We start from the raw sequence: 72089 nt of genomic DNA, 5'->3' as shown, positions 1-72089 counted from the left end.
TTTTTAAGAGCTTCTTCTAGGAGAGAGTTATGTGATGGGGGGCAGGAATCGTTCCCCTTTAGGTTGTTGTCTATTGATTCTCTGCTGTCAACTTCCTCGGGGTTGGATACCCGCTCTTTCTCTGTATAGAAGGAATCTATGGTTTTTCTAGCTTTTTTGCTCATACTTAAAAAAATCTTTTGGGGTCTGTCTCTGGGGTAGGAAATTATTTACTTCTTTACCAGCTTCCTCCCAGACCGGATGGATGCAGCGGCTCCTGAGCCCGAGCTAAGAGAGAGCTCTGGGAGAGAGTTCCCCACCCCCTCCCTGGAAGTGCCTCAGAGGTGATTAGCACTGCTGTGCTTCGAGGGCGTAGAATAGTGAAGACAGCAAGAAGCTCAGCCTATGTGTCCAGGTGGGGAGTGGATGTCTGCAGCAGGTGACTGAGAAGCCCCTGCGCTCAAACTGGAAGTGTCTGCCAGAAACCGCGGTCCCTAGTTCAAAGGTTCCGCTTCTCTGGGACTTCCTGGAGCTGAGTTCCACTCCCTCCAGCTAAGCTAGGCAGTGTGTGTTGCCTTGGGCCGTATCCACCCACTTGTCAATCTCTTAACTATTCTCAGGTGGTAGCTGAGGCCACACCCCCTGGTGCCGAGTCTACTGAGTCACCCCCAGGGTCCGGGGAAAATCTAATCTGAGTTTTAAAATATTTTGGCTTTCTCTTCTGAACTGCTAAATAATTAGCAGAGAAGAGCTAACAGCCTGTGCCAGATTCCTTTACCTCAGTGGCTTCTCTGATCCCAGAGCCCTTCCCAGTGCAATGGGCGCAGTGTGCCCCTACCCCACCGTCTGTGCTGGTCTTTCTTATTCCTCCCCTGAGAACTGACCTTTCCTGTTGAAACTCCAGATTCTCTTCAGCTGGTAAGTCGTGCTTCCAGTCCTTGTGGTATCTATCAGTCCTGAGCTAATTTTGAGACTTAATTTATCTAATTGGTTGTGAGGGAGTGAGGACGTTCACTGAGTCGTGTGTTTCTTCTCCGCCATCTTGGCTCCGCCCCCACTTTGGCATTTTTAATAGATATTATTTTAGCTATGTTTTTCTCTTCTCTCTTTGTTTTCTATTCCATAGTTCCTTGGTTAGATTATATAAAATCTTTGGCCCAGAAATTTTGTTTGCTACATTTAGTTATGTTCTGCCCAAATAGCATAATTTTAGAATACTTTTTCAATATTTTGTCATATTCCATTAAAAAATTCTGTTTTATAGTTTATCAATATCATCAGATATTAATTTCTAAAAGTCTAAACTTGAACAGTCTGCTTTTATTTTCAATACATTTAGTTTTCTATTCAATATTTCAAAGAATATTTGACATGACTGTTTATCAATTTCAATCCAATAGAAGTGAATAGCAATTGAGGTTTTGATTACTCTTATCATTTTCAACATTACATCTTATATGTATGATGTAGGAAGACAAATATCCTTAAATAAAAAAATCAGCTCTACATGTTTTAAAATCACACAAATTATTATTTTTTTTTCATAAATTATGATTTAGAGCGGAGCTTCCTAAACTTTTTCCACTTGCAAACTCTTTTTGCCCAAGAAATTTTTATGTGACCCTAGGAATAGAGGTATAAAAATCAAATATTTATTGCTAATAAATCATAACTTTGTGATCCCCACATTCAGTTATGTGATCCTATATGGGGTTATGACCTACAATTTAAAAATCTAGGTTTAGAAGATTCCACTTTCCTGGAACAATAAAAAGTTTTATAATATTCTTATTCCTTATGATTCTTTTTTTTTCTCTGTGAATCATTGGTACTTTAGAAATTCTAGATACATAATATGTGGGAAAAGTCTCTTCTTTTCTCTAGCTCAAACATTTCAAAGTTTCTCCTTTATCCTCTCTTTCAGTATCTTCTATTCATCATCCACTTGACTTTGACTTCAACTGACTTCATTGTCTTTTTTTCCCTTCCTTATTTTCTACATGAAAGAGTGCCATCATGTTAAGGGATTCTTCATTTTTCCTACTAAGTTAAAGTGTCAGGAGTTAACTTTTAAAAGTCTTTCACATTCTTTTCATATTTTAAGGTTACTTCTATTTTGCATAGCTTGCCCTGCACATCCCCTCTCCATACACACCCATGCACATATGCATTAGAAACTACTTTTGATAGAAAAATAAACAAAATACAAACAGTGCAGGTCACTAGAGCTATTCTCTCAATTTCTATACCTCCTATTTCTTAAAATAGAACTTCCTTTAATTTCTATCTATTGCCTCTTATAAACTACTAAGTCTTTAGATAATGCAGGGTTGTTACTATTCAGTGAACTATCCACTCCTGTTGTCCTGTCTTAAAGACTTAGTGAGTTTGCTCATTTATGAAAAAAATTATAATTAGTACTATAATGTTACTAGTATTCTCAGCTTGGTGCCTTCCTATCTTAGACAAGTAATTAATAGGCACAATTAAAAAATATAAAATAGACCAAAGATCAATTTTGGGACAGTTTTCTCACTATATTACTTACTATCTGTTTCTCTTCATGTGGGTTGATCTGTCTTGTTGCTGCAGACTCATACCATTAGAACATTTTTTAAAAAATTATTATTTTATTTGCAAAACATATGCATGGGTAATTTTTCAACATTGACCCTCGCAAAACCTTATGTTCCAACTTTCCCCCTCCTTCCCTCCATCCCCTCCCTTAGATGGAAGGTAGTACAATACATGTTAAATATGTTAGAGTATATGTTAAATCCAATATATGTATAAATATATAGTTACCTTGCTGCACAAGAAAAATTGGATCTAGAAAGAAAGAAAAAAAAAAACTCAGAAGGAAAATAAAAACACAAGCAACCAATAATAGAAAGAGTAGTAATGCTAACATAAGAACTTTTTAAGTAAGATGAGATTAGTTGTGCAAATAACATTATTGATATTTGCTAGGGTGAAGAGATTATAACTTATAAATGAAGAATCTGTCCAAAGAAGAGTAGAGTAAATTTCAATAATTGCCATGATAAACCAAAAATCCAAATAAAGAAATTTTCAGGTACAATCTACATAAATCATTTAATACTTCTCCCCCTTTCTCGTGTTATAATTTGTTTAATTGAGCTAAGTTATAACTTGGCTTTGAGGAAATTGAAGAGTTTTAGGTGATATTCTTTCTGTAGAAGCATAAGGCAGGATAAGAAATAAGTCTTTGTATGCGTAGTACTGTAAATCATTTGTATAATAATCAGATAATAATATACTTCTTTCTCATTTTACTCTGCAGTTGCACTTGCTAAGTTAAAATTATAAGAAATATCTATTTAGAAGTGAGACCAAGACAATAGAATGAAAGCTGGAATCCATCCAAACTCTCCACCAAAGCCTCCAAATTATTTTACATAACAATGCCAAATTCTAGAACAGCAAAAACCACACACACACACACACACACACACACACACACACACACACACACATAATCTCTGAAAAAAAAATAACACTTTAAAAGAAATAGACTGTACCAAATTGTAAAAGAAGTACCAAAATATAATGTGGAGAAAAATACCTTAAAAAGTAGAATGGGAGACACAGTCAAGATGGCAGAGAGTAGATAGGTCTTTATCTGAGCTCCTCCTGGTGTCCCTCAGATCAACACCAGATCAAGCCTCTGAATTGGTTTAGGAGTGACAGAAACCACAATTATTTGGAGTGTAACAAATTTCCAAGAGAAGATATTTTGGAAGAACTTTGGAAAAAGTCTGATTCAATTGGGCACAAAAGAAGGGGTAGTGAAGATTTGGAATAGAAAGTTTTACAAGGTTAAATGTTGAAAACTATCTCTGCATATGTTTTGAAAATAAAAAGCTTTAATAATAATAGTATTAATAAAGTGTGGCCAAGATGGCAGAGAGTAGACAAATGTCTGTGTGACTTTCTCTAGCTTTCTTCATATTAACAGCAGATTAAGCCTCTGACTTGACTATGCAGTGACAGAACATACAGATATTTGGAGTACAACAAATTTCCAAAAGAAGATACTTTGAAAGAACTTCAGAAAAGGTCTGTTTCCAATGGAGCATGGGGAGAGGCAGACAAACCCATGCCACAAGGCAGGGAGCAGGGCAAATGATGTGGGGTGGGGAGCCAGGGTGTTGCTGTGTCCATGTACTAGGGAATCTATTTCAAGGTTCTTAGGCTACTCTGTCCTGGGGACAAGCCATTAATTAGCCAGATTTGCTGTAAGACATCTACAAGCAAATACAAATGGCAAAATGTGAGGCACTGAGTCCCAGAAGAACTCAGGACTTGGACACACCCAGGAACAGAAGTCAGTCAGAACTGCCCCAGGGCAATCTAAAATGGCTGTGACCCCTTTGTCTTAACAACAGAGCACAATGGTTTAGGGGGAGGAAAAAAAAAAAAAAAACAGACTATGTAGAAGACTGAAACTCTGAAAAGGTGTAATTTAATCAGACAGCAGAGCACTTAAGGCTAATTACCTGTTTGATGTGAGATAATGATTCTATAAGCATATACTTAGATGATATGGTAATATGATGGCTCTCCTCACCATTGGTGTTTGTTGATTGTGTGATAGTGAAGTGATCATAGTCAAGGATTGGAGGGCTGAGGGAGAGAGGTCAAGGTCACTCACTGCAGGATGAGGAGGAGAGATACTGGAAAGTTAGGATGCCATAATCCAAGATATATCCTTGGTAAACCATGTGGCAGCTTGCCTGCCTCCTTTACTTCTCTCCCTAAAGACCAAGAACTTTGATTATCTGGACTCTGACTGATCCTGAGGCCCTCAAGGGAGTTAGCCCAGACTTTACAAGACCATAGATAACTTTTATGGAGAAAGAGAAGAACAGACTTCAAACCCTGAGAATCACCACCAGATGAAGCCCCAAGGATTGATATGAGTTGGTCCCGATTTTACAAGACTCTCTTGGAAGAATTTAAAAAGGATTATAAAAGAGAGGCAGAAGAAAAATCTGGAAAGGATATGACATCTTTGCAAAAGTATATGTAAATGGAAAACCAAAAATGATCTGAAAAAAACTCATTAAAATAGATTTGATGAAATGGAAAAAGCACATAACTCCTTACAAAATAGATATAAAAATGAAATCAATTTATGGAAAAATAAAATCTGTGAAATGGGGAAAAAAAGGCAAGAGCCAAAATACTTCATATACAAGTTCAATTGGCCAAATGAAAAGAGAGATAAAAAAGCTAACTAAGAAAAACAATTCACTAAGATTAGAATCAAATAAATGGAAGCAAATGAATCAAGAAGAATTCCAGGAATCAAATAAAACCAAAAAGGTGAAAAAAAATAGAAGAATGTAAAAAAAACTCATTGGAAAAACAACAGACCTAGAAAATAGATCTAGAAGTGACCATCTAAGAATTATTGGACTTCTTGAAAACCATAATGAAACCTATACATCACCTTTCAGGAAATCATCAAGGAAAACTACATGGATGTCCCAGAACCAGAAGCTAAAAAATCCATTCAAAGAATTAACTCATCACCTCCTGAAAGAGACCACAAAATAAAAACTTTAAGGAACATCATGGCTAAATTTTAGAATTAACAATCAAGGACAAAATATTGCAAGCAGTCAGAAGGAAACAACTCAAATATTGAGGAACCACAATCAGGATTTCCCAGAACCTAACACTTCCACTTTAAAAGATAAAAGGGAATGGAATCTGATATTCTGAAAGGCCAAAAACCTTGTATTGCAGCCAAGAATCAATTATCCAGCAAAATTGAGCATCATCTTTCAGGAAAAAAGATGTGGACATTCAATGAAACAGGTGAATTTCTTCTATTTCTGATAAAAAGACCAGAGCTCAATAGAAAATTTTATCTTCAAACTCAAGAGAAGCATAAAAAGTTGAGGAAAGAAAAAAAATAACTTTCTTTTAAAAGTTAAAAACCTTATATGCTTATATGGGAAGATGATATGTTTAACTCTTGAGATTTGTAACTCTGTTTTTGATATACTTAAAGAGTGCAGATATAATCTGATTTAATTGTGATGATTTAAAAAATAAATTAGAGGAGCAACAATGATTTTACTGGAAGAAGAAGAAAATGAAGTTAAAATGAGGTAAATTATATCACATAGGAGGCAAAAAAGAACTATTGCAACTGAGGGAAAGAGGGGATGAGCATTGTGTGAACTGAATCTTACTATGATCAGATTTGGCTCAAAGAGAGAATATCAGACAGATTTAGCTACATAGAGAAGCTGGTTTCATCCTACAGGGAAGTAGGAAGGAAAGGGGAAAAGCAAGGGGAAATACGAATAGAAAAAAGAAAAGAAGTAGTACATCATGAGGAAACCAAATTATCACTCTTTGCAGATAATATCTTGGTATACTTAGAAAACCCTAGAGAATCCACTGAAATAATTATTAGAAACAATTAACAACTTTTGCAAATTTGCAGAAAAAAAATAAATCTACATAAATCATCAGCATTTTTATATATTACCAACAAAGTGAAACAGCAAGAAATACAAAGAGAAATTGCACTTAAAATGACTAGTTATAAGGTAAAATATTTTGGAGTTTGTTTACCTGTCAAGTCAATAACTATATGAACACAACTGCAAAACAGTTTCCCCACAAATAAAGTCAGAATTAATCAATTGAAAAAATACCAATTGCTCATAGGTAGGTAGATGTAATATAATAAAGATGGTGATAATAACTAAATTAATCTACTTATTCATACCATACCAGTCAAACTCTCAAGGAATTATTTTGCAGATCTAGAAAAAATAATAATCTAGTTCATCTGGATGAACAAAAGGTCAATGATTTCAAGGGAATTCATGGGAAAAAAATCAAATGAAAATGGCTTAGCTGTGCCAGTTCTAAAACTATATTACAAAGCAGCAATAATCAAAACCATTTTGGTAATGGCTAAGAAATAGAGTAGTACAAGACAGAGTCAAGATGGTAGAGAGCAGACACAGCTTTCAGTGACCTCTCTAACCCTCAGTCAAGCCACCAGCAGATTAAGTTTCTGAACTGGTTTTGGAGTGGCATATCCCACAAATATTTGAAGTACAAAACATTTCCAGAAGAAGGTACTTTGGAATAAATTCAAAACAAGTCTTTTTCAATTGGACAGGGAAACAGTGTGCTGAACTCAGACCACCATGTGTAGAGCCCAGGGAAAGGAACTGGGGTGGAGAGTCAAAAATTTGAGATGTCTGTTCACTGGGAAGTCTTCTGAGAGCCTCTTTGGCTACTCTGGTTGCAAGTGTACTGTTTAAGAGATTTTCTGTTAAAAAAAAAAATCAAATAAAAATGCAAACTGTAAGTCTCTGAGCCCCAGAAGAGTGCAGGACTTGGCCTTGATTACTCTGCACTGGAATTCAGTCAGCAGAATTGCCCCAAGGCAAAGTAAAGCGAGGTGTCACCCTTGTATTAAGAGCAGATCTCAATCCTTAAAAAATTGAGAAAAAAGAAAAAAAGAACTCTGACCATAGACAGTTTTTAATGGAGAAAGAGAAGAACAGATCTCAATTCCTGAGGTTTCAAAAGGCAAATCAACTTGAGATGAAGCTCCAAAGGGAGAAATGAACTGGACCCCATTTCTCATGGCTTTCTTGGATGACTTTTTTTCTTTGCAACCACAAAAATGCTTTTGTTGAAATTTTAATACATATTGGTAAACTATTTCTTACTTTCTTGTAATTGGGAAGATAGCTGGATCATTGGATCAAAGGGTTTGAACAGTTAAATCATGTCTGTTGTGTGATTCCTCAGTGCTTTTCTCTTTAACCTCTTTATTATTTCACTTGTGATCTCATCAACTTCTATGGATTCAATTATCATCTCTACATTGATGATTCTCAGATTTACTTTAAAGAACCTTAATTTTTTTTGTTGATCTCTCATCTCACATCTCCAACTTCCTATTATTAGTACTTTTTCCAAAGTAGTAAATGTTATTTATTTATGTATTTATTTATTTATTTTATTTTAATAGCTTTTATTTACAACATGGGTAAATTTACAACATTGACAATTGCCAAACCTTTTGTTCTAATTTTCCCCTCCTTCCCCCCCCCCCAGATGGTAGGTTGACCAATACATGTTAATATGTTAAAGTATAAGTTAAATACAATATATGTGTACATGTCCAAACAGTTGTTTTGGTGTACATAAAGAATAGGACTTTGAAATAGTGTATAATTAGCTGTGAAGGAAATCCAAAATGTAGGCAGATAAAATTAGATGGATTGGGAATTCTATGTAGTGGTCCATAGTCATCTCCTAGAGTTCTTTTGCTGGTTCAGTTCATTACTGCTCTATTGGAACTGATTTGGTTCATCTCATTATTGAAAATGGCCACATCCATCAGAATTGATCATCATATAGTATTGTTGTTGAAGTATACAACGATCTCCTGGTCCTGCTCATTTCACTCAGCATCAGTTCATGTAAGTCTCTCCAAGCCTTTCTGAAATCATCCTGTTGGTCATTTGTTACAGAACAATAATCCATAACATTCATATACCAAATTTATTCAACCAATCTCCAATTGATGGGCATCCATGTAATTTCCAGTTTCTGGCCACCCACAAAGAAAGCTGCCACAAACATTCTTGCACATATAGGTCCTTTTCCCTTCTTTAAGATCTCTTTAGGATATAAGCCCAGTAGTAACAGGAAAAATAATTTGCAAGAGTTCTTTTCTTTTTCCCTTTTTATGCTTATCCTGTGTTTCATATTTGGAGAGCAATTTTTTTGTTTATCTCTGATCTTTTTATAAAATATTTAAAAAGTAAAATAAATGAAATACACCTGTTTCATTGAATGTCCATCTTCTTCCATGAAAGAAAATGTTAAGTTTATCAGGGTAATTTATTCTTGGCTGCATTCCAAATTCCTTTAATTTAGCCATTTTATTCCTTGGAATTTTAATTTTGGAGTCTCTTTCATGAGGTGTTTGGTGAATTCTTTCAATTGTTGCTTTACCTTCTGATTCTGTGGTATCCAGGCTGTTCTCTTTGATGATTTCCTGAAAAATAGTGTCTAGGCTGTTTTTTTTTTCATCGTTGTTTTCAGGCAGTCCAATAATCCTTAGATAGTCTCTCCTAGATCTATTTTCCAGGTAAATTGACTTCCCAAGTGAGTATTTTTCATTTTTTCTATATTTTTTCATTTTTTTGGTTTTAATTGACTGATTCTTGTTGTCTCATTTATTTCCATTTGTTCAGTTCTGAATTTTAGTGAATTATTTTCTTCATTTACTTCTTTTAGTTCTTTTTGTCTTTGTCCAATTGAATTTTAAAGGAGTTGTTTTGTTCTATAGATTTTTTTTTTTCCATTTCACAAATTCTGTTTTTTCTGGGAGTTGTTTTCTTTTTCAATTTTTATCAAATCTATTTTTTAATGAGTTATATGCCTTTTTCAAACCCTCTTGAAAAGTTTTAATTTTCTTTCCCTATTTATCAACTAGCTCTCTTTTAAGATCCTTTATAATTTCTTCTAGGAGAGCATTGTGTGATGGGGATCAGGTTATCTCACCTTTTGGGGCTTCATCTGGAGATGATCTGCTTTTAGTCTCCTCAGAGTTTGAAATCTCTTCTTCTGTTTCACTGTAGAAACTTTCTAAGGTCAGAGTTCTCTTTGCTTTTTTATTTATTTTTTTTGTTTAAAAAAATGTTAAAGTCTACTTTTAGGTTACGGGGGGTTTTCCAAGCATTTTCTACAAGCAGCAATGGCTTTCACTACAAGCTGCAGTGGCTGCATTGAGCTTGTGCTGATTCATTCCCAGTGCTGGGTAAGTGTGGCCATATTCTATGAGATTCTGGCAATTTGGAATTCACTTTTGATCTTTTGTGCTTTTGTTTGATATTTTATAACTTTTCTGCAAATCACTATTGATCAGAGAAATGCAAATTAAGACAACTCTGAGGTATCATTACACACTTGTCAGATTGGTTAAGATGACAGGAACAAATAACAATGAATGTTGGAGGGGCTGTGGGAAAACTGGGACACTGATGCATTGTTGGTGGAGTTGTGAAAGAATCCAACTATTCTGGAGAGTAATCTGGAATTATGCCCAAAAAGTTATCAAAATGTGCATACCCTTTGACCCAGCCATACTATTACTGGGCTTATATCCCAAGGAAATACTAAAGAAGGGAAAGGGACCTGTGTGTGCCAAAATGTTTGTGGCAGCCTTTTTCATAGTGGCTAGAAGCTGGAAGATGAATGGATGTCCATCAACTGGAGAATGGTTGGGTAAATTATGGGATATGAATGTTATGGAATATTATTGTTCTATAAGAAATGACCAACAGGAGAAATACAGAGAGGCTTGGAGAGACTTACATCAACTGATGTTAAGTGAAATGAGCAGAACCAGAAGATCATTATACACTTAAACAATGATACTGTACGAGGATGTATGCTGATGGAAGTGGATATCTTCAACATAGAGAAGAGCTAATCCAATTCCAATTGATTAATGATGGACAGAATCAGCTACATCCAGAAAAGGAACACTGGGAAATGAGTGTAAACTGTTATTTTTACCTTCTGAATCCAATTCTTCCTGTGCAACAAAAAATTCGGTTCCACACACATATATTGTATCTAGAATATACTGTAATATATTTAACATATATAAGACTGCTTGCCATCTGGGGGAGGGGGTTGGGGGAGGAAGGGAAAAAATCTGAATAGAAGTAAGTGCAAGGGATAATGTTGTAAAAAATTACCCATGCATATGTACTGTCAAAAAAAAAGTTATAATTATAAAATAAAATAAAAAATAAAAAAATAAAAAAAAGAATGAAACCATTAAAGACATTCAAATCCAAAAAAATTAAATAAATAAAATAACTTTTCTGCTGATCTACTGGCTTGCAACAGGGCAGAGTGGCCAACATCGCTGTAGATTCCTGTAGATTCCTCCTCATAGAGACTTTTGCTGCTGGTATTACAAAAGTAAATCCTGAAAAGGTCTACTACAACATGGAGAAAACAAAGATGACCAAAATAATTATAATGGGTCATATCCATTTGCCAAATTTCATTGGGTCTCAAACAATGAGGGTTCTTCCCTGAAGGGAGTGTAGAAGCGTGGAAAGGAAGGCAAGCTGTACAGGCTTTTACTACGCTCCTAGCTTCCTCTTTTGCTATCCCAAATTACAAATATAAAGCTCAAGGCATCTGAAGATATTTAGAATGAGTTTCTTGGGCTGCCTGAAATAAAGGAGTAATGGCTAACATGATTAGAAGGAGATCTGCCTTTGAATTTCCATGAAAAATAGGACCAGGAAGTCCACTGTGAGAGGAGACATGCAAGATATAAATCTTAGCTTGATGCTTTCTTACTTGCTCTTGAAGTTCCTTAAAGAGATGATATATATTGGAAACTACAAATTTTATATGGATTGTGACAATTCTTTGTAGCACACCTAGGCTGAATATTATATTTATATCTACTGGATAATAAGTAAGAGCTAGCATGATTGCATACAATTCATTCTGCTGAGTGGTCTGAAAAGGAGTTCTGACTACTCTCTTTATAGTTAAGTTAAGTCATAAGAGTATACAGCACAAATTTTATGTTTGGATGCATTTGTAAAAATAGTTGGTACTTTAAGAGGAATCTTAGAAACCTTTTCTTAAAAAATCCATTGCCAATTATGTAATAGCCAGGTTATCTTTAATGAAGACTCATGTGTAAGATTTGAAGCTGTGGCCAATAAAATTTGCCACTCTGGGATGGTTTCATAGCATACATTAATTTGTGCATTGGAATAAAAGGTGTATATCTTGTCATATCTTATCCCAGATAATTGTACTGCTTGCTTAATGGCCTTTAATAATATTTTAACCACAAGCACTGAATAAGGAGTAAGGCTTTGTTCAGGTTGTGCTGGGAAGTCTATCACTCTATCACACTGTCTTCTGGATGAAGGACTGCTGTGAGTGCCTCTTTTATAACAAAAACTGATATTTCCAAGTGTTTTTGAGTGACTCTTTCAACCACATTGGATAAAGCCAGTTCAATTTCTCTCAGAGACTCTTGATGTTCTTTTGTAAGCTTGTGTGGTGAGTCTAAAGCATTGTCTCCCCTTAAAATGACATATAATGGTTGTAATTGATAGGTAGTTAAGCCTAACACTGCATGCATCCATTGGATATCTCCTATCAATTTCTGAAAGTCATTTAAGGTGTTTAACTTCTCTGTTCTTAAAGAAAGTTCTTGTCCTGTTAGCATCTTAAGATATACTTCATATCCTAAATGTTAAAAAGGATTATGCCTTAGTGTTAGACGTGCTTCTAACATTTGTTCCTCGGGTGCACATCCCAAGATATCATCCATGTAACTTTTGGAAATGCTTTTCTTACTGGAGTAAGAGCAGCAGCAACATATATTTGACACATAATAAGACTATTTTTCATTCCCTGTGGCAAAAGTGTCCATTCATATCTTTTATCAGACTCAGCTAAATTAACGCTGGGTACTGAAAAGGCAAATCTTTTCATATCTTTTTATCGATGAGAGAATAGAAGCAATCTTTAATGTTTATAACCAAAGAGGCCATTCTCCAGGAAATTGAGTAGGAGATGGAAGTCCAGGCTGGAGAGTTCTCATAGTTGCCCTCTGTTCATTTGCTTTACTTAAATCAATCAACATCCTCCATTTTCCAGATTTCTTTTTTACAACAAATACAGGGCAATTCCAAGGACTTAGAGAAGGTCGTAAGTGTCCTTGGTCAAGTTACTCCTATACTATATCTAAGGCCTGAATTTTATCACTAGCTAAAGACCACTGTTCTATCCACACTGCTGTAGCAGTTTTAAATTGAATAGGAACAGGTGAGAGTGTTGGCAGGCTTTTAACAGCACCCCTGCCTTAAAAGCCAAAGTTATAGGGTTACAAAACCTATAAGTACTCATTTGTAATCCTAATTGTTGTAAAATGTCTCTTTCCCACAGATAGATAGGGATTTGTCTACTACAAAAGGAGCAAAAACTCTTTTTTACCTTCAAATTTACATTTCAAAGGTATACCACTACCTTCAGCTGCTATTTATCCTCCTCTGCCAGACATATAAGTGTCTGCCTTAATCTTTGACCAGTGACTGGGCTACTTATCACCTGTAATGACTGTACTATCTGCACCTGTGTCTACCAACCCATCCAGTAGTATGCCATTTATATAGATCATGAACATAGGTCAGTCAGCTGTAACAGCTAGAATATTCCTGGATTCTGTTGCTGGGAGTTAGAATCTGGGCAGCTATCACCAGACTGCCTATTAGGAGTTTGTATCAGTAAACCTGATGCTACTACTTCTCCTGGGTGATGTCATACATTGTCTACCTGTATTAGTGACTGGGATATTAGCTACACATTCCCAAATTAGTGTATGGATAGACACTGTTTTTAAAACACTCTCAGGAGGTAAAATCGTCAAGCCTATTGTGCCAGAAGGCAAAGGATCCAAAAGCCAGACAGGGACAGATTATACCTCTCCAGGGGATATCTCAGTAGTCCCAGCTGCATACAACTCTATTCTACCCTGTTGTAATCCCTTCCTCCCATCAGATTGCTTCTTGGCTAATTGATCATGTCTGAGTGCTGAACTTTTAAAGACTCTCTGGGTGTAACACTGGCTGCCATCATGCTTCAAGTGTTTTTTTGCCTGGTGCCCTGGATCTGGGTCCTGCTTCATATTTCCTTGAATCAGTCCACATTCTGATGGCCAGGGGAAGCATCTGTTGCATTTTGGACATGGGATTTTGAGTCTTGTTCTCCCACCCTGTTGTCTCACTCTGTCTTTATGTCAACATTGAGCTTTCAAATGCCCTGTGTTTACCTCATTAAAAGCATTAATGAATCTCTCTTGGAGTCCCTTGCCAAAAGGAGTCCTGTCTTCCCATATTTTGGAAATCTGCATCACACCCCGGGGATAAAAGGTATTTGTGCCCACTGTGGCACAACATCTAATGATCTCATCTAAAGGAGCATCCTTGTGCAGTCCTAATATAATTCTTCTACAACCCTCATTAACATTTTCCTTAGCAATTTCTGTTGCTACATTTTCACCAATAGTTCATATGAGATTCTGCACATGGCCCATGAAATATGCAAAGGTTTCATTTTTTGTGTTAAGGCTTCCCCTCTATCTTGTCTTCCTGGGAGGGTACCCCATGCTTTGATAGCAGCAGAAGTGATTTGTTCTTATGCTGCTATAGTGTTAGGTTCCTACTAAGTGCTTAGTTGCTACTTAACAATTCTCTAACTTAGAGTTCACACCTTTAGTTCAAACAAGTATATTCATTGGTTGTAAGTAGTTCCCACAAGCCCCTGCAGTAAGCACAAGCCCATTCTCTGGGAGGATAAAAAGAGGTAACATTGAGTCTGAACATCAGTTGGGATTGGCAAAGGACAAGACTTCCTGAGAGAACTTCAGGGAAGCTGGAAGATATTCAGAGCCAGGATTCAGGAAGAAGAAGATTCAAGATTCTACCTTTGCTCTGGCTGGAGGCTCCAGAAGCCTTCCAAGAAATCTGCTCAGAGAGGAAAAGATTTTACAGAAAAGAAACCTCCTCCCAGAGAAGGATTACAATTGAGAGATCAACAGGATATTACAATTTGGCACCCAAAGTGGGGCAAGGACTTTTGCTTATCCTGACTAGGACTGATTCTGAGCCCTTCAGAGGAGATAGCCCGGACCTTGACACTATAGGGTAATTAATCTTTGCTAAAGTGTCTATTAGTTGAACAGAGGTAATTGGTATATTAACTCCAGTTTGCCTATTTCTTTTGGGCTTGTATTCTACAGAGTTCACTATGCTCAGAAAGCCACAACACATTTTGTTCAGGTTCTAAACATGTCCTTGCAATAGATTTCCAGTCATTAGGGGTTAAAACTTCAAAATCAAAATTTTCTAATAGCATTTTAACATAAGATGATGTAGACTCATAAAAAGTGCAATCCTTTTTTCAGATCTTTGTTAATTTCTAGATTAAATAGAGTATAATTTATTTTTTCTTGACCTGAAGAGTCAAATTCTTCAATCACAGGGTAAATTTATATTTTAAAATCAGATATATATTATCCTTCTTCTTTAGCTTTAATTATTGCCCTTTGTAATCATGTCATAGGGGGTGGACAAAGCTGCTTATGGGTAGTGCTGATTGTGTCACTGCCCTTTCCACTTCTCCTCCTCCCTCCACTCATGAAAGGGAAATTGAAGGGGGAGGTCATGAGATAGGGAATGGCCTAATGGCTCCTTCTGTGAGGCACCACACTCCTTAATTTCATCAGCACTTTACTTAACTCCTTTCTTGTCTAATTCTTCATACTTTTCAGCTGCTTTTTAGATACCACTCCACCTCTCCTCCTGTTTCTCCTTATTCTAAAACTTATGTAATGTAATATAATTCCTTAAAGCAAATTGTATTGTTTGGTATGTACATAGAATGGCTCTAAATTTTCTTCCTTAGAGAACCAAGGAGATAGGTCCTGTAATGTTCCTAAGAGTTCAGTAATCTGCCTCCAAATTACAATCAAACCTTGGTCATTTATTAACGTTAACTATGCATTCCACACACTTCCCTTTGGGTGGGAAAGGTTCTTTTCTAAGCATTTGTCCCATTTCAGCTGAAACACTAGTTTGGCCCTTACCAAAGTTTCCTGCTTGTCTATTTTTGGGTCATGGGGACTTCTCCATTGAACTCATGGTCATGTCAGTTGAACTACTGAATGTAAATTATTTCATCCATGTCCAAGCACCAAAATGTAATGTTTGCGCTAGCTTTCTGGAGGGCCTTGGGACCAGCCTTGGTTTCAGCAGAATAATCACCATTTATTCCTTTCTTCTTCAGTCTTCAAGTCTGAACCAGTCTGCTCCACAGTCCCTTCCAGCAGTCTTATTCATAGTCTGACTATCTGTCAGTTCCCCCCCCACATAGTGCAGGAGGCAGGAGACCTTGTTTCAAGTATATTTCTCCAAAGTTCCATCCTCTACAAGTATATACAATAAAATTTCTTAGTTAAAGATTTATATAAATGTTAAAATGTAATTTAAAAACCAATTAAATTTACATGTTTGGTTCTTTACTCAACGTCACATGCTGCAGGTTCTATGTGTTCTAAACTTCATTTCATAGTAAGGAAAAATTTAGAAGTTATAGCTAGAAGTGCCTTTAAACAAAGCACCTAGGCATCTGACAGGGCAAAGGATTTCTATTTGCCCATAAAGATTAACAGATGAGGAAGTAAACAATCTAGAGGTTGTCAGAGGTATAACATACCCCAGGTATGTGATCTCCAAACTTTAGCACTCTCAAGTTAAAGAAAAAATGTGGCAATCATTGCTAAATTAATATATCAAATATACCCGAAAAGAAGAATCTGTCTACAACATAGACTGAAATCATAATAAAGGCCAACTTCAGGAAACCATAGGTCCCTCCATAAAATTTTCTTACTCATGTTTCTTTAATATATATCTCTACTTATGTTATAGTAGCATGGGTGTATACTTTTGCCACCTGTTTGCCTGGGAATACTATATCTTGTCAATCATTTTATTGTTTTATTATTGCCTTTTGTTTTGAACTAACATTATACAAAAATAGGAGAACTATTTTCAAGCAATCTTTCATTTTATCTTAGTTTTGTTAATACAAATGAATACTACAGTAAAGGGGAATTTAAAAAAAAAACAAAAAAAAAACATCCTTTGCCATTTACTTATGCTGCTAAGATATGTTTTATGAATAAATCTAAAAGTTACCAAATATCTAGTTCTGTGAGACAAATACATGCCCTTGGTTTCACTACATCTCCAGATTATATGCTATCTTTCCCTGTTATAGTAACAATCCCAGATAGAGTATATCTAGCATTTTGCATGAGTAAAGTGTTTGTCACTACCCATAGTAGAATTAACGTTAGCATTAGATAACTATGATTACAATAAAGCAAAGAAAAAGAATGTGTTTCAGAAAATAAATATGGTAGAAAATATAATTGGATAGTCATGTCAGGTTTTAATAGGACTTGAGAAATGCCAACTATTTAGGAACAAATAATGATGAATCTGATTTTTCTCATAGCAAAAGAAACTAGAGGTTTCAGGAGATCTTTGGAATGTGGATAAAATAGCCAGTCAATACATAAAAGTGATTAAAGACTGGAAAGTTGAGCACACAATGACCTTGTCCCAAGGGATGGATTTTGGTTCTGTGTATTTTCCTGGGCTACTTAGTTCCATGAGAAAATGAGGGAGATGGGAGGGATGGAAATGCAGGGAGAGAATAGAAAGTAAATGAACAACTAACTATAATATAAATGGTAAATCCATATTGCCTTGGCTTCAGTGTCTAAAACCTTGAGACACAGACAAAAGAAAAGGTCAGATCTCTGACAAAAAGGCTTAATTGCATCTAAAGAAAAAAAAAAAAAAAAAAAAAAAAAAAAACTTAAGGCGGAAGACATTATCTAGATGGATTCTTCCCTGCATTAACCAAAGAAGGTTAGTCCAAAGTAGCAAATTATCTGCAAGAGATTACATACCTTCAGGCAAAACTTCAGGAAAGGAATAAGAGGGTCACTAAGTTGAGGAAAGAGAAAACTAAAACACACAAAGACCATTTTGTCCTACCTCTTCTGTATTTTCTTACTGTACAGGTTTATTGTTGCTTATCTGTTTGTTTGCTTTATTTTATTCTTAATCCTTAATTCTTGAATAAAGCTAAATTAGATGTTTTCCAAAAGACTGGGTTTTTTTTGTTTGTTTGTTTGTTTGTATTTTTTAAGATTCTGATCTTTGATGGAAGAAACTAGGCATGGACCCACATTTAACACCACCTACTAAAATAAGATCAAAATGGGTCCAAGATTTAGGCATAAAGAATGAGATCATAAATAAATTAGAGGAACATAGGATAGTCTACCTCTCAGACTTGTGGAGGAGGAAGGAATTTGTGTCCAAAGGAGAACTAGAGATCATTATTGATCACAAAATAGAAAATTTTGATTACATCAAATTAAAAAGTTTCTGCACAAACAAAACTAAGGCAAACAAGATTAGAAGGAAAGTAACAAATTGGGAAAACATTTTTACAGTTAAAGGTTCTGATAAAGGCCTCATCTCCAAAATATACAGAGAATTGACTTTAATTTATAAGAAATCAAGCCATTCTCCAATTGAAAAATGGTCAAAGGATATGAACAATTTTCAGATGATGAAATTGAAACTATTTCCACTCACATGAGTGTTCTACATCACTATTAATCAGAGAAATGCAAATTAAGACAACTCTGAGACACCACTACACACCTGTCAAATTGGCTAAGATGACAGGAACAAATAATGATGAATGTTGGAGGGGCTGTGGGAAAACTGGGACACTGATGCATTGTTGATGCAGTTGTAAAAGAATCCAACCATTCTGGAGAGCAATCTGGAATTATGCACAAAATGTTATCAAAATGTGCATACCCTTTGACCTAGCAGTGCTACTACTGGGCTTATATCCCAAGGAAATATTAAAGAAGGGAAAGGGACCTGTATGTGCCAAAATGTTTGTGGCAGACCTTTTTTGTAGTGGCTAGAAACTGGAAAATGAACAGATGTCCATCAATTGGAGAATGGTTGAGTAAATTATGGTATATGAAGGTTATGGAATATTATTGTTCTGTAAGAAATGACCAACAGGAGGAATACAGAGAGGCTTGGAGAGACTTACATCAACTGATGCTGAGTGAAAGGAGCAGAACTTCAACAATGATACTGTATGAGGATGTAATCTGAGGGAAGTGGATATCTTCAACATAGAGAAGAGCTAATCCAATTCCAATTGATCAATGATGGACAGAATCAACTACACCCAGAAAAGGAACACTGGGAAATGAGTGTAAACTGTGAGCATTTTGTTTGTTTGTTTTTCTTCTCAAATTATTTTTACCTTCTGAATACAATTCTTCCATTGTAACAACAACAACAACAAAATTCAGTTCTGCACACATATATTGTACCAAGCATATACTATAAGATATTTAATATATATGGGAATACTTGCCATCTAGGGAAGGGGGTGGAGGGAAAGAGGAGAAAAATTTGGAACAGAAGGGAGTACAAGGGATAATGTTGTTAAAAAAAAAAATACCTATGCATATGTACTGTCAAAAAAATGGTATAATTATAAAATAAACAAATAAATAAATAAATGAAAAGATAGATAAATAAATAAATGAATGAATGAATAAAGATTCTGACCTTTGAACTAGAAAAAAAAAAATTGGAAAAGCCCATTATTTTCTTTAAGAAAAGATAGAACAGCCAAGAAACTATTTCATATGAAGTCTAAAGCTAGAAAGAGACAAAGGCCGCACAGTCATGCACCTAGTGGAACCATGCCTGGCAGAGTTCAAAAGACTGACCCTGCAGGGACAAGTGCAGACTTTACAATGTTGGAGACACAAGTTTTACTTCATCCTGACTGCAAATGTTCTCAAGAATGTCTCTTCCCATATATGACCTGGATATATTTGTATTGTCCCAACTATGCCCTCATTTCTCATTGTTGGTACTCATGTATTTTGAGTACACCCAAGGCTTAAAAGAAAATCATTTTATTCCTATATATCTTATGTGACATTTATTTTATTCTTTATCTCACTATGAAAAGTATATATATGGGGAGGGAGCCCTAATTTTTTTCACAACATGACTTTTATAGAGAAAATATAAAAAATCCTCCTAATAGGAAAAAAGTAAATACATGGAGAGAAGGCAGATATATATAAAACATATATTTTTGGTGTAAAAGTGTCCACTGAGTATTTTGAACTAGTAACTAGGCATCAAATATAAATTCCAAATTACTCAACTCTCTGATTGCCAGCCTTCCTAGTTACAGTTTCCATTGCTGGGTCCCATGGTGGCCTGAAATATACACACACATACATATATATATTAGACTGAGTATAGGTATGTCTATATATGTACATGTATGTATATACACATAGATATGAATATACAGATCACATGTACATATATAAAGATATTAATATATTAAGACATATGGTTGGTTGGTTGTTGTCCTTTGTTCTCAAAGAAGAACAAAATGATATCACTATGCTAGAGCTCATAGAGCAAAGCATTTTCTCTGATGAGGACTTGCCATGTTGGGTGGTCCTTTGCTGATATCTCCATTATAATACAATTGATTCTAAAATTCTTTAGAGAGATCTAATAGTGTCCTTGCATTGCTTTTTCTGACCACATTTTGACTTCTTGCTGTGTGAGTACTGCATAGAATAGTCTTTTTGGTAAGTGTACCTCTGGCATCAGAATAATGGGGCCAGTTCAATAGAACTACATTCTCCTCAGTTTGAATTATTGGCAGTTTAGTTTGATGAAGGACCTCAGTGTCTGATATCTTGTTCTGGCAGGTGATGATCAGAATCTTTTAAGATGATTCAAATGAAAATGATTTGTTTTCCTGACATGGTGCTGGTTTACTATCCAGTTTTCATAGATATATAACAATGAAGTGAGCACAATGGTTCTGTAGAGCTTCAGTTTGGTAGTCAGTCTAATACTTCTCTCCTGTTATACTTTTCTTCAGACATTGAGCCATCTCTAGCAATGCTTGTGTCAACCTCATTGTCAATGAGTGTATCCCAGGAAAGTTAGCTACAAGGTAAGTGAACTTATCCACAGCATTCAAAATTTCTCATTTTGCTTTAGCCAGTTGTTTCTCATATGAATGGTGTGGTTCTGGCTTATGGAGTACCTGTGGTTTCTTGGTGTTAATTGTTAGGCCAAAATTAGGTCAAAGATCTTATCTTGTGAGGTTGTACTAAGTGCTGCTAGATCTAATCCCCTGACGGTGACCCCAAAAGACCAAGAATAAAGACTTTTACTTATCCTGACTCTGACTGATTCTAAGTTATCCAGGGTCACAACATTTGGTGTCCAATGTGTGGGCCAAGTACCCTACTTCCACTAAAGTCTTCAAGTGACCAGGAAATTAGGTGAGTATTTTAATAGACAAACAAGGAACTTACTTTTTAAAGGGCTAAACTAGTAACTTTTTATAGCTGAAATGGGGCAGATGTTAGGAAAAGATTCTCCCCCATCCCCAGCCCCAGTCCCACCCCTACCCCTACTCCCACCCCAAAGTGGCACTATAGAAAGCATGCTTAAGATAATTGAGGAACAGATTGCTAGACTCTTGGGTACATTAAAATGTATGTCCCCTTGGTTCTTAGAAAAAGAAGAAATAAGTGTAGATAATTGGAAACTTGTGGGACAACAACTTAATGAATTCTACAATAATACAGGTCCTCGTTCAATTTCCACAGAGGTATTTTATATATACAACATAATTTAATTGGCCTTAAACAATCTTGCAACTTGTAAAAAAAGGAAAAGTTTTAGGAATGGCCAGATGAGGAAGTGTGAGGGAAAAAAGGAAGACAATGAACAGTCTCAAGACTTTGCCCGAGGGCATAAGAACTTAAATGAGGTTCAAGAGCATGATGATTCTGGCTCTCTTGAGGCAGCTTCAACCCTGCCTAGGGAGCAGATTATTGACTAGCCCCCATCAACTCCATCTTTCTGGATGAAAAGAGGAGGAGTAGTGGGAGGGGCAGTGATCTCACCAGTACCTCCCCCCCAGCAATCACCAAGTCCTATGACTACATTGCAAAAAGCAGTTCTTAAAGCTGCAGAAGAAGGAAAGGATATAGGTAATCTGAGACTTCAAATTTTTCCCATGATTCAACAGTTTAACTCTTCAGGTCAAGAAAGTAGAAGATACTCTCCTTTGGATATAGACATCCTCAAAGACCTGAAAAAGGCTTGCTTTCTTTATGGGGCTACATCAGCTTATGTTAAGATGTTATTACAGAATTTGGCTTTTGAAGTCTTAACCTCTAGCGACTGGAAATATATAGCAAGGGTATGATTAGAACCTGGACAAAACTTGTTGTGGCTTTCTGAATATAGTAAACTCTGTAGGATACAAGCCTAACAAAATAGTCAAAGTGGAGTTAATACTTCAGTCACTTGTGACCAACTAACAGGTTTAGGTTCTTATGCAGAAATTTCAGTACATATAAATTACTCCATAGCAGCATTTGAGCAAATTCCTGCTGCTGCTATCAAAGCATGGTCTTCTCTCCCCAATCAAAACAACAAGGGTGAGACCTTCACAAAAATTGTACAAGGATCAAATGGACTCTTTGCTGATTTTGTGGGATGTTTGCAGACAGCTATCATACAGAATAATGGTGAAAATACAGTAGCAGACACTTTGGTAAGACAACTTGATAAAGAAAAAGCTAATGAGGTTTGCAGAAGGATTACACTAGGACCACACAAAGATGCTCCTTTAGAGGAGATCATAAGACACAGTGCCACAGTGGGCACAAATACTTTTTATAGCCAGGCTATGATGCAGACTTCCCAAGACTCCAACATGGGAAGACAGGTCCCTTTGGGCAAAGGACTTCCAGAGAAACTCATCAATGCTTTCAATGTGGTAAAGTAGGGCATCTTAAAGCTCAATGCTACCATAGAGACAAAGTGAGAAAACAGGGTGGGAGAACAAGACCCAATACCCCATGTTGAAAATGCAACAGAGGGTTCCATTTGGCATCAGAGTGTACACTGATTCAGGGAAATGGGATGAGGGTCATGATGGCAGTTGATGCTACACCCAGAGAATGTTTAGAACAGACATGACCAATCAGCCCTATTACAAATAGGGAGGATAGAGTTGTATGCAGCTGGGACAACTGAGATACCCCCTGGAGAGGTGAAATCTGTTCCTCTCCCACCTATGGACCCCTTGTCTCCAGGCACAGTAGGCTTAACCATTTCACTTTCTGAGAGTACTTACAAAACAGTGTCCATCCATATACTGATGTGGGAAACTGGGGAATGTGTAACTAATATCCCAGTCACTAACATGGATAAACAACGTGTGACTTATCAACTAGGAGAAGTAGTGGCATCAGGTTTATTGATACAGACTCCTAATAAGCAATCTGGTGATAGTCACCCACGTTCTGACTCCAAGCAGCAAAACCCAGGAATATACTGGGACATCAGCTGTGATAGCTGACCTATTTATGTTCAACATCTATATAAATGTCATACCATTAGAAAGACCGGTAGACACAAGTACAGATCACACAGTCATTAGAGGTGCCAACTGGCCCAGTCACTGGCCAAAGATTAAGGCAGACACCTACATGTCTGGGGTAGGAGGATCAATAGCAGCTGAAGTTAGTGCTACTCCTTTGAGATGGATATTTGAAGATAAAACAGGAGTTTTTACTCCTTTTATAGTTGAAAAAATCCTTATCAATCTGTGGGGAAGAGACATTTTACAACAAATAGGGTTAAAAATGAGTATTCGGTTTTTTAGTTAGGGCTGCTGTTGAAGGCCTTCCAACACTTTCACCTGTTCCTATCCAATAGAAAACTGATACACCAGTGTGGATAGAACAGTGGCCCTTAGGTAGCGATAAAATTCAGGCCTTATTAGACATAGTACAGGAGCAACTTGACCAAGGACACTTGCAACCTTCTCTAAGTCCTTAGAATTCCCCAGCATTTGTTGTAAAAAAGAAATCTGGAAAAATGGAAGATGCTGACTGATTTAAGAAAGGTAAATGAATAGATGGAAACTATGGGAACTCTTCAACTTGGACTTCCATCTCCTACTCAGTTGCCTAGAGAATGGCCTCTTTGGGTTATAGACATTAAGGATTGTTTCTATTCTATCCCTTTAGATAAGGAGGATATGAAAAGATTTGCCTTTTCAGTGCCCAGCGTTAACTTAGCTGAGCCTTGTAAAAGATATGAATGGACAGTTTTGTCACAGGGAATGAAAAACAGCCCTACTATGTGCCAAATGTATGTTGCTGCTGCTCTTACTCCAGTAAGAAAAGCATTTCCAAAAGTAATGTTATTACATTACATGGATGATATATTAGGATGTGCAGCTGAGGAACAAATGTTAGAAGATTGTCTACAAAAAACCATAGAAGCACTAAGGAATTGTAAATTGCACATAGCTCCAGAAAAAAATTCAAAGACATGCTGCTTCTCAATATTTAGGATATGAAGTAAGGTGCTTACGGTACAAAAACTCTCCTTAAGAACAGAGAAGCTAAACACTTTAAATTATTTCCAGAAATTGATAAGAGATATGCAATGGATGCATCCAGTGTTAGGCTTGACTACCTGTTAATTGCAACCATTATATGACATTTTAAGGGGAGGGCAGTGCTTTAAATTCACCATGCCAACTTACAAAAGAAGCTCAAGAAGCTTTGAGACAAATTGAACTGGATTTATCCAATGTGGTTAAAAGAGTCACTCAAAAACCTTTGAAATATCAGTTTTTGCTACACAAGAGGCACCCACATCAGTCCTTCATCAAAGAGACAGTGTGATAGAGTGGGTGAACCTCCCAGTACAACTAGAACAAAGCCTTACTCCTTACACAGTGCTTGAGGCTAGAATTTTATTAAAGGCCATTAAACGAGCAGTACAATTATCTGGGATAAAACTTGATAAGATATACACATTTTATACTAATGTACAAGTTAATGTGTGTTGTGAAACCATCCCAGAGTGACAAATTTTATTAGCCATGGCTTCAAATTTTATACACGGATCTCCATTAAAGATAACCAGACTATTACATTATTGGTGATGGATTCTTGAAGAAAAGGTTTCTAAAGTTCCTCTTAAAAGACCAACTATCTTTACAGATATATCCAAACATAATATTTGTACTGTATACTATCTTGACTTAAGTATAAAAGGAGTAGTCAGAACTCTTTTTCAGTCCACTCAGCAGAATGAATTGTATGCAATCATTCTAGCTCTTATGTATTATCCAGAAGATATAAATATAATATCTGATTTGGCCTATTCAGTAGGTGTGGCAGAAAGAATTTCCACAGCCCAAATAAAATTTGTAGTCTCCAATACATATCAGCTCTTTAAGGAACTTCAAGAGCAAGTGAGAAAGCATCCAGGTAAGATTTATATCTTGCATGTCCACTCTCATAGTAGACTTCCAGATCCTATTTTTGATGGTAATTTGTTAGGTTCTTACTAAGTGCTAATGAGATAATGAGATATTAGATTCTTACTAAGTGCTAAGTCGGTACTTGACAATTCTCTAGTTCCGGCCTTTACTGGGAAGGAGCTTGCATGCTTAGGAGTAGCAAGTTCATTGGTTGGAGTAATTTTTCCCAGAAGCCCTTGCATTATCCAACGCCCATTCTTTGGGAGGATAAAAGAGGGCAGCACTCCAGAGATAGGGAGTCTCTGCTCTAGGCCAGAATTGAGTTGGCTCTCTACAGGAAAAAGAATCTGTTTGAGAGATTTGAGTTGACACAGCAGATCCCCTCCCAGAGAGTGATCCGCAGCTTCTGGAGACAACAGCATGTTACAAATTGGTGTCCACAATTGGGGCAAGGACTTTTGCTTATCCTGACAAGGACTTATTCTGAGCCCTTCAGAGGAGCTAGACTGGACCATCACAATTTGGCACCCGAACAGGGACAGACACTATCCTGATTCCAGTGGAAAAGCCTCCGATTCAGATCTCGGTCTCTCTGATACAGAACTGTGAGTAACAAGGAAACTTTGTTAAAGATTAAGTGAGTATTCTAGTAGATAAATAAGGAACTTAACTTGTTAAGGGCTAAACTAGAAATCTCTTATAGTGAAATGGGGCAAACACCTTCTGTTCAAGGAAAATGTTTAGAGAGCATCATCAAGGTTATGAAAAGCCAAGGATTGATTATAATTTTGGAGGAGATTCCTGAACTTTTAAAAACTGTGAAGGTCATATGTCCTTGTTTTTCTCCAGAAGAAGAATTGGATTCAGATTAATGGGAAGTAATAGGAAAGCAATTAGATGAACACTACAATTGCCCTTGTGACATTTTGCCCTTTGGTTCTGGACCAAACTCAATTTCCAAAGATACACTTCATACCTACAATTTAATCCAAATGGCTTTAAAAATGTTATTCTAAAGGAAGAGAAGAAGGAGCAAAATGGGGAAGTGTCAACTAAATTAGGTGAAAAGGATGAATCAGATAACAATGAAGTTAAGTACAATTCTGAGCAACAGGAGCACTTCCCATCTCCTCCCTCAATTAACCCTTCAGGGGTGGAGCAAGAAGGAGGAGGGGAAGAGGCAGAAACACAAACAAAATCTCCTGTGAAGCAGCCTAAACCTATGACAAGATTAGAAAAAGCATTGGTTAAAGCTAAGAGAGAAGGACAGGATATAAGTGATTTTATACAGGCATATCCTGTGATTGAAGATATTGACTCTGTATGTCAAAAAAGGAGAAGATATGCACCTTTCGATTTGAATAAAATTAAAGATTTGAAAAAAAGTTGTACCCTTTATGGGGCTACATCAGCTTATGTTAAAATGTTACTAGATGGTTTGTTTTATGAAGTCCTAACCCCGAATGATTGGAAATTCATAGCAAGGACATGCCTAGAACCTGGAGAAAATTTGTTATGGCTTGTGGAGTTTCATGAATTATGTAAAATCCAAGTCAGATGCAATTTGGAAATAGGAGTTAACACACAATTCACTTTTGAGCGCTGGTGAAGGTCAGTATGGAGAGAACTCAGAACAGATTAATTATACCATGACAATATATGAGCAAATTGCTAAGGCTGCAATAAAAGCTTGGGGTGTCCTCCCTGGACAGAAAGATCGGGGAGAGGTTTTCACTAAAATAGAGTAAGGTCCCAATGAACCTTTTGCAGATTTTGTGGGATATTTGCAAACTGCTGTCAAAAGAACTATTGGAGAAAATGCAGCTACAGAAATAATGACCAAACATCTGGCTAAGGAAAATGCCAATGAGATTTGCAAAAGAATTATATGGGGATTAGACAAAGATGCTCCTTTAGAGGAGATCATAAGATGCTGTGCTACAGTGGGAACAAATGCTTATTACACCCAGACTATGATGAATGTGGAAAGACAGGGTCCCTCCTGGCAAGGGACTTCTAGAGAAATTCGTCAATGTTTTCAATGTGGAAAAATTGGACATCTAAGAGCTCAGTGTAGGTATGGAGATACAGTGAGAAGACAGGGTGAGAGAAGACCTAAAACCCCATGTCCAAAATGCAACAGATGACTCCATTGGGCATCAGAGTGTATAATAATTCAGGGAAATGGGATGAGGGGCCCAGGTCCAGAGCCCCAGGCAAAAAAGACTTGGGGCATGATGGCAGCTGATGTTACACCCAAAAAGCCTTTAGAAGGTCAGGACTCTGATTTGATCAACCAGCAGAAAAGTAATCACATGGCAGAAATGGATTACCTGATAAGTCAGCCAAAAGGCAATTAGATTGCAAAAATGGATTACACTTGGGGAGAATACAGGGCTTTTAAACCAACAGGGCTGTGTCAAGTGCAAACAACTCCAATGCCAGATGATGAGAAGAGATTTAGAAAGTGGTAAATAGAAGGAAATTAGATAGGTTAACTGCCTGGAAGAGAGGGTTTGCTTGTATTTTAACAGACAGAAGGAAAAAGATGAAGAAGGAAACAGATAGGTGGCAAAAAAAGCTTCAGAGAGTTATATCATGAAAAACAGAAACAAAGGATGGTCACAGAACAAGGCTTTCATAACATATGGTTTTAAGACATATAAGCAGGATAATTTCTCTTGATAAATAGCTCTGTTGAATTATCAGAAACACCATCTCCTTCTTTTCAAACATCACTAGTCTATTTCTATTGTGCTGTTCACAACTGGCAAGATCTCATTTAAACTAGATTCCATTTGTAAGGCCTCCTAATTGAGTGCAATCCCACCCAAGAATGAAAGGCATGTACCCCAAAAGTTTGGGTAATCTCATGCAATGGCTTTAGGCCAGAATTGAGTCGGCTCTCTACAGGAAGAAGAATCTGTTCGAGAGATTTGAGGTGACACAGCAGATCCCCTCCCAAAGAGCGATCGGCAGCTTCTGAAGACAACAGCACATTACAGTAATTCAAAGGCAGATAGCCTTCTAACTATGTTAGCCAATACTCCTTTATTTCAAGACGCCCAAGAATCTCATTATAAATATCATCAGGCTGCCTAAGCTTTATGTTTGCAATTTGGAATAATAAGAGAAGAAGCTAGGAACATAGTAAAAGCCTGTACAGCTTGCCTTCCTTTCCATGCTACTACATTCCCTCCAGGGAAGAACACTTGTGATTTGAGACCTAATGAAATTTGGCAAATGGATGTGACCCATTATAAATCTTTTGATCATCTATCTTTTATCCATGTTGTGGTAGATACCTTTTAAGGATTCACTTTTACAATACCACCAGCAAAAAGACAACCTGAGTGGTCACTGAATTCCTTATACAAGCATTTGCAATTATGGGTGTGCCACAAGCAATAAAAACAGACAATGGACCTGCATATACTTCTAAACATTTTGCACACTTTTGTGCACAGTATAAGATTTTACATACCACTGGCATACCTCTTAATCCTCAAGGTCAGGCAATAGTAGAAAGAAGAAACAGAGACATTAAGACACTCCTCCAAAAACAAAAGAAAGAGGGAGCCACGGGTAACCCTAGAAAACTTCTAAATTTAGTTCTCTATACCATTAATTTTTAAATTTTTGACAAAGATGCACTGGCTCCAGCAGACAGGTTTTAAAACCCACTGGAAGGACAGTGTCCAGTGCGAGCAGTTCCACTGTCTTTAGATAATTGCCAGGTCATGTGGAGAGACCCAGAAAGTGGTGAATAGAAGGGACCAGATAGGTTAACTGCTATGGGGAGAGGGTTTGCTCGTATCTCTACAAATGGTGAAGGAATCAGATGGGTGCCAATGAGCCATATTCGCATTGTCCATTGGAGAGAGATGGAGCAGACCCTTGAAACGAAGGAGGAGACCCAAGAAACATTGGGTGGTTCTGTTGCTGACTATGCCTACTACTGAAAGAGCCTGGCAGTTATGGTGTTTGACTCATGGACATCAAAAATTGTTGGACTTGAAAACCCTCAGGAATCATCAGATTCTCTGAGACATCATAAGACTGTTGTAGGATTTCAAAACCCTCAGGAATTATTGGATTCTCTGAGATATGATAAGACTATTGTAGGACTTGAAAGCCCTCAGGAATCATTGGATTCTTGAGATATAAGACTGTTGCAGGACTTCAAAAACTTGCAGGGATCATTGGATTCCCTGACACGTGAAGCAATGGACAATAGATTGGTTTTGTACTATCTCTTGGTTGCTGAAGAAGGTGTATGTGTGACTGATGTTTACATACATTCCTTCTAGGACTTCTGGAAATCTTTTACAAGACCATGTTGATTTATATCACTGCTTGCATGTACAATTCATGTTTGTTACACCTCATCAAGCCTGCACTGACTGTGGGGAGAGTCATCACTAAGAGCCTGTGTGTTATTGCTGTGTGGTTGTATAATACCTCCCATGCTGATGGGTTTGTGCATAGCTGTCTCTAATAAGGTCCTTCAACCCAGAAACCCACTAGCAATCCCCACTTCCCTTTAGTTCTTTTCATCTCCCTTCCTGAGATGTCAGGGAGGGCGTGATTATCTCCTTTTTACTGCTTTCATTTTCCTTCCTGAGAAGTCAGGGGGGCATGATCACCTCCTTTTTGGGGTTCTCACCTCTCTGAGAAGTTAGGGATTGCGTGACCACCTATGTTCTAAAAAAAAAAAAAAAAAAAGCAGGAGATGTAAAGGGCTAGAACTGAGCAGATGCAAGGTAACATAACACTTAGGGCTAATTACCACTTGGACAATTCTCTATTAACATATTCTTGGAGAATGACCCTCCCCAACTATTCTGTGCTGGATTGGTGGGTGTGGACAAAGAAGGAAAAGAGAGAGATGAGAAATTGCTAGATCTAATCCCCTGATGGCAACCCCAAATGACCAAGAATAAAGATTTTTGCTTTACAATATAAAATAGAGGCATTCAAAATCTCTACTTCAGTTGTAATTTCAGCTAGGGAGTGGTTGATTTCAACCTGAGGTAAAGAGTCAATGCCATCAGCATTTATTAACAACAATCTGTTGAGAAACTTATAGAAATATTCAAACCTTTTTAGTATCATGTCCTCATTGCTAATCAATATGGTTTCTTCAGCACTGAGTTGAGATATATCATAATTCTTTGACCCATAAGTAACCTTTAGGAATTCATAAAAGTTTCTTAGATTGTTACTATTAGCATAAAACTGAATTTCATACATACATACACAGATATGCAAATACATATATATACATGTGTGTGTGTATGTGGGTGTGTATGTGTGAGTGTGTGTCTAGGAACAATTAGCTTGTTCAATAGAGAGCCAATATGGAGTCAGGAAGATGCATATTTCTTTGTTCAAATCTGACCTAGATACTAGTTAGGTGACCCTTGGGAAGTCACTTCACCCAGTTTGTTTCAATTTTATTACCTATATAAAATGATTTAGAAAAGAAAATGGGAGCCACTTCATTATCTGCCAAGAAAATTATAAATGGGGTTACAAAGAATTGTATATGATTGAAAACAACTGAGAAACAAGAGCAACAAAATATAATTTTATTATTTTTTGTCCTCTGATAATTCCATAAATGTAGGTCAAATATTTAATTTGCTGAAAAAACAACAGACTAATAATGTTGAGAAAACACATTTCCAAAATAATATGCCAGTGGTCAAGCCAAGATGGCAGAGAAGAACTTGTCTTTATCTGAGTTCTCCCTGATGTTCCTTGGAACCAACACCAAATCAAGCCTCTAAACTGGTTTAAGAGTGAGAGAACCAACAAATATTTGGAACCAACAAATGTCCAGCAGAAGATATTTTAGAAGAACTTCAGAAAAAATCTGCTTCAATCAGGCACAGAGGGAGGCAGCCAAACACAGGCATAGAGCAGAGACTCAGGGCAACCTGTGTCCCACAGGCCTATAAATATAACTAGAAGAATCTATAGCTGTGTTGGCTACTCTGCCTGATTGCAGGCCAGTAGATCAGCAGATTAGCTGTAAAATATCCAATGCAAACACAAAAGGCAAATAAGGAGCCCCTGAACCCCAGAATAAAGGGTGGCCTGGCCACATCCAACCAACACCAACAGTTAGTCAGCATCAATCAAGTATAGGCACTGGCTCTTGAAGATGAAGCTTAGACAATCTCCCCTTTTCACTAAAAAGAGACCTCAACCTTTAAAAACACAGCAAAATAACCAAAAAATAACTCTGACCATAGATAATTTTATGGAGAAAAAGATGAACAGATCTCAAACTCTGAGGACACTAAAAGCGATCATCTCCAAATGAAGTCCCAAAATATGACTTAGTTTCCATCTCACAAGGTTCTCTTTCAATAATTCAAAAGGCTCTTTAGAAAGTGTTAGAAGAAAAATGGGGAAAGAAAATGAGAGCATTGCAGAAGAATTTGAAAAAGGAAACATAAAAAGTATCTGAAGAAAACTCCTGACAAAATAGATTTAGTGAAATGGAGAAGACATAAAACTCCTTACAAAATAGATTTGATAAAATGGGGGGGGGGGAACTTAAAAAACAGAATTTGTGAAATGGGAAAAAAAAAAATCCATTAAACATAACAACTAACTTAAATGTTCAATTGGCCAAATGTAAAAGAAGCTAAAAAAGGTAACTGGAAAAAAAAATAATTCACTAAAAATTAGAATTGAACAAATGGAAATGAATGACTCAATGAGACACCAAGAAATAGTCAAACCCACCCTCCAAAAATAGAATAAAATGTAAACTCCCTCATTCAAAAAACAACTGACCTGGAAAATAGATCTTGGAAAGACAATCAAAGAATTATTAGAATTTTTGGAAACCATGATTAAAAAAAGAAGCTGGGCAGGGGAGGGGAGGTGGGCAGAGCCAAGATGGAGGAGAAGACTCATGCTTCATTCTAAGCTCCTCTCCTATGCTCACTATTAATTACGAAATTCAGCCTCAGGTATAATACTTGAACAGTAAAATCCACAAATACTGGGAGTACAACAAATTAGCAGCCAAAGATAATCTGGAAGATCACCAAAAAAGGTTTATCCTGATCAGTGGGAGCATGCCAGCACAGACAGGGAAATAGAACACAGAGGCTAGCACACTGAACAGACCAGGGTGAGGTTGGTCTCTACACAGTAGGTAGAAATTTTGCAGAGAGGACTCTATCACAGGTGGGCTGCTCTGCTTTGGTTGCAAAGCAGTAGATCAGCAGAGAATTTACAAAAAGGCCGAAGGTAGAGTGTACTCCAAAAAATGCCATAATCTAACAAGATCTGGCTCTACCCACCTAAAACCAGAAGTGACTCAGCACAGACTACAGCACAGCTGTGCAGTCCCATTCTGCAACACAGGGATTTTGCCCAGGGCAGCCACAAATCTGCACACCAGGGAGGCTCTGCCCAAGGCAATAGAACTTCCTCTGCATGGCAGAGCTTCCCAGGGCAGAGATACTTCTGGGCAGGACTGTTCCCAGGGCAGCTGATTCAGCAGCAGACTTCTGCCCTGTGAAGTGACACTTTCATTGCTCAGTTGCTAGTTCCATTGAGCAGCTAATCTTCTGATTCCCATCACACAAGGCTCTCTTAGAAGAAAGTGTACAAAATCTTAAAAGAGAGCTAGATGAAAGAGAAGTTCTGCAAGAGAGTATGGAAAAGACATATAACTCACTTAAAGAAAAAATTAATAAAGTGGAAAAAGAAAACCACTTCCAGAAATGTATTTTAGAAAAGGTAAAGAACTCCCAAGGAAATAGTATTTGTGAATTGGAAATGATAAAGAACTCCCAGGAAAGTAGGATTTGTGAATTGGAGAAAAGAAAATAACTCAGTAAAAAACAAATTAGTGAAATGGGAAAAAAAATCCATAGAGCAAAACAACTTATTTAAAAACTCAATTGGACATATATAAAAAGAAGTTAAAAAAAAAAAAAAAAAACTAATGAAGAAAATAACTCATTAAAAACCAGAACTGAATAAATAGAAATGAATGATTCTTTGAGACATCAAGAATCAGTCAAGCAAAACTGAAAAAGTGAAAAAAAAAATAGAAAACAAGTTAAATATCTACTTGGAAAAACAACAGACCTGGAAAATAGAACTAGGAGAGATAATCTGAGGATTATTGGACTTCCTGAAAAATATGATGAAAATAATAGGCTAGACAATATTTTACAAGAAATCATCAAAGAGAACTGCCCACATGTAATAGAATCAGAAGGTAAAGTAGGCATTGAAAGAATTTATCAAACACCATCTGAAAGAAATCCTAAAATAAAAACTGCAAGGAATATTGTGGATAAATTTCAGAACTATCGGACTAAGGAAAAAATATTACAAGCAGCCAGAAAAAAAAAAAAAAAAATCAAATACTGAGGATCCACAATAAGGGTCACTTAGTATCTAGTTGCTTCCACATTAAAGGGTCAAAGGGCCTGAAATCTGATATTCCAAAAGGCAAAAGAACTTGGAATACAGACAAGAATATACTATTCAGCTAAGTTGAACAGTTTCATCCAGGGAAGAGAAGAAGATGGACATCTAATGAAACAGGTGAATTCCATTTGTTTCTAATGAAAAAAGAAAAAAAAAAGGCGCTAAAAAAATTTGACCTGCAACTATAGAACTCAAGAGAAGCAGAAAAAGATAAAAAAAACTCTTGAGAATGGTATTTCTGTTATGGACATATATAAAGAGTGCATTTAAAATTTGATTTTACTGATATAATATAAAAAAAGGAAATGGAAAGGGGATAGTATCAGAAAAAGGGAAAAAGGGAAAAAGGGAGATTAAAACGAAGGAAACTACATTCCACAGAGAGGCAGAAGAAACCTATCATATCTGAGAAAATTTAGAGAGGGGGAGGAACACTGTGTGAATCTTACTCTCATCAGATTTTGTGATGTTCTGTTTCTCTAGATTGAAAGCATTCTCTGGGAGCAGGATTTCTTTGGGAGCTTCTGGAAGGCAGCCTTAGTTTCAGTTTAATAATCCCAAAATGCAGCCAGGAGTTAAAGACCTTTACTGTCTCTTTCCAAATCTTATCTTCTTCACTTGGGGCTCAGCTAGTTCTCTGAATGCCTTCCTCTCTCCTTGATTCCCCAAGAGTTCTTGTCAGAATGTCTCCAGCCAGCATGAATGTTGAAGTGGGAATAAATCAGACTCCTCCTCCCAGAGAGTGTGGGATTGTGGGTTTCCCAGAAGTCAATCCTAGTTGTGAATCTCCCAGAAGTCCATGAGCAGGCTTCTCCTTTAGACTTGTGAATCTCCTGGAACTTGCAAATCTGTCTACTGAAATCCTGGCTCTCTGAATCTCCTTGAGCTTCCCTGAAGTTCTCTTGGGAATTCCTCTCCTTGACTCGATCCAAACTCTCTCTCTCTCTCTCTCCCCAGTGAATCCTGGCTCCTTACATCCTCCCAGAGAATGGACTTATGGATACTCCCTGGGCTTGTGGGAGCTCCTTAAAAGCATGCTTTCTTTAAAGATGTGTAAACACCTTTAAAGATTTTGTTTTGTTTTGTTTTGTTTTGCTGAGGCAGTTGGGGTTAAGTGACTTTGCCCATGGTCACACAGCTAGGAAGTGTTAAGTGTCTGAGGCCAGATTTGAACTCAGGTTGTCCTGACTTCAGGGCTGGTTCTCTATCCACTGCGCCACCTAGCTGACCCAACTCCTTTAAAGTTTTGAACTCCTTTAAAGGTGTGAACTAAGTGCATAAGTACCTTGCAAGAATCCTAACGAGATTTGGTTCAAAGAGAAAATATTAGAAATATTTGGTTTAAAGAGAAACTTCTCTCACCTCATTAAAAAGTGGGAAAGAAAAAAGAAAAGTAAAAGAGTAATAAGGGAAAGGTACAAGAAAGGGGAAAAGATTCAAAGGGGGTCAAAAAGATACCAAAGAGGGAGAGCTGTGTGAGGAAAGTGATGCCCATATGTTTAATACTGGGGGGGGGGGGGGGAAGGAGTAAGGGAGGATAAGAAAAAGAAAAACCTAATCTGGGGATAATAATATGGCAGGAAATACAGAATTAGTAATTTTAGCAGTAAATGTGAATGGGATAAATTCTCTACACCTGAAGGGTGGATAGCAGACTGGATCAAAAGTTAGAACTCTACAATATGTAGTTTAGAGGAAACATATTTAAAGCAGGAAGTTATATATACAGAGTAAAGGTAAAAGACTGGAGCAGAATTTATTACGCTTCAGGTGAAGTAAAAAAAGCAGGGGTAGCCATCCTTAGATCAAGCAAAAGCAAAAATTGATCTAATTAAAAGAGATAAGGAAGGAAACTATATCTTGCTAAGCGGTAGCATAGACAATGAAGCAATATTAATACTAAACATATATGGATCAAGTGGTATAGCATCTAACTTCATAAAGGAGAAATTAAGAGAGTTGCAAGAAGAAATAGACAGCAAAACTATAACAGTGGGAGATAAACATAAACACCTCAAAATAAATACAATAAAGCAGAAATAGTAAATTCATTCTTTTCAGATCACCATGCAATAAAAACTACATTCAACAAAAAGCTATGGGTAAATAGACCAAAAAAGTAATTAGAAACTAAATAATCTCACACTAAAAAATGATTGAGTGAAACAGCAAATCATCGACACAATTAATAATTTCACCCAAGAAAATGACAAAAATGAGATATCATACCAAAATTTGTAGGATGCAGCCAAAGTGTTAATAAGGGGAAATTTTATATCTTTAGAGGCTTACTTGAAGAAAATAGAGAAAGAGAAGATCAATGAATTAAGCTTGAAACTTAAAAAGGTAGAAAAAAGACCAAATTAAAAACCCAATCAAATATTAAACTTGAAATTCTAAAATTAAAAGGAGACATTAATAAAATTGAAAGTAAAAAACAAACAAACAAAAAAACAACAACATTGAATTAATAAATAAAACGAAGAGTTGGTTTTGTAAAAAAAAAAAAAAAAAAAAAAAAAAAGTAGATAAACCTTTGGTAAATCTGATTAGAAAAAGGAAAGAAAGAGTAAAATCAAATTGTTGGTCTTAAAAATGAAAAGGGAGAACTTTCCACCAATGAAGAGGAAATTAGAGCAATAATAAAGAGTTACTTTGCCCAACTTTATGCCAATAAATTTGATAACCTAAGCAAAATGGATGACTACCTTCAAAAATACAGGCTTCCCAGGTTAACAGGAGAGGAAGCAAATTGCTTAAATAGTCTTATTTTAGAAAAAGGAATAGAATAAGCTATTAATCAATTCCCTAAGAAAAAATCCCTAGGACCAGATGGATTTACATGTGAATTCTACCAAACATTTAAAGAGCAATTAACTCCAATGCTATATGAACTATTTGAAAAAATAGGGAATGAAGGAGTCCTACTTAATTCCTTTTATGACACAAATATGGTACTAATACCTAAACCAGGTGGGTTGAAAACAGAGAAAGAAAATTATAAATCAATCTCCCTAATGAATTTTGATGATAAAATCTTAAATAAGATATTATCAAAATGAATGTAGAAAATCATCCCCAGGATAATACACTATGACCCAGTAGGATTTATATCAGGAGTGCAGGGCTGGTTCAATATTAGGAAAGCTATTAGCTTGACTATATCAATAACCAAATTAACAAAAAACATATGATCATCTTAATAGATGCAGAAAAAGCATTTGATAAAATTCAACTTCCATTTCTATTAAAAACACTTGAGAGTATAGGAATAAATGGACTTTTCCTTAGCATCTATTTAAAACCATCAGTAAGCATCTTATGTAATGGGGATAAATTGGCATAATTCCCAGTAAGCTGTGAAACAAAGTGAAACAAAGTTGCCCACTATCACCATCAGTATTCAATATTGTATTAGAAATGCTATACTAGGCAATAAGAGTTGAGCAAGAGATTAATGAATTAAGAGTACAAAGTATAGGTAAAAGGCTGCAGCAGAAAGTATTTTGCTTCAACTGAAGTTAAAAAAAAAAAAAAAAAAAAAAAACCTCAGAAGTAGCAATCTTGATCTCAAAAGGAGCAAAAATAATAAATAGATCTAATTAAAAGAGATAAGGAAGGAAATTATATCTTGCTAAAGGGTACCATAAGTAATGAAATAATATCAACACTAAATGTCAAGTGGCATAGCACCAAAATACCTTGAAGAAAAGTTAAGAGAGTTGCAAGAAAAAATAAATAGCAAAACTGTACTAGTAGGATATCTCAATCTTGATCTCTCATAACTAGATAAATTGAACACCAAAATAAATAAGAAAGAAAATAAGGAAGCAAATATAATTTTAGAAAACTTAGGTATAATAAACCTTCGGAGAAAATTGAATAGACAAAAAGGAGTATAATTTTTCTCAGTGGTTCATGGACCCTACACAAAAATTGACCATATATTAGGGCATAAAAACTTCAAAATCAAAGGCAAAAAAAGGTATAAATAATAAATGCATATTTTTCAGATCACGATACAGTAAGAATCACATATAATAAAGAGTCAGTGAAAATAGACAAACAATTAATTGGAAACTAAATAACCTAATCCTAAAGAATGAGTGGGTGAAATATAGACAGAATCAATAATTTCATCAAGAGAATGAAAATAATGAGACAGCATACTAAAATTTATGGGAAACAACCAAAGCAGTTCTTAGCAGAAGTTTTCTATCTCTAGATGCTTACTCACATAAAATAGAGGAAGAGAAGATCAATCAATTGAGCATGCAACTAAAAAGGCAAGACAAAGAACAAATTAAAAATCCCCAATTAAATACCAAATTTGAAATTCTTAAAATAAAAGGGGAGATTAATAAAATTGGAAGAAAATAACTATCAAACTAGTAAACAAAACTAAGAGCACTGGTTTTATGAATAAAGTAATAAAATAGATAAATGTATAGTTAATTTGATCACAAATTTGATGAAAATCAAATTTAGCCTCAAAAAGGAAAATAGTGAAATTTCCACCAAAAAAAGAGGAAATTGCATCCATAATTAGGAGGCTATTTTGCTCAAAGGAATATCAATAAATACGATAATCTAAGTGATATGGATGAATATTTACAAAAATATAGATTGTCCAGATTAAGAGACGAGCAAATAAGTTACTTAAATACTCATTACTTTGTCTCATTTTAAAAAAAAGAAATTGAACAAGTTCTTGATCAGCTCCCTAAGAAAAAATCTCTAAGGCCAAATGGATTTACATGTGAATTCTACCAAAGATTTCAAGAACAATTAATTCCAGTATTATGCAAACTACTTGGAAAAACAGGGAAAGAAGGAATTCTATAAAATCATTTTTATGACACAGACATGGGGATGATATCTAAGCTAGGTAGGGTCAAAACAGAGAAAGAAAATTGTAGGCCAATTTTCTAATGAATTCTGATGAAAAATGTTAAATAAAATAATAAAGAGATTACAGCAAGTTATTCCAAGAATAATATACCTTGGCCAATTAGGACTTTTGTGCCAGAAATGCAGGGTTGAGTCAATATTAGGAAAACTATTAGCATAATTGACTATATCAATAATGAAATTAACAAAAGTCATGGGATTATTAACAGAAGCAAAAACAAGAATTTGACAAAATCCAGCATTCCTTCCTATTAAAACTACAAGAGAATTTTAGTATAAACTGACTTTTCCTTTGTAATGATCTATAGGAACTATTTAAAGCCATCAATTAGTATGAGATGTTTTAGGGATAAACTATAATCATGTCCAATAAGGTCAGGGATAAAATAATATTGTCTAATATTGTATTAAAAACGTTAGCTTTGATAATAAGAAAAGAAAAAAAGATTAAAAGAATTAGAATAGGTAATGAAAAAAACAAATTATCACTCTTTTCATATGATATACATATATATATATATATATATATATGGTATACTTAGAGAATTAACTAAACACCTAGCAGAAACAATTCACAACCTTAGCAAAGTTGCAGAATACAAAATAAATCCACATAAATCATCAACATTTTTTGTATATTACCTATAAAATCCAGCAGCAAGGATAAAATTCATTTGAAATAAATGTAGATTATATAAAATATTTGGGAATCTATCTTCCAAAACAAATTCAGGAACTATATGAACACAATTCAAAACATTTTCCACACAGATAACATCAGATCTAATCTCTTGGAAAACCAAGTTAATATAATATAATATAAATGACAGTACTACGTAAATTAATCTACTTATTCAGTGCCATAACAATTAAACTCCCAAGAAATTACTTCACAGAGCTAGAAAAAAATAATGACAAAATTCATCTTAAAGAACAAAAGGTCAAGAATTTCAAGGGAATTAATGAAAAGAAAATACAAATGAAGGCAGCCTAGCTATATTAGACCTAAAATTATATTATAAAGCAGCAGTCATCAAAATCATTTGGTACTGTTTAAGAAATAGAGTAGTTGATCAGTGGAATAGATTAAGTTGACAGGACAAAATAATCAATGACTATAGTAATCCAGTGTTCAACAAACCCAAAGACACCAGCTTTTATAATAAGAACTCACTATTTGACAAAATCTACTGAGAAAATTGGATATTAGTATGGTAGAAAGTCGCCATTGGCCCACACCTAACAATCTATATCAACATAAGATCAAAAAGGGTTCATAACTTAGACATAAAGAGTGATATTTTAAGCAAATTAGAATAATAAAGAATAATTCAGGTCTCAGATTTGTTGGACAAGGAAGGAATTTGTGGCCAAAGAAAAAACTCAAGTACATTATTGAATGGGAAATGGATGACTTGATTAAATTAAATTTAAAAAGTTTTTGTTCAAACAAAAACAATGCAGACAAGATTAAAAAGAAGAAATAAACTGAGAAAACATTTTTACATTCAAGATTTCTAATAAAGACCTCATTTCTAAAATGTATAGAGAATTGCTTCAAATTTATAAGTATTCAAACCATTTCCCCAAATGATAAAAGGTCAAAGGATGTGAACAGGCACTTTTCAGATGATGAAATTAAAACCATTTCTAGTCATAGGAAAAGGTGCTCTAAATTACTATTGATCAAAGAAATGAGAATTAAGACAACTCTGAGTTTATATTACACTCTCTGATTGGCTAAGATAACAGGAAATAATAAGGATGAATTTTGGAGGGGATCTGGGAAAACTGGTAAACTTATACATTATTGGGAATGTTGTGAAGTGATCCAATCATTCTGGAAAGCAATTTGCAACTATGCCAAAGGGCTATCAAACTGTGCATATCCTTTGGTTCAGCAGTGTTTCTACTGGGATTATATCTAATGTGCAAAAATGTTTGTGGCAGCCCTTTTTATTATAGCAAGAAACTGGTAACTAAGTAGATGCCCATGAGTTGGAGAATGGGTGAATAAATTATGGTATATGAATGTTATAGAATATTAATGTTCTTTGAAAAAAGATCAGCAGGATGATTTCAGAGAGGCCCACACAGGCTTACATGAACTGATGGGAACTGAAATGAGCAGAACCAGGAGAACATTATACATGGCAACAGCAAGATTATATGATGATCAATTCTCATCAACTATGAGATGTTTTAGGCCACAACCCAGTATTTTCATTCTTTTTGTTGTTGTTTGTTTGCATTTTGTTTTCTTTCTCATTTTTTCCCGTTTTGATCTGATTTTTCTTGTGCAGCATGATATTTGTAGAAATATATATAAGAATTGCACATGTTTAACATACATTGATCAGTTGCCATCTAGGGGAGATGGAGGAAGGGAGAGAAAACATTTGAACACAAGTTTTTGTAAGGATGAATCACAAAAATTATCATATATATATATATATATGTATATATAGAAAATAAAAAGCTATAATTTGAAAAAAGGATAAAAAGGAAAAAAAGGAAACAAAAAATACAAACAAAAAGCCAGCAGTTGATTCAACTAGATGGCATAGTAGAAAGAACACTCAACATAGAGTCTTGAGTTCAAATTAATTCTCAAATACTTATTAACTGTTAAATCACTTAATTTATGTCTCACTTTTATTACATATAAATAAAGACTACTGAAAACTATTATTTCAAATAAAACAAGATTGTAAAATGCTAAGCACAGTGTCTCCAACTTAAATGAATAGATGTTTATGTGTTGTTGTTTTCATTAACCTTCCAATTGCAAGTGATTTTTATGTACATAGGACCAAATTTGGACTTTGAGGCTCTCTATTTTGCATGTTTAGGACAGAATCACTGTTTTTTAGCATTAGAAGATTCATGAGAAAAACATCCATTGGGAGCTCATTGATTTTTCAGTTGAGAAAGAGTGAGATCTGAAAAGGTAATATGACTTGTCTATAGTCCATTGTCCATACAGTCATTTAGTAGTTACAGATGAAACTAGAATATAGGTCTAAACACAGTCCAATGTTGTTTCTACTATGCCATGTAAACATATAAGTTACTATATATACCATATAAGAAATTTGAATTAATTAAAATTAAAGCTGTTCTCCTTATGCCCATTAGAAGATATAATTGAGATCTTTACTTTATCTTAAAACATGTTGAGATAACTTCACTTTTTTCTTATGATTTAGAATTTCCTTAATTTGTGTATCATATTGAATAATCATAATTTGTCTTAGGGGAAAAATGGTAGTTTCAGATATTAAATAAACCTTCAGTTCTAAGGCATCAGTTTTGAAGGCTTTGTACTAGTAGTCTTAGCCTTATCATCTTTAGGTCTGTCTACTTTAGTCCAAGATATCTTGGAATCAATGGGAATCAGAAAATTGGAATTACTGTGCTTTATAATCTTAGAATTAAACTTGGTAACTTTGATTTCAGGCTTGGTGATCTTGGAGATTGTGATGTCAGATTTGGAAGCACTGGGACCAAACTTAATAGCATTCAAGTCAGACTTGGTGAATTTAGGGTTGGTAGGTTTAATTCCCTTAGAGTCAGTGGGGGGAGAGAAAGAAAGAGAGAGACAGAGACAGAAAGGCAAAGATTCAAAGACAAAGACCAAAGGCCACAGGATATTTTCATGAAAAAAACATATTTTAATTTAGGAATGGAAAGTTTCTTTGTGATTTGACAATTTTCAAATTAGGAATGCATCTAATAGAATCATTGTCATAAATGTGTCAATTAATTTATGGAAGCCTATTAGTTTATGATGTAATTGAAATAATGAAGGAAATTTACTAATCTGGATCAAACATTTAAAGTTATAAAGAACTTGAAGGTCATCTTGTCCAATCTACTTATTTTATAGATGGGGAAACTGATGGCCAGGGAGGCTTACCAAAGGTTGCATACATACTAAGTGATAGGGACAGGATTTTATCACTATACCTCTATATCCAAAGAAAATGATCTTTTTTTCATACTAAACTGCTTATAATGTAAATATAGTATTTAATTAAAACCCATATTTGTAATACTGTAAAGTAGAACCAGCTTGGGTCCACACTAAAGAATGCTTCTTTTCCTTCCATTCCATAAAATCATTCTGTTACCTACTTCCTAGGTGATGTTTTACCCCTTAATTTGAGGTCACGCTGAAGCAGGTTGGGGTCCCTTTAAGAAACTGTATTCCCTATTGATCTGTGATTCCTTTCAGATTCCCAGCCCCTCCTGGCTGAGGCCTATCCTCCCCAGAAAAGCTGTCTTTCCAGGATGCCAGATTCTTTGATTCAATTGCAAATCCCTGTCAAAAAGCATCTCTTTGAATTCCAATAGGAGATCCAAGTTTGTTCTAGCCCCCATTCTGACTTGCTTGGGCCACCCAGTCCCTACTGGTTTTGATTTGCTTGGGCTGTCCCAACCCCCCACCAAGACACTCAGTAAAATAGCTTTCATCAGTGAAGGTCTTTGCAGATGGACCTTGGCAACTCTCTTTTCTGCCAGGACCTTCTGTCCACTGAGAACTGCATTCTCAGTGCAAAACTCCATTTTCCATAGATCTGCCACTACAGAAATCAGTCTCTGGGTAAACTGATTTCTGTCTAACAATAAACTTTCATTTTGCAACTAATATTTGGGAATGAGTGAATTCTTTCACTCCTAAAACCTGCAGCCGATTTAAAGAGGATTCTTAATAGCCACTCTTATAGCCACTAACCTCTAGACCACCAGGAATCCACTCAAACAGCATTAATGCATCCCCCTAAAATGCAAATAGTTCTATCAAGAAGTAACATTTTAAAATATTAAGCCACTTATTAAGCCAACTATTTGTGAATAAAGTTTTGAAAGGAGCTTTTGAAAGGGAAAAGAATAAGACACCTAATAGTGCAGGTGGCAGAGGAGAGAAATAAGAGGTTGAGGCCATGTAGTACTTCACAATTTTGCCTAGGGCTGGCCCTGTAGCAGAATCTGCCAAGGTATTTGGCAAAAATGGACATCTAATCCTGACATTTTAGAATACAATCTCCTAAAGGGCTTGAACTGTATCTTGCATTTCATCTGTCTGCTATGTATTTGACATGCGAGACAATCACCTGCTTCTCAACACAAAAATAAGGACCATATTTCCCTTTCTGCCTTTCAAAGTATGTCATTGTGGTAGCCACAGACACATGAAAATTAACAGGTGGTGCTTTTCAATAATATATGAGCAGTGGATGACCCAGAGTATAGTAAATAAGACATCCCAGATGAAATCTCTATCGGGAAATGAGATTCAGCCTAAAGCAAAAACTCATCTCTCTTCTATTGATATTCTTGGTTTGTTTAAGTACCTCAAGGGAATCCCTTAGGAAAGCAGTTTGCATGACTCATGTGCACTTTAACCCTACACCCCATAAATGATGAGAAGCATTTACATTGCACTTTCATTGCATATTCAAGATCTGTGAATCTGGAAACTGAACTTGAATATAAATTCCCTTTTCAACATAGGAACATGCCCACAAAATATCTAAAATCTAGTTGAGTCATTTCAGTTATGTCTGACTCTTTGTGACTCCATTAGTGATTTTTGTGGCAAAGATACTGAAGTGGTTTCCATTTCCATTCCAACTCATTTTACACATGAGGAAACTAAGGCAAACAGAGGCAAATGACTTGACCAAGCTCAGACAGCTAACAAGTGTCTGAGGGCTGGATTTAGCTTAGAGTCTATCTTATTGTAAGCTCAATGCTCTTTCCATTGTACTACCTATATGCCCATATATTAGAATACTAAAATCATATACCCATGGTAACATTTTACTTGTACTAAATCATCACATGATAAATGTGGTATCATTAGAAAAAAATGGACAATATTATTAAATTATGTGTTAAATTATTCTAACAAATCAGAAAGTAGTAGCATTTGCAGTTTTTTTTTTTAATTTTTAAATTAAAAAAAAATAACTATTAAAATGGCACATTGGTCAAAATATTATGGATTGTAAAAGCTAAAACTAGAAGGAAATTTAGAAATCCTGTAGTGCAATACCAACATTTTATGACTAAGGAATATAGGGATTTAAGTCTAAATATTTTAATTTCAAAAGAATAAATGAAAGAGTGCTATTACATTTTCCCTTGAGGAATGAGCGTAGAGCAAGGAAGGAGAAAATTCCATAGGAAAAAAAAAAAAGGAGAAAAAGTTTATAATGATGAAAAAGTGCTGGCTTATTATTTGGAAGTATTATGGAGGAAGCACTCTAAAGTAACCAACAATACAAATCCCAAAATGGAATTTTAGGTCATATCAATAAGCATATAAGAAAAGTCAAAAGTTGTTTACTCTTGAGAAACTCACAAGCTAATGAGGAAGACAACATGCAACAATTATGTATAAATAAGATATACACAGGATGAATCAGAAATAGTCAACAGAGGCAGAACACAAAAGAATGATAAGAAAAGACTGCTTGTAGAAGGCATATTTTAGATGGGAATTGAAAAAAGGTAGGGAGGGCAGGAAATGGAGATGAAGAGAATTCCAGACTTTATCAATAATGTGAGAAAATGCATAGAATTGGAAGATATGTGAGAATTTCTCTTTGGGTATTCATTATCTTAAAATTTAAAGGTATATTGTTAATAATTTAAACCTAACACTATTCATGTGAAAGTAGAGTAGTCAGTGAATTTGATAAGTGTAAGAAGTTAAAATGATTAATATAACCAGAAACATTAATCCCAGAAAGGTTTCTTTTGGTTAGTGCTTTTATTTACCTAAGTAGGTTATTTACCTAAGTAGGCCAATTATCAATTAATTTCAGCTATGAAGATCAGAACATGGAATTAGAGTTATCAAGTGTTATAATTCTGTAACTAAAGAGATTTGATCAGTCTCTTAGAAATGTATGTGTCCATATCTTCTCCTATAGCCTTTAGCCACCAAACTATTAATACAATCAAAAAGAAGGAAAAATGGGCCAACTTAAGATACTGTTGACTAAGTTAACCATCTTTTTAGATATTAGTCAATTACTTTTTAAAAAAAACGAATCAGGTGACTTCCGGCCAAGATGGCAGCGTGGAGGCAGACAGCTGCTTGAGCTCCCTGTTTTTCTCTCAGGACGTACTTCATGACAAGCCTCAGAGTTAATGCTTGACCAGAAAAGAAACCCACAAATAATCACCAAGAGACAACATCCTTGAAATTTGCCAGAGAAGGGGGGCAGCTAGGTGGCACAGTGGATAGAGCATCAGCTTTGAATTCAGGAGGACCTGAGTTCAAATCTGGTCTCAAACACTTAACGCTTTCTAGCTGTGTGACCCTGGACAAGTCACTTAACCCCAGCCTCAGAGAAAAAAAAGAAATTTGCCAGAGAAGGTCTGTGTTTGCCCGGGGGAGGGTTGAACAGACTGGGCTCAGACTGAGGGCAGGCAGCCAGAGCGAGACAGGCAACTCACACATCTCAGACCGGAGGGGGAGGGGCACAATCTCTGCCATTTCTGCAAAAAGACTTTTACCCCAGTGTGGATATTCCATCTTGGCAGCAAGCTAGGAGCAGTGGAGAGGGTGTAAACACTGGAGGTGAAGAATAAAACCCCAGAAAGCTAGCATCTCTCCCAACCCGGCCACCCCCAACCCCCACCTGGAGTGACTCAGGGTGTTCTCAGAGCCTCAGAGCTCAGACTCAGCACAGCCATTGCTGTCCTGTTAGTGGCTCTCTGCTGCCCTCACCTGCAGTCTGTAGGGGAAGCCCATTAACAACATCCAGCCCCATCCCCCCCAAAACAGATCAATTGTTTCTCTTTTCAATTTGTTTTCTTCCATTTGCTCTGACAAAATGAACAAAAAAATCAAAAGGGCTCTAACCATTGACAGCTTCTATATGGAGAGAGAGCAGACTTCAAATACTGAGGTCACTAAAAGCAGACTGTCCCCAGAGGAATCCCCTAAGGGGGATATGAGCTGCTCCTTAATACAAAAGAATCTCATAGAGGAATTCAAAAAGGCTCTCACAAGAGAGCTGGAAGAGAAATGGGAAAAGGAAAGGGAAGCTTGGCAAGAGAGCCTGGAGAAGTCATCCCATGCATTCAAAAACAGAGTGGATAAAGAAATCAAATCATTGAGAAACAAGATTAGTGAGCTGGAAAAGGTAAACAACTCCAAGGAAAACAGGATTAGTGAGCTGGAAAAAGAAAACAGCTCTTTAAAAAATAAAATGGATAAAATGGAAAAAAATTCCATAGAAGAAAAAAACCCACTTAGAAACACAATTGGACAATTACAAAAAGATATAAAAAAAGTGAGTGAAGAAAATACATCATTGAAAATTAGACTCAAACAAGTAGAAATGAATGATTCAAGGAGAAGCCAAGAAGTAGTCAAGCAAAACCAGAGAAATGAAACAATTGAAAAGAAAGTCAAGTACCTTATTAGAAAGAAAACAGACCTGGAAAACAGATCCAGGAGAGACAATTTGAGAATAATCGGACTCCCTGAAAAATGTGAGGAAAAAAAGAGCTTGGACACTATTTTCCAGGAAATAATCAAAGAGAACTGCCCAGACGTTCTGGAAACAGAGGGTTAAATAGACATTGAAAAAATTCATCAATCACTTACTGAAAGGGACCCTAAAATCAAAACGCCAAGAAATATAGTGGCCAAGTTCAAGAACCATCAGACAAAGGAAAAAATATTGGAAGCTGCTAGAAAAAAGCAATTCAGATATGGAGGAGCCACAATAAGGATAACCCAGGATCTAGCAGCATCCACATTAAAAGAATGAAGGGCCTGGAACATGATATTCCAAAAGGCTAAGGAACTTGGTATGCAGCCAAGAATAACTTACCCAGCAAAAATGAGCATCGTTTTCCAGGGAAGAAGATGGATATTTAATGAAATAAATGACTTCCATCTATTCTTGATGAAAAAAACAGACCTACATGAAAGGTTTGATCTTCAAATACAGAACTCAAGAGATTTCTAAAAAGGTAAAAAGAAATCTTGAGAACTATACTTCTGCCATAAAAATATGTAAAGAACACATGTATAATTTGTCCTAGAAACTAGAGGTGGAAAGGAAATTATATCATAAAAAAGTGTAAAGTGGTGGTATTACATCTCATGAAGAGGCAAAGGTAACCTATTATATCTGAGAGAAAGAAAGGAGGGAGATGAACATAGTGTGTATCAATAGACATACTCGATTTATGGTGAAACTTCTTCCACTTCATTGAAAAGTGAGAGGGAAGGAGTAAGCTAAGGGGAAGGGAATACAGAAATTGTGAGGAAAAGGGGTAAAATAAAGGGAGGAACTTTAAGGTGGGGAAGGGATACTAAAAAGGGAGGGCTGTGAACACCACTTGTTCACAAGTTTAATACTGGGTAGGGGGGGTAAGAGGGAAGGAAAGGGGAAAAGCATAAGCAGGGGTTAATAGGATGGCAAGCAATATAGAATTAGTCCTTCTAACCATAAATATGAATGGGGCAAACTGCCTCATAAAGAGGAAGCAGTTAGCAGACAGGATTAAAAGTTACAATCCTACTATATGTTGTTTACAGGAAACAAACCTGAAACAGGGTGATACATTCAAACTAAAAGTAAAAGGGTGGAGCAGAATCTATTATGCTTCAGGTGAAGCCAAAAAAGCAGGGGTAGTCATCCTCATCTCAGATCAAGCAAAAACAAAAATTGATCTAATCAAAAGAGATAAGGAAGGGCATTATATCCTGCTAAAGGTAGCATCAATAATGAAGCAGTATCAATATTAAACATATATGCACCAAGTGGTGCAGCATCTAAATTCTTAAAAGAGAAATTAAGAGAGCTGCAAGAAGAAATAGACAGCAAAACTATAATAGTGGGAAATCTCAACCTTGCACTCTCAGAATTAGATAAATCAAACCACAAAATAAGTAAGAAAGAAGCCAAAGAGGTAAATAGAATACAGAAAAGGTTGATATGATAGATCTTTGGCGAAAGCTAAATGGAGACAGAAAGGAGTATACTTTCTTCTCAGAACCTATACTTTCTTCTCATGGAACCTATACAAAAATTGATCATATACTAGGGCATAAAAACCTCAAAACCAAATTCAGTAAGGCAGACATAGTAAATGCATCCTTTTCAGACCACAATGCAAACCAAATTACATTTAATAAAAAATCAGGGGAAAATAGATCAAAAAAATTTAAAAAGCGAACCATTTATAGATCTGTGGATACAATCAATATGTCAGTTTTTAGTCATGAATCTAGTTTTTCATATACTTTAAATTTATTTTAATTATTTAAATTTAAATTTGTATAATTTAAGTAATTCAACAAATATGTATTGAATTTCTATTTAATGAAGAACATTATCGTGTAGAAAATTGGTTAGGCAGTGGGTAGGAAATTTAAAAAAAAAACATTTCTATAATTATAGATCTCAGTCTAGTAAGGGAATAAGCCACACATCCTAATAATTATAAATATAAAGGATAGATTTGTATACTTGGCATAGGTCAGATGAATAAAAAAATGGCTCAAGTGTAATATTTATTATAGACCAATGTAGACATAATAGATTATGTGATACACTCATCAATAAGTTCACCTAGGGAGGTGGGGTTGGAATGCCAGAGATTAAAAAGACAAACAAACAAAAAAAAAAAGACAAAAAAAAAAAAACTTAAGTTGTTCAGTAGATGGCCTATGATTCAGAGAGTAAAGCAACTGGCTGTGCAGATGGCAAGAAGAGATTCACATTTTCAAAAATATGGATACTTCTATCTATGTAGGTTAAACCATCATTGTTTAGACCAGTGGTCACTCTAGCACTAGTACATTGTCAGTTTTTGTGTTACTCGTACTAAAAATAATAACCATTCAACAGAGTTGAATGTGGTCCATGGGCATGGTTTGCCAAATCATTTCTTAGTCTATATTTTTTGAATGGTTGTGTCCAACAATAAAAATTCTAATCTTGTCACAATCCCTTTCTTGAAGATCCTTTCTGAATTTAGCTAGATTGGTTTCAACATGTTTTATTATATCTGTCACTGAGATAGTACTCAGTCTTTTCAATTTAGTAAGGCCAATTAAGTCTTTTATTCTACTAATTTAATCTTTAAGAATTAATTATCACTTCTATTCTGCAATGAATATGAAAATAAATCCTTCAATAAGTATTTATCAAGCACTTATACAACATACCAATGTTGTAAACACTGGGAATACAAAGACAAACATTTATTCAAGAAACTTATATTCTAATGGGAGAGAGGCAATAAATACAAATAAACATATATAGCATCTATTTTTAAAATGCTAAGTAGGTTTGAGAGGGAGAACACTATCAAATGGGCAAATGAAGAATGATTTCCTATTTTTTGAAGGTAGAGTTTAAACTGAGTTGTGAAAAAATTCAGTAAATTCAAGAGATGACAAAAGGAAATAAAGTATTCCTGACTTGAGGGGCATAGATGAGAAATAAACTATCATATGTGAGGAATAATCAATCATCCAGTAATTGCAGCATATGAAGATTATGAAGATGAGGATAATATTTTAGAAAGACAAGAAGCAAAATTGTAAAGGGTCTTGAATACCAGGAAAAACAGTTATGTTTAATGTAAAAGGTAATAGAGTGCCACTAGAGATTTTTGAACAAAAAACCGCATGGTCAAACCTTTGCAAAATAAGTTTGGTTGAATTGGAGCAAATAAAATATTACTGCAGGACTATAAAAAAGGAAATGATGGGTTTGGTAAAATAAAAGTGGAGTGATGGAAAGAAGTCATTTGTGAGAAGTACTCCTAAGCTGGAGACAATAGATTTGATAACTATTTGATATTAGGAGTTCTTTATTGCACACTATTTTTAAAACTAGTAACAAGAGGTAGATATATAATATCTTCTTTTCATTCTTTCTCTAAGACATTTGTAGAAAAAAAAACATTTAATGCCTTTATTTCTCTCTGTCTCTGAAAATAGAGAGTAGTAGAAAAATAGAGGCAAATAAATTCCAATTGCAAAAACTGGTGTTGATTTGAGCTCAGGTAAATGACAAGATAATTAACTCATGTTAGATTATCATGATCATGCTTCAATTATAGAAAGATTGGGGTTTTATAACTTTAACAATTTTTTGACAAGAAACTGGAAACTGAGTGGATGTCCATTAGTTGGAGAATGGCTGAATAAGTTATGGTATATGAATGTTATGGAATATTATTGTTTTTAAAAGAAATGATCAGCAGGATAATTTTTAAAAGGCCTGGAGAGAATTATATGAACTGATGCTAAGTGAAATGAACAGAACCAGAAGACCATTGAACATGAAAACATCAATATTATATGACAATCAATTCTGATGGACATGACTCTTCCCAACAATGAGATGATTGAGTCTAGTTCCAGTGATCTTGTGATAAAAGAGAGCCATCTACACCCAGAGTGAGAACTGTGGGAACTGAATGTGGATCACAGCACAACATTCTCACTGTTTTTGTTGTTGTTCACTTGCATTTTGTTTTCTTACTAATATACTTCCCTTTTGTTTTTAATCTGATTTATCTCATGCAGCAAGAGAATTGATAAATGTTTATAAGTATTGGATTTTAACATGTGTAACATATATTGGATTGCTTGCCATATAGGGGAGAGGCTGGAGGAAGGAGAAAAGCTGAACCACAAGGCTATGCAAGGGTCAATGTTGTAAAAAAATTATCTGTGCATATGTTTTGAAAATAAAAAAGCTTTGCTAAAAACATCTTTTTGTCATAAACCATTTTTCTTCCAAGTACCTCATTATTCAAACTACAAAAAAAAAAAAAAAAAAAAAAAAAGGATCTTAGAATCTTTGAGTTATTAAAAAACTTATAGGTCATCTAGTCCACAGTCCTTCCCAAAGGACTCCATAGATATAATCCTGCCCTCCAGGAGTTTATAATCTCATTTCATGTTTCATTAAATCAAGAAATTAATCTTCATGTGCAGTGACTAAAGAAAAATCTTTGAATTAAATTGTTGATTTTGTAACCATTATTCATTTATTCTAATTATCTATGTTTAAATATACCTAAAAAAGCACTGACAGCAAAGCTTTAGAGAATCTGTGTGGTGAAATGAAATTAACTGGATTCTATCCATGCCTTTGTCACAGATTAGCCATATATATTTGGGCAAAGACCTTCCCCTGTCCTGGACCTCATTTTCCTCTTAACTAAAATGAAGATCATACTACATGATCCCCCTAGAACATGAAGATTCCTTGCAGTTCTCAGAAACAATGGACTTTTTGCAACAATGACTTAAAAATTGACAGTAATTGTCCCACTGTGGGAGAGGAAAATTAGATTCCAATCTCTCCTCTGACATTAACTAAGTGGGAAAGTTAAAAGTCTTTGGACCTCCACTATTTACACTTTACAATAGAAAAATAATTCCTTTCCTTTTTAAAGGTAAAGATCAATATCAGTTTGATGTCACATTCCTGTTTTACAATCTATTATTATATGAAAGATAATAATGTTTATTACAAATATTATATAAATATGGAAATACATTATATATGTTTCTATCTATGTGTCACAGGTATATACATACATCTGCATATATATATATATATATATATATATATATATATATATATATGCTATATATTTGCATAGGATCACATATATCCATATACATATATGATACCTAAAATATATTTTGTATCTATTTTCATATATTTGGGGTAAGATTAAATTCTTCTCTTAGTTTCACTTTAATGAATTTTGCAGAGTGTTGGTTTGACCTTGTCATTCCCTGCTCAAAAACAGAGAGAGACAGGGACAGAGATACAGAGAAGAGAGGAGGAGGAAGGAGAGAAGGAGGGAGGGAAGGAGAGAGGAGAGAATTAAAGAGAGAGGGGGAAAGAGAGAGAGAGACAGGAAGAGAGAATTAAAGAGAGAGGGGAGAAAGAGAGAAGAGAGAGAGAGAGAGAGAGAGAGAGAGAGAGAGAGAGAGAGAGAGAGAGAGAGAGAGAGAGAGAGAGAAGGGAAGGGGGAGAGGCAGAGAGACAAAGAGCCTGACAGAAAGAAACAGAGAGGCTTTTTGTTTTCAGAGGTGGGAGTCATGGTAACTCCAATGTCTATTCATTCCTAGTACAAAATAATCATTCAATTAATGATTATTGATTAGTTGATTATAGTTAGGATTTCTTTTTCTATCACTAATTATCATAACTAATTATTTGAAGAAATGACCTGCAATGTAAACTGCTATACAGTTAAGCTATTCTTTTTATACAATTGAAACCTAAGGATTCAGTACCATTACCTTCATATAGTAAATGTAGCTTTCTGTTTACTTTATGAACACTTGCTAATAAAAGTCTCTAAAAGAATAATGTACTTTCAAATGTCTTTTTTGTTTCTTTATAATTACTTGCAGAGTACTCTTTTCACTAGGAAGATGGATGGTTGTGATTGTCTAAGTCCCTAAATACACCTCCTGATTATAAAGAGTAAAATCAATGTACTGCATCTGAAGTCTTTTGTCAGCAAAATTACCTATGACTTTTTCAATTCTAGTTGATTCTCAGAGGAAGGAAAATACAATGTATGAATACAATATACAAGCTCATAATATAAACTATTAGCCAATGCTATTCAAATAAACTAAATTTTCCCAGCTCATAATGCAACTAATACATTTTTATATTCGAGTTACAGGAATCCTCGAAACAGCAGTAATTTAAGTAGAGATAGTATACTTAGAGTCAATAAAATCTGGGTTCAGAACATACCTCTAGTACTTACCAATTGACTGTGAAAATGGACATCACTAAATCTCTCAATACCCCTAGGCAACGTTGATTGTTTGTTACAAAAGAGATGCCTATTCAGATCAGTGAGGTGGTTTATAAAATGAAAATTCTACATAGTCTAACACTAAGTACAGACTAAGAAAGAGAGGGGGGAAATCTTCAAAAATTCATTAATTAATTGATATTGGTACTCCCCTTATCCAAATATGTTGCAACCCTTATTGAATAAGTGAAAAGATGATTGGAGGAAAGAAGGAAGGAAGGAAGGAAGGAAGGAAGGAAGGAAGGAAGGAAGGAAGGAAGGAAGGAAGGAAGGAAGGAAGGAAGGAAGGAAGGAAGGAAGCATTCTTCATTCTCTCTAACAAGTGGTTCCTCTATTTTACCAAAGCAAAACTCCATGTTCTGCTTAAGAAGGAAAGGTAAAGTATCTTTCCTCATCAGGTGTAATTAGCAAGCAGAATGACAAATTAAGCAAAATTCCAAATTTGTCACCATTAAAAATATATTTATATAATAGTATACCATGGCCAAGATCTCTTTACTTACTGATTTCATGAATTGTGGCACAAAGTAAAAAAGTTATTACAAAGTTTTCTCTCACCATGACATCTAGATGTTTTGAATTTTTGTTACTCCAATTAAATGTTGACATTAAAACAAACTTTTGTGATATATTCCATCACTGGATATTAAAGGAGTTTCAAGGAAATATGAGTAGAATGTGATTGCTTTATATTTTTCAAATGTATTGACAGAATTTCCAAAGTCTTTTCACAAAACTTAATCAGCATCAGAAGCTATCACTCCATTAAAAACCTTGCTTTTAAAAATGAAGGGAGCAAATTTACCCAATATTTGTTTAGTACCCTCTCTCCTTTGCTTTTAGCAAACTTCATTTATGAAAATCACAAAATGTTAACCTGTAAATAATAAGCAATTTTTGAGCAGATGTTAAAAAAATGGGTTAAAAGGCCCAAAGTTCTGGGGAAAGGGAGAAACTGTACTATCAAGATCCGGATTATTTTAAGTTAAGTTAGTGTGGAGAAGTTACATAGATGTGGGAATTGCAGGAAAATAAATGTAATGTGATACTCAAATCAGTTTACATAAAAAATTTCCCCATTTGTGAGGATTGATTATTCAATGCTTGAAAGAGCTTTAAATAGAAGGTGGATCCTTGTCTTCCCACTTTCAGCTTAAGAACACACAAATAATTCTCTTCAGATTTCTAAAGGGAAAACAAGTTGAAATTATCCTTGCTCAGGTTAATATCTGCACTAATAAGGGGACTGTAAGCAAATAAACTTTAAGCAACATATTTCATAAGGGTGAGAACTTTAATTATATCAGTTTAAGCAACTACAATTGAGGAAATTCACAATAAATTCCCATCAGCATTTTCCTTGCAATTGCTGGTAATGCTAGTTGCTTAGAATAGTAGTCTCAAACTCAAATAGAAAGAGGAAGGGTGTTAAATTGTATACAAGGAGCTCTAATGGCTGCATATTGACTTAGAAAACTGTAATATTCTCTCTAAAATGTAATGTTGTCTTGTTGGGGTTTTCTTGGGGTCTCTGGAGTCAGACTTCATTTCTGTTCAGTAATCACCATGAGTACAGCCAGGTGTTAAAGTCCAAATCCTTTATTGTCTCTTTCCAAGTCTTATCTCCTTTCCTCGGCCTGGTTAGCTTTCGTTCAGATCCTTTATTTTCTCCTTCCTGGGGCTGGGCTGCTTTCTAGAGAGCCTTTCAATCTGGCCTTAGTTCCAAGAGCTTGAACTCCCACCTGCCTTCTCTGGCTTATGTATCTCCCCGACTGTATCCTGGCTGAGGTTCCAAGAGCTTCTAGTGTGCTTGTCTTTCTGGCTCTGAGAGCTTCTTGCTGATATACCCTACATTGAGTATACACAAATAATTATATTAATAGGAAACCATTATGTGTTGTAGGATTAATTCAAAGCTAAACTAGATTTAACCTTCATCTCCTCAATTCCACTTAGTATTTTGTTTCAAGTTCTGATCCATAACATCTCCTTGTAGGATTAAATCAATCATACTGAACCATGCTAAATTAGATAATTATTGTCTCTATCAATTCCACTGACTTAGCACTTTGTTTCAAGTTCTGGCCCATAACAGAAAACTACATGTTAGCATCATCGATCTTCTTCTGTATTTGTATTTATATTGTTAAATGTTTTCCAATTCTGTCTTTATCAGGTTCTAGCTTTACTCTAGACGCAGTGGTCCTCAAACTTTTTAAATAGGGGGCCAGTTCACTGTCCCTCAGACTGTTGGAGGGCCGGACTACAGTAAAAACAAAAACTCACACTCTGTCTCTGCCCCTCAGCTCATTTGCCATAACTCGGGGGCGGCATAGATGTCCTCAGCAGGCTGCATCTGGCCCACAGGCCGTAGTTTGAGAACCTCTGCTCTAGAGTGTTTTTGGCAACACTATAGAGCAAAGTTTTGGTCTAGAGCATTGATAGATAAAGTAATTTTCTCAGCATCATATAACTACCAAGTGTCAAAGAAGGATTTGAACCCAAGTCTTATTGGCTTAAAAAAAAGTGTTGTAGTATGGGAGCCACCTGCTAGTGGCTGCTAAAGATCCAACTCAGACCAGCAGAATGGATCCCTTCATGTGAGAGGATGATGATGATGATGATGATGATGATGATGATGATGATGATAATGATGATGATGATGATGATGATGATACAAGGAGACTCAGAGGCAGTTATGTTGTCTGACCTCTCTCCTCTTCCCTCTGAATTTATTTCATTCCCAATCCACAAGCAACACCTAAAGACTGCTTTGCAACTCCTTCAGATATTATGATTCACACCTGTGGAGGCTCTCTGAGAATTGACCTGTCCGTTCACATAGGCATGGTCCTTAACAAAAAATTGCTCCATACCTACTATACCTCAACCCACTGAGTGCCGTGCTTAAAGAATGAGCAATTGTTTGTGCATTTTGTTTTGGTTTAAACAAATCTGTTGAAATTCTGCACTGAGAAATAGAGACAAATTGTTTAAACAGACTTTCACTCTGTGTTTCAGTACACTGCCATAAAACAAGTTAGATGAAATTAAGAATGCAGCATGATGGAAATTTTTTGCTAGCATTATCACAACTGCTTACCATAAATATATTACAATGCATGGAAAAGGGTTATTGGGAAACCAGGCTTACACTAATGTGGACTGATTTCATTCCCTCACTTTTATGTGAATCTATTTTTTTTAATTGATTAAAAAAATAACACTCAAACTCTTTTGTGTGAATGTCATTCAGAAATGAAATACCCACAAAACACATTCTTTTAATTCATTATTCAACAATTCTGTAATATGAATTAAGTAAACATTATTATATTTCATCAAAGAAAGTTTTAATTTATTTTAAGTAGATAACAGTTGTAGAGAATATCAGAGCAAAAAAGAAAGCAAAAAAACTCAGCAAAGAAACTTACTTGTTAGCCTTTAATATATACATAAGATTTCCTAAGAAGTTCAGTAGTCTGCCTATTTTTCTATTATTTCCCAGTGGATGGGGCTACAGGGATATTTGTAGTATAAGACAGACATTATTCTCTGAGATAGCAAATTCCAAAGATTACAAAGACACTCTCCCAAATTTCTGATTATATGATGGGTCTTTTTTCAGTAATTGCTATATTCAAGCACTGATTATGTTTATAACTTTAATATAAGAGAATACTTATAGATACACTACCATGTAAAACATTGTGTAAAGGGTTCTGAATTCAGAACAAAAGGAAATCTAAATTCATATCCTAAAACTAATACTATAACTATTATTATAAATAACATAACCTTGACAAGGCATTTGATTGTACTTGGGATTACATTAAAGCCATTAATCAATCTTAGAACAAATATTTATTGTGTCTACCATGTGCCCAACACCTTGCCAGTTCTAGATATATATAAACAAAAGTAAAAGAGTCTAACTGAACTCAAGAAGTTTATATTATAAAAGAGGGCATGCTCTCTAAAGTTTCATTCTAGAATGCAGAGGCCTTGCAGTCTAAGTAATTTTACATACGTACTCTGCTTTTATATAGTATTCAGTTATATAATCAGATCTAATGAACATATATACCTGCAAATGTAGTGCAGAGATAGTCTGCATAGTGTGTATAAAGCTGGCCACAAAGTCAGGAGATCTGATTCATCTCTAATATGGATAAGTTGTGAAACATTGGACATCGATTAATATCTCAGTGCTCCAAACATCATTATGAAACTATAAGTTCAGTGCAGATGCCGATTTGCATTAGTAGAAAGAATTTCCTCATAGTGAGTTCCTAGAGATTGTGTGTAACTAAAACAAAAGCTATGACAAAAGTCACACAAATATGACTTAAAACAAGATTCTAGTCTGTTTCCTTTTATTTGTTTGCTCTATGCCAATGATCCTATATTACTTAAGAATAAAATATTTTAAACTTTATGAGCTTTCTAAATAGCATGAACAAAAGGATAAGTGAAAAATGAATGATGCTGCTTTTATTTTCAAACAAACCTGCATACAAATAGCCTTAGACATGGGTATACACAGATGTAGATGTGTATATACATACTCATACATATATACATACATGTATCTATATACATATGCTCTTAATTATATGGGTGTATGTGAATGTTTTCCAAGACCTTTAAATATTTAAGCCAATCAAAGAAAAACAAAACTAAAACTAAAACCAAGCCAAAACTAAAAACCAAAGTCTCATATTTGTGGTGATAATTTGGATACTTACAAATATTATGAAAATATTGTCTATGAAATAATCTATGAACAGTTTTGTCTAGAAGATCATATAGTATATAATGTATGCATATATACATGTATGTATATGTAATACATACATGTATATATGCATACATGCATATGTAAAATACATCTAACAATATTTGTTTCTGTCAATTTTTTCAATTATAAAATGAAATAATAATAGTGTCTCACAGCATTGTTGGGTAGATCAGATGATGTATTTATAAAGTGCTTAGTGCAGTGCCTGGAACATATTAGGTTTTTATATAAATACTTCCTCCCCCATTCTTCTCCACTCCTACCCTGCCACCCCTCCCCAAACATGATGAACATAGCCATTTCCTGGTACTTAGGAAATCCCAAAGATAGTGTCAAAAGTCATTCCAGAGAATATAGGTCATGGATTTTAATAAGTACTAATAAATTGACTTGGCTGAAAAATATCCCCATTAACATAATAAGGAACTATAGTTGTTATAATAAAATTTGATTTTTTAAAGGACTTTCATTATGAACAGATGTGATTTAGTCATGTTTCTGGGCAGTGCATGCAGTTTTAATCCTCCTCAAATCAGTTGTTTTTCATGGCATTATTTCATTGGAACACCCTGAGAATTTGTTTATCTGTTTCTGGAACACCTGTTACTGTTCTATCCTTTTAGCACAATACTCTCTACTCAATATTTTTTTGTAGCACTAAAGCAAGAAACCTTCTAGAAGTCATGCTTCCAAAAAAAGCCCAAACTTCATTTTAAAATACCACTCTCTTTGTCTCTCTGTCTCTGTCTCTGTCTCTTTCTTTCTGTCTCTATCTCTTTCTCTCTCTGTCTCTGTTTCTCTCTGTCTCTGTCTCTCTCTCTCTCTCTCTCTCTCTCTCTCTCTCTCTCTCTCTCTCTCTCTCCCTGTGTGTGTGTGTGTGTGTGTATAAAATGATGAGATGGGGAGGTAGAGAAGAGAAGAGAAGATGGAAAGACTACCTTGGGCCAGAATCCCTGGACTTTCAATATGAAAATTCCTAGATAGCTAGTAGTGATTCTGATCTCATATATATGAAGCTCCAAACTACTATCTAACAGGATCAACCAAAGAAAAGCACAGCAGCCATGCTGGCATTCAATGAATGTACTAACTGCCTTTTTTGACCATGTTCTTCAGTGTGTTACCTTTATCATGCTGAGACCTGCATAAAAATGAAATGTTATACTTCACTACCCTTCTAGCCAGTGGTACAGTTTATTTTCTTGTCTCCTGATAGAGTTCACAAATTTAATAACTGCCTTTTATCCCAGTCTCTATATACTCTTTCAGCTTGCCATTCAGTATTCTTTCTCTGCTGCCTTGCAGGAAATGCCTCATTTTAGATTTTCTATAGAGGCCATAATAGGGAAGAAAAGGAAAAGAGAAAAGGATATTATCTATCATTTAGAAATGGACAAGGGGGCAATCAGACCATTTTAATGGATTCAGAAGGGGAAAAAAGTGCTTGCTATTATGGCATATATACCTTCTTCTTTGGTAAGACTAGCTGGTTCTGAATAAATTGAGTGGTTTATGCTGAAAAGTTTATTATGATTTTTTCTTATCAGAGCTTCAGATTTAGTAGGAAAATATAATTTATCTTTAATCAAAAAAATAATAAGATTATTTTCAGGGAAATGGTGATCATACAAGACTGATTTTTCAGCTGATTAAAAAATACAGTGATGAATTTGGGTGTTTCAATTTTGATGCATGTGGCTATAATTAAAAATGACTATGCAGGTCTCCACATGATCTCTAAATGACAATGACAATATCATTAATGAGATGAATCATTCTAGAACCTTTTTGGGAACTTGTGAAATAATGGAGTAAATTTAGGCATCATGCTAAAGAAATATCATACACTGGTTGGAATCAAAAATATTTAATTTGCATTTCCATTAAAGAGTGAATAGGCATTGAAATCTAGTCTCTAAAACTGCCTTTATACACCCCAACATAGAGAGGTAAATAGCAAAGGTAAGCTCGGAACTAGATGTCTTTATTCCTGACCCATACTCTAAACTTGTCAATCTTTAATTTAGTCACACAGTCATAAGAATGAATCATTATTAATCTCAGAGAAAATGGTCTCTAGCATCAAATTATTTAAATGCTAATTGCAGTGCATTGCCAGAAAATAATCAGGCAGAACATTTAACAAAATGATGTTTCATTCTTTTTTGAAATACCAAGTGGCTCTGAATATCTCCAAGGTTCTTATTGTATTTTAAGTAAACATTCCAGTGTCATGGGGCAGTTGAGAAGACCACAAGATTGACTATTGCTAGAATTAATTTTGCTCTGCATCACATTATTATAGTGTGCCATTTAAATAAAGGAACACAACTTAATGTCATCTGAGGTACTCATATCAATTCCTAGGTTCGATATATTTGTTGTGACCTTGTGTTCTTCTTATAATCTTTAAATTTTCATCAGAACACATTTTATGCCTTTTATGTTAATGACATTGCCAGAAAAATGCAAATTGACTCCATGTTAACCCATTATTCCAGTGAACACTTTGAAAAGGAGTTGAAAAAGTATTATTTAATGGAGAACATAGGAAATAGGAGGCCAGATTTAGTTTTATTTTCACAAAGTATTTGTGAGTAATTGAAACCAAATGTATAATATCTCTATTGTCCATAAAATAATATTAGTGTCTAAGGACTCTTCCCAACTTCAGAGCAGGGTGCCTCAGAGAACATACTGGATTAAGGTATCTTTTGGGTATTCATATATCTATTAAAATTCATCACACAATTTTCCAAAGATGGAGTTGGCTTTAATAGTCTGTTAAGAAGCCACAAAATTTAACACAAAATTATTTAATAAAATAGTATAGTTTAAAATGTAGCACTAAATATTTTCTCCATAAAGAACATCTTAATGGAAACACTTAAAATCAATACTGTAGCAGTAGGAAATATATATATATATATATATATATATATATATATATATATATATATATATATATATGGGAAACTTAAATTTAAGAAATATACATGGCCAAAATGTAAGCAAAGACAAATCATAAAGACACATACATGGAGAGGTCATTTAAAGTGATGATACTAGATAGCCATTGATATCAACTAGTGATATTGGCCTTCCTTTCTCCTTACTCTGCTTTCATTTGTATCTTTTGAAGGTGCTATAAAATTTGATTCACTCTGCAACGTTGCCAGATTTAGCCACACTAGGCAAATGGTTGTATGGTGAATCTCTGCTTCCAGCTTCTGGCTGAAGTTTTGGTTACATATTCCTCATAAAAGAGTGAGTTTTACAATATTATTTCAGTTCAAAAAGCAGACTGTTTCTAATAGATATTTTTAAAAAGCAGCAACCCCAAGCAAAAGTACAAATGATGACTAGAATAAAAGAAGAAAACCTATTGTTTTTTGTTTTGTTTTTTTTTCTATTCCCCTAAAAGAGTGAGCCATATTTTTCTCTTAAGAGTCTCAGACATAATTGTCCTTGGAGCACATTTTAAGCTTTTGACATCAAGCTCTTTAGAACAGAGAGCAAAGGAGATTGAGCCAAGATAGTGAAATAGAAGAAAATAGTATAGTCTAGCATATGCACTATTCCAACAACAGATTAAGAACATCAGACTGAGGAATGATTGGAAATTGAAGGAAAAAAAGGACAATGGTCCATATTTCCAACCCAAAATTACAAATTTAATCTACAAATTACTAACCAAGTCTGAAATTATGAAATTGTAGGATAGGTTGTGATTATGTCTTCAGAGCCCAGAATTCTATATAGTTTAATAATGCAAAAATGCCCACAGAAGATTCCACATTTAACTCTTAGCAGAAATAAATGGTGTAGTTTCTCCCACAGAAGCCAGGCCAGAAGTGCAGTTTCATAGACTCAGTCTCAGGATGAAGTCAGTAGCATGGACTTTCCCATAAAGGTCAATATCGCAGCCACCTTTCAAATTTTGTACTTAGGCCAGTAAAACATGATTGCCAAAAGAAGATCGGTGGAAGAAGGAGTAAACAAACAATAACAAAAAAAAATTATTATGATGTCTGAGATGACCAATCACAAACCCAGAAGAGTAAATTCACTCCAAAACACATACAAACAAAGCCTCAAAGCACAAATTGTTCACAAAGTTCATTAGGATTCTTAAAATAAATGATACAAGTTTTAAAAGGTATATTATAAATGAATTAAAACTGTTAAAGGAAAAATTGGAAAAAGAAATCAGAGCTACAGAGGAGAGATTTGGAGAGAGAATTATAGAAACAGTTGAACAAAACCCCTGAAGCTTGGGACAATGCAAACTCCACCTAGAAATTGAGTCCTACTTGAACAAAGAGTTAAAAGCTGAGAAACAGGCTAAGAAAATGAGCAGAAAAGAAACAAAACATTTCTGACAATTGAAAGTTATTGGGAGGTGGGCACCAAGATGGCAGAGAATAGATAGGTTTTATGTGAGCTCTTCCTGGTATCCCTCAGATCAACATCAGATCAAGTTTCTGAAATGATTGGTTTCAGAGTGAAACAACGTATAAATATATGTAGTATAACAAATTTCCAGCAGAAGACATTTTATGTGTATATTAATTCCTTATTAAATTTTACTTTTAAGAAATTTCATAGCATAATACAATAAAAATAAAAGATGATTGCACTTGAAATTGTAAATCTACTATGCATAACTCACTATTCCATTCTTTTTTTCTTTCTTTTTTTTATTAAAACTTTTTATTTATAAAACATATGCTTACAAAATTTATACACAGGTAATTTCTCAACATTGACCCTTGCAAAGCTTTCTGTTTCAAAATATCACCTCTTTGGATGCGGGAAAACTGGGACACTGATGCATTGTTGGTGGATTTGTGAATAGATCCAATCATTCTGGAGAGCAATTTGGAATTATACCCAAAAAGTTACCAAACTGTGCATATCCTTTGATCCAGCAGTGTTACTACAAGTCTAATATCCCAAAGAGATACTAAAGAAGAGAAAGTGATCTGTATGTGCCAAAATATTTGTGGTAGCCTTTTTTAAAGTGGCTAGAAACTGGAAAATGATTGGATGCCCATCAATTGGAGAATGGTATCAAGAAGGAAGAAAAAAAATAACTAAGAAAGAAAACAAAATGCAAGCACACAACAACAGAAACAGTGAGAATGCTATGTTGTGGTCCACACTCAGTTCCCACAGTCCTCTCTCTGAGTGTAGATGGCTCTTTTCATCACTAAACATTTGGAATTGGTTTGAATCATCTCATTGTTGAAGAGAGCCAAGTTCATCAGAATTGATCATCATACAGTCTTATTGCTGTGTATAGTGATCTCCTGGCTCTGCTCATTTAACTTAGCATCAGTTCATATAAATCTGTCCAGGCTTCTCTGAAATCACCCTGCTGGTCATTACTTACAGAATAATAGCATTCCATAACATTCATATACCACAATTTATTCAGGCATTCTCCAAAAGGTGGGCATCCATCCATGGTTGGATCTATTCACCATTCCACCAAAAATGTATCAGTGTCCCAGTTTTCCCACCTTCTCTCCAATATTCATGATTATCTTTCCTGTCATCTTAGTCAATCTGACAGATGTGTAGTGGTATCTCAGAGTTATTTTAATTTGCATTTCTCTGATAAATAGTGATTTGGAGCACCTTTTCATATGATTACAAATAGTTTCAAATTTGAGTCAATTCTCTATATATTTTAGAAATGGAACTTTATTAGAAACTTTGAATGTAAAAATGTTTTCCAGGTTTATTGCTTCCCTTCTAATCTTGTCTACAATAGTTCTGTTTGTACAAAATCTTTTTAATGTAATATAATCAAAATTACCTATTTTGTGATCAATAATGATTCCTAGTTCTTCTTTGGTCACAACTTCCTTCCTCCTCCATACATCTGAGAGGTAAACTATCCTACATTCTTCTAATTTGTTTATAATATCATTCTTTATGTCTAGATCATAGACCCATTTCAGTGAAGAAGATGTACATTCAACAAAACAGGTGAATTCCATTTATTTCTGATGAAAAGACCAGAGCAGAAAAATTTGACTTCCAAATATAGAACTCAAGAGAAGCCTAAAAGGTAATAAGAAAATAACTCTTAGGAACTGTATCTCTCTTATGGATATTCATAAATAGTAAATCTATAATTTGATTTCACTTTTACAATATAAAAAAGAAACTAGAGTGATTAGGGAATTATAACAGAAAAGGGGGAAAGGGAAGGTAAAATGAGGGAAATTATATCTCATGAAAAGGCAAAGAAAACTTATTTTAATTGAGGGGGGGAAAGGGAAGGGGATGAACATTGTGTGAATCTCATTCTCACCAAATTTGGCTCAAGCAAAGAATATTGGACACATTTGGTTACACAGAGAAATTTTTCTCACCTTATAGGAAAGTGGGAGGGACAAGGCAAAAAAGGGAAATGGTAGGATAATAGAAGGGAAAACGGAAATAATAGGGGACAGGTATAAGAAAGGGGGAGGAACTCTAAAGAGGAAGGGAAGCTTGAGGTAAGTAGTTCATAAGTAAAATATTGGAGAGGAGGAAAAGAGGAAAAGGAAGAGAAAAGTATAATTTTGGGATTAATAAGATGATAGGAAATACATACTTACTAGTTTTAACCATAAATATGAATGGGATGAACTCTCCCATAAAGTGAAAGTGGATAGCAGAATGGATTAAAAGCCAAAATCCTAAAATATGTTGTTTGCAAGAAACACATTTAAAACAGAGTGATACATAGAGAGTAAAGGTTAAAGGCTGAAGCAGAATCTAGTAAGCTTCAAGTGAAATTAAAAAACAAAACAAAAAAAAAAAAAAAAAAAAAAAAAAAAAACAGGAATAGCCATCCTGATCACAGACAAGCCAAAGTAAAAATTAATCTAATTAAAAGACATAAGGAAAGAAACTATATCTTGCTAAATGGCAGCATAGTAATGCAGCAATATCAATACTAAACATTTATACACCAAGTCTATTTCTTATCCAGTACCAAATAGTTTTGATAACTGCTGCTTTATAATATAGTTTTAGTTCTGGTGTAGGCCATCTTCATTTGTTTTTTTTTTTTTTTTTTTTTTTTTTTCCCATTGTTTACCTTGAAATTCTTGACTTTTTCTTCTTCCAGAAGCATTTTATTGATTTTTTTTAGGTCAATAAAATAGTTTCTTGGGTGTTTGATTGGTATAGCACTAAATAAATAGATTAGTTTAGGTAGTATTATCATCTGTATTATATTCTCTTGACCTATCAAAGAGTATTTAATATCTTTCTAATTATTTAGATCTGCTTTTTCTGCATCTATTGAGATAAACATGATTTTTGTTATTTTGTTTATTGATATAGTAAATTATGCTAATCGTTTTCCCAATACAGTACCAGCCCTGAATTCCTGGTATAAATCCTACTTGGTTATGGTGCATTATCCATAGGATGATTATCTGTAATCTCTTCGCTAATATTTTATTTTAACATTTTTGCATCAATATTCATTGGGGAAATTGGTTTATAATTTTTTTCTCTGTTTTCATTCTGGCTGGTTTAGATACCAGTACCATGACTGTGTCATAAAAAGAATTTGATGGGAGTCCTCCAATCCCTACTTTTTTCAAATAGTTTATATAGTGTTGTAGTTAATTGTTCTTTAAATGTTTGGTAGAATTCACATAGAAATCCATCTGGGGGGATCACCATAAAAAGTATCTATGGTCAGAGCTCTTTTTGCTTTTTTATTCATTTTTTTTTTTTTAAGTCAAGATCTGTTTTTAGGGCAAGGAAGTTTGTCCGCACTTCCTCTACTAGTGGCAGTGGCTTCCTCTACAAGCAACAACAGTAGCTGTGCTGAGTTAGTGCTCACTCATTCCCCATGATGAGTGAGTGTGGCCAGGTCCCTTGAGATTCTGGCTTTTGGAGGTTCACTATTTACCTTTTGTATTTGTGTTGGGTGTTTTATAACTTCTCTGCTAAACTACTGGCTTGCAGCCAGATCATAGTAGCCAACACTGCTGTAGATTCCTCCCTGTAGATACTCTGGCATACACCATCCTGGGTCTGTGCTGCCTGCACTCAGCATCTGTGCTTAGCATGCTTGTGCTTGGTCTGTCTCCCTCCATGCTCAATTAAAACAGATCTTTTCTGGCAATCATCAAAATTGTTTTCTGCTGGTAATTTGTTACTCCCGATATTTGTGGATTCTGCCAGTCCAGAATATTAGTATAGTATAAACTAGGATTGACACACATCTAAAAACCTATAATAAAATAAAGGCAAAATACATTCATTATTTAGACAAAAGAGTGATAATATAAGCAAATTAGAACAAAGGATACTGTCCCTGTAGAGAAGGAAGGAATTTGTGGCCAACAAAGAATTGGAGTATATTATGGAATGCAGTATAGATCATTTTGATTATATTAAGTTAAATTTTTTGTACAAACAAAATTGATGCAGACAAGATTAAAAGTGAAACAATAAACCAGGATTTTTAAATATATATTCAAGGGTTCTGATAAAGGCCTTATTTTTTTATAGCTTTTTATTCACAAGATATGCATGAGTAATTTTTTAGCATTGGCAATTGCAAAATCTTTTATTCCAACTTTTCCCCTCATTTCCCCCACCCCTTCCCCCAGATGGCAGGTTGACTAATACATGTTAAAATGTTAAAGTATAAATTGAATACAATATATGTATATATGTCCATACAGTTATTTTGCTGTACAAAAAGAATAAGACTTTAAAATAGTGTATAATTAGCCTGTGAAGGAAATCAAAAATTCAGATGGACAAAAATAGAGGGATTGGGAATTCTATGAAGTGGTTCATAGTCATCTCCCAGAGTTCTTTCACTGGGTGTAGCTGGTTCAATTGATTAGTGCTCTTTTGGAATTGATTTGGTTCATTTCATTGTTGAAGAGGGCCACATCCATCAGAATTGATCATCATATAATATTGTTGTTGAAATATATAATGCTCTCCTGGGTCTGCTCATTTCACTCAGCATCAGTTCATATAAACTCTCCAGGCCTTTCTGAAATCATCCTGCTGATCATTTCTTACAAAATAATAATATTCCATAATATTCATATACCATAATTTATTCAGCCAATCTCCAGTTGATGGGCATCCACTCAGTTTCCAGTTTCTGGCCACTACAAAGAGGACTGCCACAAACATTCTTGCATATACAGGTCCCTTTCCTTTCTTTAAAATATCTTTGGGGTATAAGCCCAGTAGTAACACTGCTGGATCAAAAGGTATGCACAGTTTGATAACTTTTTGAGCATAGTTCCAAATAATTCTCCAGAATGGCTAGATGTATTCACAATTCGACCAACAATGTATCAGTGTCCCAGTTTTCCCACATCTCCTCCAACATTCCACATTATCTTTTCCTCTCATCTTGGCCAATCTGACAGGTGTGTAGTGGTATCTCCAAATTGTCTTTATTTGCATTTCTCTGATTAATAATGACTTGGAACATCTTTTCATATGGCTAGAAATAGTTCCAATTTCTTTATCTGAGAATTGTCTGTTTATATCCTTTGAAAAAGCCTTATTGCTTAAAATATGTAGAGAATTGACTCAAATTTATAAGAACTCAAGCCATTCTTCAACTGATAAATTGTCAAAGGATATGAACACATGAAGAAATTGAAAATATTTCTAGTCATGTGAAAAAATGCTCTAAATCACTATTGATCAGAGAAATGCAAATTAAGACAACTACACGTCTTTCAGATTGGCTAAGATGACAGAAAAAAGATAATGACGAATGTTGGAGATGTTGGAAAAATGAGACACTAATACATTGTTGGTGAAGTTGTGAACTTATTCAACCATTCTGGAGAGCAATTTGAAAATATGCTCCAAAGACTATCAAACTGTGCATACTTTTTGATTCAGCAGTATCTTTACTGGGTTTGTATGCAAAATAGATCATAAAAAAAGGGAAAAGGACCTACTATATAAAAATGTTTGTAGCAGCCCTTTTAGTTGTGGCAAGGAAACTGGGTGGATGCCCATCAGTTGGCAAATGGCTGAATAAGTCATGTATGTGAATTTTATGGAATATTGTTCTATAAAAAGTGATCAGCAGAATGATTTCAAAGAGGTGTGGAGAGACTTACATTAACTTAAACTAAGTGAAGTGAGTAGAACCAGGAAATCATTGTACATGGTAATACTGATATTATAGATGGATGTGGCCCTTTTCAACAATAATAAGTTGAATAAGAGGAACAGTTTCAATGCTCATGTTGTGAATAAAGCCATCTGCACCCAGAGAGAGAGGATTGTGGGGACTGAGAGTGGATCAGAACAATGTATTTTCACTCTTTATGTTGTTGTTTGCTTACATTTTGTTTTATTTCTCTATTTTTTTTTTCCTTTTAGTTCTGATTTTTCTTATTTAACATAATAATTGTGCAAATGTGTATAAAAACTAGCACATGCTAAATATATACCTAGCATCTGGGAGAAGAGAGGGAAAAATTGGAACCCAAGGATTTGCAGGGAGAATGTTGAAAATTATGTATACATATATTTTGAAAATAAAAAGCTTTAATGAAAAAGAAAAAAATAAAGAATATCCTCCTATTAGGAGATAAATGATTCATTACCACAGATTACCTTTCAATTTAACAAATACTTTTTTTTGCTGTATTTTGCTTGACACCTACATTTCCATTTTTAATGCCCATTCATTTCTGGTCTTTTTGTTAAAAAATACTTGAAAATCCTCCATTCCCTTAAAAGCTCATGTTTTGTAGAATTGTCAGGTTATCCGTAGTATAATTTTACAAACTTTCCTCTTTTTCAAAACATATAATCTGCTAAGATTTATATAATATTTTGTTTTTGTTTTGCTTCTAACATGTGAACATATTTTTGGCTGTTTTCAATATTTTAATTTGATCTAAAAGTGCTGAATTTTAGCCATAAAGTTCCTGGGAATTTACATTTTGGGATTCTTTTTAAGAGATGAACAGTTGACTTTTTTTTTTTTTTATCCTTCTTCACTTTGCTATTGGTTCTAAGAGTTCTAGGCAGTTTCTATTGGTAATTTCTTGCTATTTATTCTATATAGATTTTTTTGTGATTCTGGTTTTCTAAGAGTTTATAATTCTTACATTCTCTCTCTTCAGTCTGTTTTCTTAGATTATTTGATTTTTTTTTTTGATTTTTTTTTTTTTTTTTTTTTGCATTGGAATCTTTAGGCTTCCTCTTCCACCACTATCCCATTTATTTATTTGTTTGTTTATTTGGTTGTTTGTTTAGTTATTGAGTCATTATTTCTTTCTGGCTCATTTTAATTTTCAAAAAATTTAGCTCCTGTATGAGATTTTTCACCATCACTTCTAATGCATCAGATTTTGTTTTGTTTTTGCCTAGTATGTCCTTTCAAATTTTTTCATTGTATTTCTCATCTTGATAAGGTTTAGATTTAGGAAATGAAAATGAGATTAGGGTTTCTGGTGGTCAGGGAGTTAAATGATAAGATCTAGTGGTAGGTTTGGGATTCAGGGAACCAAATGGAAAGGTTTGGCTCCCTTGTAACATCTTGGGATTCGGAGCAAGGGTAGGGATGATGAGGAGAAATTGAAGCTCTAAACCTAGATGGATCAGCTCTTTTTCTGGTAGTCTGCTTACCTCTCTCTCCTTCCCCAAAGTAACCAATGGCAGGTCCAGATAGCGAATGAATTTGCTATCAATGTGTGTCAAAACAAAGTCTTTATTGATAGTAAAGGGATAGATGGGCATTTGGCCTCCAGAAAGGTCAAACTGCCTGGCAAGAGCCGGGATGCCAGAACAAGTTGGCGAGCACAAGGCAAGGATAAACCAAGTGTGAGGAAAACAATTTTAGAAATTCATTTTATACATAACTAGGGTCATAAAACAACATTTGCACAGAAATGTTATCTAAAAGGTTCTGGAGATATTTGTAAATAAGACAGGAATTTCATTTGAGTCTCAAGTTATCTCCTTTAACCTCTCCTAAGAGAAGAATTTCCTGTATCTTGGGTTATCTATTTTTTTATCTTATCCTGGAGTTTTGGGGACTCTCTTCTGGTGGTGCAGAGTCTCTCTGTAAATTAATTTACAGGCCCAAAAATCTAGATTGATGAAAGATGTTTATTATGGGGACTGGAAATAAGGTTAGATATCCTGACAGAGAGGCATGAAGTCTGATTAGGGAAATAGATGAGTGTATAGAGAGGGTGGCACTGGAAAAGAATATTCCAGTGGACAGAGGCTCCTTGGCATCCCAAGCATGGCATAGCTAGCATGTTTGGAACCTCTGCACAAGAGAGGGTTTTAGTTTGGCTCTTTTTATAATAGGAGCTTTAGCTAAAGGGAACTCGTGGGTGGAGTCCCAGATTGACTCATCCCATGTTCTCCAGGCTGAAGGGCACTTGAGAATCCAAAGTTTGAAGCCTAGAAAAAACAGATCTCAGGAGTAGATTAAAAGTGGGGTGTCATCCAGGGTGGAAATGAGGACATTTAAGAATGAGACTGTTTTGAGAAAATACATCAGGTCCCTTCTGTGGACTTCCTTTAAGAATTCCAGTGGCCCATCTAATACAACCAAATGCTAAACACAAGTAGGAGAAAATGGTAGGAGCAAAAAGTTCTTTGTTTATAGTAAAAGATGTTAAGTAGACTAGAGGTTAGCCCTTTCTCTCCAATTTCCAGGAGAGCTAATTTCTCCTGGAGTTGGGTTAGAGTGACAGGGATTACTCAGGCCTTGAAACTTATTAAGTTTAATAAGCTACTGATGTTCATTGGCTTTTTAAAAAGCCCAAATAATGCTCTGAATACATAGGGTCAATGGTTATCTCTGGGTTAATTTTTAGACCTCTTGGATTACAAGGCTTTTGATTAAAAACAGCCTTTTTTTTGTAAGATCTTTTTGTAAGGCATGATCTAGGGATGGGCATGTCCCCGCTTGTCAGGGTTGCAGATCAAGATAAGCATGCAGTTTAACTTTTAGAAATCTCTTAACAGTCTGTACTGTTTTTGTTGTTGTTGTTGTTGTTGTTTTTTAATAGAGAGTTGGTTCCTCAATCTCACCAGAAAAATTACCAAGATGGTTTAGGCAAAGATCCTGAACCTTCCCCTCTACTATCCCCACTCTTTATGAGGGAGAGGTGAAAGAGGCCAGAGGGAGTGAAAAGTAGCAGTGCTGACCACTCAGCATACAGGCCTTGGAGGTGTTCTGACTGTCCTGGTAGATAAAAGGGGAAACAGGGCCAAACCCTAAATTCCTACCAGAGAGCAGGATGCTGGGGGAGCCAGTTCAACCCCCATGGTATTCGCCGTGGAAAGGCAGTTCCTCCAATGCTTCTTCTACTCGAACTCAGGACAGGGACTGGGGTCTCCTTGGACATTTTCCATATCACCTATAGCGCGAACCTTTGGGGTTCCCGACCTAGGTCTGGGAGAGATTTGCATTAACAAAGCACCTCTGCTCCGAGTGTCTTTTCAGGAGGCAAAAGTTGCCCTGAGAAGAAAAGAGCTGAGAGTCTCAGGTTTTAGTTCAGGTGAGTTAAAAAAAAACAAAAACAAAAACAAAACAGCTGTTTGTAACAGCAGAGTGGGAGAAACATCAAGGGCTCAGAATGGGCTCTTCCAGTTTTGGCCTTAGTATATTGGTCTTGGACCCCTGAAAAAGTTGGGGGGGGTACCAGGTCTTTAAAGGAATTTATAGACCTGAAAATCTAGATTGATGAAAGAGGTTTATTATGAGGTTTGTAAGTAAGGTTAGAAATCCTGACAGAGAGGCATGAATTCTAGTTCGGGAAATAGGTGAGGGTAAAAAGAGGGTGGCACTGGATAAGAATATTCCAGTGGACAGAGGCTCCTTGGCATCCCATGCATAACATAACTGGCATGTTTTGAACCTCTGCAAAGAAAGGGTTTTAGTTTGGATCTTTTATAATGGGAGCTTTGGCTACAAGCTGAAGGGGGCTTATGG

Source organism: Sminthopsis crassicaudata, chromosome 2 (genome assembly GCF_048593235.1).
Source record: "Sminthopsis crassicaudata isolate SCR6 chromosome 2, ASM4859323v1, whole genome shotgun sequence".
NCBI lineage: Eukaryota > Metazoa > Chordata > Mammalia > Dasyuromorphia > Dasyuridae > Sminthopsis > Sminthopsis crassicaudata.
The sequence above is the reverse complement of the archived record's forward strand: the minus strand, read 5'-3'. Positions refer to the sequence as shown.